The sequence below is a fragment of the Aulonocara stuartgranti genome (assembly GCF_965226115.1).
Source record: "Aulonocara stuartgranti genome assembly, chromosome: 14".
NCBI classification, from domain to species: domain Eukaryota; kingdom Metazoa; phylum Chordata; class Actinopteri; order Cichliformes; family Cichlidae; genus Aulonocara; species Aulonocara stuartgranti.
The window spans coordinates 10152512-10224600 of NC_138950.1; the positions used below are offsets into that span (position 1 = coordinate 10152512).

General features: G+C 42.1%; 4 protein-coding genes and 1 long non-coding RNA gene across 5 annotated transcripts; 2 read left to right on the forward strand and 3 right to left on the reverse strand.

Annotated features, from left to right (window-relative positions):
- Positions 1-8742: 8742 nt before the first annotated feature.
- LOC309721112 (olfactory receptor 7D11-like) lies at positions 8743-9681 on the forward strand (the record flags this gene model as incomplete). Its single annotated transcript, XM_082558463.1, has 1 exon — positions 8743-9681. One exon carries the CDS (start codon positions 8743-8745, stop codon positions 9679-9681), a length of 939 nt encoding a protein of 312 aa, XP_082414589.1.
- Positions 9682-20510: 10829 nt separating this feature from the next.
- LOC309687746 lies at positions 20511-23626 on the forward strand. The gene is made up of 2 exons (XR_014270840.1): positions 20511-20963; positions 21108-23626. It is a non-coding gene; the product is annotated as an uncharacterized lncRNA (long non-coding RNA).
- Positions 23627-45486: 21860 nt separating this feature from the next.
- On the reverse strand, positions 45487-55283 carry LOC309688425 (uncharacterized protein). Its single transcript, XM_082504141.1, has 9 exons — positions 55219-55283; positions 54657-54724; positions 52952-53023; positions 52324-52388; positions 51198-52188; positions 50954-51115; positions 47331-47373; positions 46838-46890; positions 45487-46551 (listed from the first exon to the last, which is right to left on the reverse strand). The coding sequence occupies exons 5-9, from the start codon at positions 51498-51500 to the stop codon at positions 46243-46245; spliced, it is 870 nt and encodes a 289-aa protein (XP_082360267.1). The 5' UTR covers positions 51501-52188; positions 52324-52388; positions 52952-53023; positions 54657-54724; positions 55219-55283; the 3' UTR covers positions 45487-46242.
- Positions 55284-56704: 1421 nt separating this feature from the next.
- On the reverse strand, positions 56705-58177 carry LOC309721113 (uncharacterized protein; the record flags this gene model as incomplete). The annotated part of the gene is made up of 2 exons (XM_082558464.1): positions 56705-56874; positions 58111-58177. 2 exons carry the CDS (start codon positions 58175-58177, stop codon positions 56705-56707), a joined length of 237 nt encoding a protein of 78 aa, XP_082414590.1.
- Positions 58178-71047: 12870 nt separating this feature from the next.
- On the reverse strand, positions 71048-71986 carry LOC309686968 (olfactory receptor 6C1-like; the record flags this gene model as incomplete). The annotated part of the gene is made up of 1 exon (XM_082501638.1): positions 71048-71986. One exon carries the CDS (start codon positions 71984-71986, stop codon positions 71048-71050), a length of 939 nt encoding a protein of 312 aa, XP_082357764.1.
- Positions 71987-72089: the final 103 nt, after the last annotated feature.

A 72089-nucleotide genomic window follows, 5' to 3' on the forward strand; every position in this document is an offset into this window, starting at 1 on the left:
GCCACAGGTTGATTATTTTTGAAGCGGAGTTCGTGATGAGGTCCCGAAGCTCCATGGGTGGGGTGAATGCCGCTGGATCCATATCTGGCTGGTCCGTACTGTCACGGCGAGTGAGGTGAGCCGTGTGGAGGAAATGAAGGAGGATCCAAATGCAGGCAGTCGTGAAGGTGTAAAGGTGGTTTATTGAACATGAAAGTAAATACAAACGGCAAATGGAGCTAGAACTGTCATGGTCCTGGGCCATGTGGGCCCAGTATTCTTAGTTTTCATGTATTTTTGTATTTTGTTCTTTATTTAGGCCATGCTTCCTGGGTTGATCTGTTACGTTGTTCCTTATGTGTTTTCCCTTCGTGACTCCTACCCCCTGTGTGCCCCTCTGTGTATTTATGAGCCCTCGTCTCTCTTTGTGTTTTATTCTATGTTTTCCCCAGCCCGTTATGTCTGCGTTCTCCCCGTGCTCTCTCTCCTCTCCTGTTTGAACCTCTGTGTACTTCCTGTTTTACTTTGCCCATCTCCCATCAGTGTTACGTTCACTCCTGCCGTGTCTTGTTATGATTATCAGTGTCACCTGTGTTCCCCGTGTGCATCCACTTCCCCTGATCATCCCTCATGTGTATTTAGTCTCTGTGTTTCATACAGTCTGTGTCGCGTCGTCTGTGTTCCCACCCCCTGTGTTCCGTATTTCCAGCCATAGCCTTTCCTTAGTTTGTCCAGTTTAGGTTTCTGTTGAGCTACTACTCATATGCTGCCTTCACTCTGTTTTGTTCCTTTCATCAGCCATAATAAAAGGCTCGCTTTTGTTTAAATCCACTCCTGCATCCTCGCTTGTGTTCGCACCTGGGTCCACCATACACATTCCCGCACGGTCTGCCTCCGCAGACCGTGACAAGAACTAAACTATGGATATAGGAAAAAGTACTATAGCTTTCTAGGGTATATTAGACTTAACAGTTACTATATACAGTAATGGACTTCTATACATTTTACATCAGATTAAAACTTTGAGTGTAAGATTCAGATAATTATTTATTAAAAGCTCGACATTTTAAATGAGAATAAGAAAGAAAAGTATGTCTTTGTGCCCCCCTTTTCCCTGTTCATGCCCTCTCGGCCCCCCTGGCTAAACTTTGCTAGATCCGCCCCTGCACAGTTACCAGCTGTCAGCTATGTAGAAAAAGATCCTGGTGTCGAAAGTAATATTAAATAAATTCTAACAACAGCTTATCAAGCTTAAACGTGCTGCTGTTGTTCAGCCGCTGGTTTACTCTTTCTGGTGCAAAGCGGGCCAAAAACAAGAAGAAAAACTCGCGACAGAAAAGCCGATCAGCTGATCATTAAGCAGTTTCACAATTGAAGTAGCAGCAGGAGAGAGAGGCAGTCATGCCATATATCAGTTGTTAAGCTTAACATGGGAATTCTTTACAAACATTCAGAGATGAACTTACACACTTGCTTTACTTCTCTCTGGGATAACTTCCTCGGGGATGAAATGCTGGTTTGGTAGAAGGCTAAAAATACACACAGCCGCTCTATCACGTGAGCACACTGCTCCGACGTGCTACGGTTTTGAGCCGAGTTACCCCGTGTCGCAAGTTTTGTGAGGTGCTTTGTTGATATTTAATGGCTCGGATTACATTTTTTATTTCTCGCCGATATCCGATCCGGTAATTTAGGTCAGTATCGAACCGATACCGATAGGTAATATCGGATCGGTCCATCTCTAGTTCTAGGTAAAAAAAAAATTATAAAAATACAAACTTTTTAAAAATGTCTTGTTGTTTCTCTTTTTTTCCTCAGAATAAATTGCAACTAGTCTCAATGGCTGACACGGAGGAGCAACACAGTGACACGTTAACCCCGACTGCTCCAGTTCCTGTATGAACTGAGGAACTCTGAAAATCCAAGGAAAAGTTGAGTGTATTTTATTTAAAGCTCAGATGGACCTTGATGGACATGTAGGCTGCATTCAGGACTTTGTCACACTGGTATATGAAGAGTGGTAACAAGACTTTGTAGTAATTTGTCTTACTATTGTCTTATTTGTTGTGATTTAGGGTCTGTGCGCACAAGCAGAGGTTTTTGTTTGTAAACGTAACCTTGTTTTCAGAGCCTTGTCTAACATTTAATGGTCATGAAATATGTCAGACTTTTTCCTGACATATTTCATGACAGCTAAGAGCATTTGAACACAGTGGAGAGAAAGGTGTGCATTAAGGATTTTGAACTATGATGATTAAGTGTTGTCACTGCTGAGGATTTGTGGACACAGATCCTTATTCACTACGCTGCTGTTTACAGTTTAACATTTCATCAGAACAAGCACTTCTAATTGTACTTTGCTCCTCACTGACAAAACAAGTCCAGTAAATACACTTTTATCTTTAAGGTTGGGACAGTAATCTGTCTTAATTTATTTTGTGTTTTAGTTATCATATGGGGAAAAGTCCTGTGGTTATCCATCCGTCCTGTTCGAATAAACCCAAAGTTCAGGAACATCTTCTTTAGATCTGTTCAGTTTTATTCATGTGGCACCACTTAAACAGTCAACAAATTTTGACTCAAGTATGTTATATTGTAAGGTAAAGACCCCAAAGACTTAATCTCAGACAAATGTTCACACAAATGTGAATTACATTCACTTCATTAATGAAGTGAATGCAATTCAGTAATCAAAGGTGAGTGGCTATAACTGACTACATGTGTATACTGTATCATAAGTGGACAGACAGGGATGTAAACCACACCTTAACCATTTGGCTGAGGCAAAACTACCACAAGGCAGTGATTCTAACTAAAAGGTACTCTGGATATTATTATGTGAACATATTGTTAAATATGACATTTTTTGTTTGTCAGGTGTCCTGTTTGAAGAAAACACTTGGTAGCCACTTGAATGAATGTAAATAAACACATTTACATGAGGGCAACCTGATTTCAAGGAAATAAAAATGCTCAAATTTGAAAGCTTGTGAGTTATTTTGTTCATGTATCAGTTGTTTAGTCGTTTTATGACACGACGGATGCTGTTGTTATATTTTAGTATAGTGTTTGAGTTAAGGAGAATAAAAGAATGTTTAACATTAATTGTACCAATGTTGTTGTGTTTGAAGCACAAATTAATTTAAGTTTTAATTTATGAATTTTTGAGTACATGGTGTACTAGGTTGTAATTGCATAGAAATGTACGTTTAAGGATATAAGGAGCTATATTTAATGAGTTACAGTGAAAAGAAGTGCTTGGAAATAGTAATATAAACAGAAATTTCAACTTTTCTATCAACGGAAAATATCAGTTAATGATACAGAAAATATACTGTAGGAGTGTTTAGCTTATTTTAGAGTTTAGAAATGTGTTAACATAGAATGTAGAACTATTGTAGAGATACTGACACTGCTCTTAATATAATAAAGGCCTCACTGTGTCGTGAACTTAGGAGTAGATTGTAGGAGACCTCTCCCCCACTTGAACTGTGAAAGTAAAACAGAGAGGAGTTAATGCTGAGTGGAAATTCCCCAGAGAATGTTTGGGTGGGGGTCTCAACATTTGTAACTGGATAACTGTGGTCTGGAAGGGAGATGGGTTTTATAACCTAGGGAGTCACCTACACCCACAGTGTTTTAACTGTCATGCACACACATCCACACGCACACTCACTCATGTGCACACACATACACACAGGTATGCGTACACAGTCACTCACGAGCACTCACATAGACACGTGGGAACGCGCACATGTAGGCATTCATGTGCTCGTGCACATAGACACAGACAGAGTTTGCAGCACACCGTGGGGGTTTTATGATAGGGTCGCCCCTACAAAACTGTGTTTCACAGACAAAGGAGTGAAGATTTGCAGAGGGACACACCGGCCTCGTCTTCCCTTCTAGAAGTGCATGCTTAAATGAAGATGAATAAAGATGAATAAAGGTTTTGTGAAATGACTACTGAGTTCCGTTGCCGTCTCTGGATGCTTCGACGAATAAAAGACCAGGGCTCAGGAGCCACGGTCGCCCCTGGGAATCGCATCTGTAACCGGAAGGTCACCGGTTCAATCCCTGGGCTCTCTGTCCTGGTCGTTGTGTCCTTGGGCAAGACACTTTACCCTACTTGCCTACTGGTGTTGGCCAGAGGGGCCGATGGCGCGATATGGCAGCCTCGCTTCTGTCAGTCTGCCCCAGGGCAGCTGTGGCTACAACTGTAGCTTGCCTCCACCAGTGTGTGAATGTGAGAGTGAATGAATAGTGGAATTGTACAGCGCTTTGAGGTTCTCGAAAAGCGCTATATAAATGCAATCCATTATTATTATTATTAAAACTGATTACGCAACAATACTTTCCATTTTATAGCAGAAGGAAATGTCCATAAATAGTACAGAGAGTATACTGTAAATCTACAGAATTTTCCGTTTTATCATTTACAGAAAAGTCCGTCAAACTTCCGTAAAAAAACAGAAAATGTACTGGCAGAGAATTACCAGGACATTTTCCGTTTTTCTACGGAATATTTTTTACAGTGCATGACACTTTCACATAGGACACAGCGTGCACTGCAAGCGCTGCACTGACCACTAGCTGGACCAAATAAATGACCCAAAATTTGTGTTGTGGTGGCTGCTGCGCTCTTCCCGTGTGCCATTTTTTGTGGCTGCTCTACATTTTCTAGATGTTTCCTGTCATTTTGAATCATATATATTTCATGCATACTTGAGTTTCATATGATGTCTTAATACAAACCTCCTGTATGGAACTCAGTCTGCATTTTACATTATTTTGCAGCTGACAAGTGAATTTAATATAATATTAATATCATGTTAGATAACAAACAATGTATTAATTTTTAGTACATAAAGCAAAACTTCACACATGCCCATAACTTTTATGTCTAACAACAATTTATTTCAGTGTTTAAAAAACCTGACATGCCCAATTCAGTGGAAATACATTTCCACAACACTGCTTTCCTCAAGAGGTCCCTATATGCACATAAACTGGTGTCATAAAGTTGCTTGCACTCAGACGCTCAGATAGACTCAAGTTTTTGGTTTGGAGGAAGTGTGACTCTTCAGCCTGGCTACAGCGCTGAAGAGAAACCTAGGGTTGTTCTTATTTTCTTCAATATGATGAATAGTAGGATGCCCTTTCTTTACAGAGGGCTTTCTTATAGAGCGGCAAACTCTTTACATGCTAAATAAAATTCTAAATTAGTGAGATTATATTTACTCTCAAATTTTGGAGTGATCTACTTTAAGGTACGCATTTGAGAGTTATACCAGGGAGTACTTCTGATTTGAGACTGTTTTTCAGAATATCCATACGAAGTGAGGATGTAACACTATTATAGATTATTGACTTGTGTACGAGTAGTGTTTAGAGAGCTGCTCTTTAATAAATTGTGCAATCATTAGATTAAGCTTCTTTAACAAATAGCACAAAGGACAACAAGATGATTCACATACAGAATATTTTCTGGGGTGTAATTCTCCTGGTGGCAATCTTGGTCTCCTCATCTCGTTCTTCACAGCACAAACAAATGAGTGGTTTTCAATTCAGATGTGTAATAATGTGAGTCCAACTTTATCAAGCCCAAATCTTGATATATCTATGTATCAAATACAGAAATAAAAGACACAAGTACTGTGTTACCAAACCCTTTGAGGTTCATTACTGGAGCTAGGTACTAATGATAATTCACTCAAGAGGGGTGAGTATGACACATCTTTCCTGTCAGCCCTTTGTAAACAAAGAAGTCATTAGCCTAATGAGCAAACTTAAGAGGGAACACAGTGAAAGTTGTGTCTTGTTTTGTAAGAAAGTTTAGTTGGACAAAAGATTAAATCTATCTATTTGTATTTTGTTATAATTTTATATATTTCAAATGAAAAGAAATGATTTGTTAAATTTACTTAGATTACAAATACTAACATTATTTCTAAAAATAAAAATATTTTGTGATGCATACATTTATCCACAACACATTTATTCGTTTCTACACAAATACCGGTTCAAATGTTAAATTGTGACTCAGAACCGCTTCAAGAGACAGACCCGTTTATTTAGAATGGTTGATAAGTCTTTAAGTGCTGTATGAAAGTGTGTTGGTAAATATGAACATGCTCAGAGCAGAAGAGTGCTATTCCAATGCATTTATCTGCTTAATTTATGCATAATAGGCTGCATCTCCTCAGTACAAGGCCTGCATATGTTTTATTTAATCTATGAATTTTGTGCTTAAAAACTGCTCCAAAAATGTTTCTTGTCTTTATCAAGTCTGTCTAAATTATAATATATTATTGGAATACACTAAATGGTTGTTTGTTTTTATTTGCCTTTTTCATTTGTTTGTTGTTGGGGTTTGCAACGTTGAGTTGTGTTCAGTGGTTGAGAGGAGGCGGTAGAAACCTTAGCAGGATAGTAGGAAGAATACACGATCACACTGGTAAATTCAAATCAAATTTTCAAATTCAAATTTTATTTGTCACATATACAGTCATACACAGTACGATATGTAGTGAAATGCTTGGACAACTGCTCGTGACCTAAAGAAAACAAAAAAAGGAAAAGGCTATGAATAAGATAGGAAATAAATATGAAAAATTAAAAAGGGTAAATTTAACTAGGAAGGAATAAAATATAAATTAAGGTTAAAAATGAAATAACTGTACAACACAAATTAGAATGAAGGGTAAATTTAACTGGGAAGAATAAGATAAAATATATAAATTAAAGTTGAAAATAAAATAACTGTACAACAAAATACACAATATAGAACTATATAAGAATGTATGAAGAAATATAAATAAATATATACACAATAACAGCAGCTGTACAAGTATTAACTGGAAATGAAGAATATAATGTCCAGTGTCGTGCAATCCAATGGTACTGGGGATTCCACAGCGTATCCTTTAATGCACATTCTCTTCATCAACCATACAAGGCCCGGCTGAAATGCTGCTGCTTATCAAATATGACAATGTTCATACAACCCGTAACGTTGTAAAGGTTTTCTGGAGAGGTAAAACATATAAAGTCCATCTCTCTCCATGTATTCGCGTGCAAGCACATTGCTCGCATAAATCACAGAGAGGGCAGTGGCGCACACTAATGACCTCATAACCCCTTGACTTATGTTATATTAAAGAGACACCACACCATTGTAACTGTTACATATTCCCCACGGGTTAAACAAACGCTGTCCCCAGCCGAACACAGCAAAGGTACAATCCAGACTTAACCAGCCTCCATACATGGTTCAGCAGGATAAGATGTTAAAAGTAAAACAGGGAAATGTACAGTGCAATATGGACAAACTGGCATACATGACAGTGTCCCACATGGTAAATGGCCATATTATAGAAACTTAGGATAGTGAGGACAATTACAGAATGAAAGTCCCTCTTTTTCGTTGTTTTTTTTTTTCTTCAAAAACTGTAAGAGTCGGCATAATATGTGAAAACAGTACCAGGAAGAATTGTACAAAACTTAAACACTCATGCTACAACTGTAACCAGCACGAAACACATAAAAAATGCAACTTCAGGTACTATGGCAAAGCTGCATCAATCCCACGCTCAGGAAAAGCAGGTCCACGCACATCTAATGGAGCCACGACGAAGGGCCAAACAGAGAATGGCACCAGAGTCCACAAACAGCGCTGGAGCGGGTCCAGTCATTGCCATGGAAACCCACCACCGCAATCCTTCGATCTTCTCGATGTCCGCGTCCAGGCCAGCCTGGTCTGTTTCCGCGAAGTATGGCAGACATCAAATTTGATGCAGAACACCTGATTGTTCTGTAAATAGTTTGAAATGTTTATTTAAAAAAACACCTTGGCTACATTTTTAGGTAAACAGCTGAAAAAAACTTTGTTGTTTCCATAACTCAGTGACTTTTTTGAAGAAGTAACTATATAATTATTTTCCCAACATTGGTCATTATATACTGTATTTTGCAGACGGAGAGTTACAGGACTCTCTCCCAGACCACAGACTCATACTCATAATACAAGTCAGAGCTTTATATGAAAAAAAAAGAAAGAAAGTTTTGTTTTCTAAAATTGGAGTTCAAGTTATTTTTACTTCCAATAGTGTTACAACAACTACAAAGGTCACGAACAAGATTTTTTTTCTAACTTTTCATTGTAAGTGGGCTAAATCAGTTAATTAAAAGTAGTCTAACATAAATGTAAATGCTGTAATTTTTATTATTTTAATAAACCATGTAGCTTGGATGGATTCGATGCTGGCTGGACCACAGTGCACATGTCTGCTGTTGCTCACAGTGGTCCAAGGGGCCGCTCAGGGAGTTTGTGTGCTGGCTTAAAAACATTAAAAATTAGAGGGAACATTGCCCTGTAGCATTTTGTGCTGAGTTATGTAAATAGAATTAGTGTAATTTAAAATTATCCTAAAACTATCCTCATCTACCATTGGTTTTGGAGGGTGGGGGTGACATCATACATGATGTAATCTGCAGTCTTTGGTGATATGTAAACACAGACAATTGATATCCAGCGTGATTTGATGAGGGAGCTGCCAAGTTAAGACTTCCTGTTGTTGTGAGACTTAAAATATGAAAGCACTGTTGTGTGCTTTCAAACAGGTTTGGGTTAACCCAAACCTGTTTGGATTTAATAGGGTTAAAATTCTTTTTCTTTTGTTACAACTGTTTATCACTGTTAACAGCATATCTTTACTTCTTCAACCGCATCTGATCATTTTTGTAACATAATATTTGTTAAATATGTCTTTACAGAATGCTTCAATCAAACTAACACATTTTATTATAGGTGGTTTTGACACAGTCAAAATGCCTGTAGCAGTTGGTGTGGTTATGCTGATAACCTATTTACTAGCTGTTTTGGCAAGTTTGGTCAATATCATCTTCATTGTTTCTGACAAGCAGTTACATAAACCAATGTATCTTCTGATTTGCAATCTTGCTGTTGTTGACATCTTCTATACCTCTAGTGCCACTCCAACAATGATCGGGGTTCTACTTGCTGGTGTTAATACCATATCATATGTGGAGTGTTTAATTCAAATGTATGTTTATCAGGTGGGAGTAACAATGGAGAGGTTTTCTTTAACAATTATGGCATTTGATCGATTAATTGCTATAATCTATCCTCTTCAGTATCATAGTTATTTAACAATTACACGTACACTAGTATTTACATACATTCTGTGGTTTGTTGCCTGTAGTTTTGTGCTTTTTACACTTGTAACAGCTACACCGCTCCCTCACTGCTATTCGAGGCTTAGGTACACTTTCTGTGACTATGCTGCAGTTATGCGAACCACTTGTGTTGACCCAGAGAAATATTTCAACCAAGTTGCCATTATATCATTTTTTCTGTCATTTTTCACATTCACTTTCATTTGTCTTTCATATTGTGGGATCTTATTTTTTGTGAAAATATTATCAAATAATGACAAAAAGAAAATGGGAAGCACTCTTGTGAGTCACCTGATTTGTGTAATATGTTTATACTGTCCCCAGTTTATCATTGTTATCTTGACCAGGTTTGGTGTGGTATTAACTCTCGAAGAACGCCAGGGTTTATTGATTGGCACCATCCTCGCTCCATCTCTTGTAAATCCTTTTGTTTATTGTCTCAGGACAAAGGAAATTAAAAGTAAGATCTTTAAGATATTCAGGAAGGTTAACACAGCTGGTTAGAGTCTTGTGAACTGTGAATACACTTACTTACTGGGCACAAATACCTTACAGTATGAAGTGCCTTGAGGCAACTGTTGTTGTAATTTGGCGCTATATAAATAAAACTGAACTATTAAAATGTTCATATATGGACTTTTTAAATCTTGTTTGGTGATTTGTGAACTTTTGAACCCTATTTAAGTGAGAAGTCACATTTAATGCAAAATTGTTGAAGATAATTTTCTTACACAGTTAAATTCTGAAACACAAAATGTTCCAATTTACTCTTGGACTTTTCTGAGTTTTGATTAAAATCCAGCGACCACAAGGTTACAATTCAAATACCGAACTAACACTTTCTCTAACTGATTCTTTGACAGTTTTTTAGTCATTATTTATTGTTTTTTGTGAGCAACACTGTGTGACAATAACAATTAAGTAATTCTATTATTTTGAAACAAAATACCAAAATTAATGCTTTAATGTTGTCTGAGCAGACTTTTATAACCCTAAGAATATTTATTTCCTTTGTGAAAACAGTTAAGCTTGTTATTAAAAATATAAGTAACTGCTGTTAGATTATAATATTATTTTATGCCATGTTATACCCCTAATTAAAGATTGTGAATTATTATGTAGTTTTAGTTTGCATTATTCTCCTGAATTAGAAGAAGCTGATAACTATTGCATTAGTTAAACTGATTTGCATTACATTAAACTGCTGACTTGGTGCGAAGGAATGATATTGTTTTATGATGCATTATACTGCTGAGTTATAAGAAATCTAATTTGTCTGAGTAGAAGAGAACAGAGTGTGCTGGAGTTTTCTGCCCTATTTCAGCAGGAGCAGATAAACAGGGAGCCAAGGTCGTAGCTTAGGCGCTGTGTGAGAGAAAGCATGTGAATGTTTAGGCTTTGTATGATAAGGTGGAGGCACCAGAGGCTATAAAAGTTTGAGCAATGCTCCACCATTTTGAGATTTTGAGGCTGTCTGCATCAGTGTCCATCTCCCACGCGTGTGTTCATTAAAATCATCGTTTGACTCAACCTGGCCGGACCAGTGTTGTTATTGTGGTTTTTTCTCTTGTCTCCATCCCCAATATTTTGAACCTTAACAGCTTGGGGGCTCGTCCTGTGGTATTGGGGTGGAATTTAAAAGTTTGGACGGTCCGAGGTTGTCGAACGGACAGGCACGAGCCAGTGGTCTGATTTGAGTGGACAAAAGCCGGCTTATCTAAAGGTAAGGCACTACCTGTTGAATTATTTCCAAAATGTGCCAAATTGGATATGACTAAATTAAAGTCTACTCACTGAAATTACTGGTAGAGTGTCTGTTTTGATTTTGATGAGAATCACCGTGTGTTATGCAGTTAAAGTTGCTTAAGAGTATTTAATGAAGTTGAAGTAAATATGAACGTAATAATGTTGGGTTTGAGTCCCTGGATATTGAGCTGAAGGCTCAGGTAGTTTGGTAGGGAAATTAGGACAGAAACTGTTCCCAGAAGTAACAGAGACTGGTTAATAGTTTTACAAATTAGGTCAGAAACTGTTCCCAGAAGTAACAGAGACTGTTTAATTGGTCGTAAAAAAGTTATCTTTCTTCGGTGAGACCCGTTATGGTAAAATTTCTCAAAATCGGTTAGGTGAAAATTATTATAGGACGGCAGCCCAGAAGTCTGCTAAGAAGCACATAGCCCGGGGGTTACGCCCCCTCCTGGCCGTGGACGCGCGGTCTTGACCTGTCGGCGAACAGGGTTAGTTCAGTTTGGCTTATCTGTGGGGTACAGGGCATCCTGAAATAAGCTAGGAGTTACCGAGTCTCCTCATCGTTTAAAACGGTGTCATGTGCTTGTTTGGACAAAGTTAAATTGAGTTAGGGATTTAGAAGTTAGGTCAGAAACTGTTCCCAGAAGTAACAGATACTGTTTGATTGACTACAAAAAAGTTGGACTTTCTTCGGTGAGACCCGTTATTTTAAATTTGTCGAAATTTGTTAGGTGCTGAATCTGTCAGGCCTGTCAGTGATTGTAAATATAAGACGTCTTTGTAATATAAAATAATAGAGTTTTGCCTGAGCTTTGTGTGAGACTCTGTGTGACGTGCAGCTGCAGCGCTGCGAGCTATTTTTAGACGGTGTGTGAACATGCAAATGAGCGGTGACACGCACAGAGGACTTTTGTTGCTGTTTAGCGTGTTTTTGAGTTTTATAATTTTGATTTGCAAACAATGATACATGCCTGTAATTAAAACGCTGATTTTGCTGATTATGATACTACAAATAAGGTTTTGAATGACTAGGGTGTGAATGATGTTGGGTTTTAAAGCTGAAACTGAGAGAGGAGTGTGTTGGGAGACTGGCATGTAGTCTGCAGTGCAAAGGTGGGCGTCTTGCCTGCTAGTCTATTTAACAATGATGAAAATGATATTAAATAAATCTCTCAGTGTGTTGATACAGGTGGCTATGGGGCTGGACCAACTGCCCCCACAAGCACGGCGGCCGAAGCAAAATTATAGTAATGGAAACCAAACTCAGCAAGAATCAGCAGCTGTGGAAAAGACAGCAGCTAGAAGAGAATTAAAGGAGAAATTAAGAGAAGTTTTAACACATAAAATTGCGGCCAACAGACTTGTGGAGGTTGGGAAGGCGCCTGGAGCATCACAACAAAAAGGTGAAATAAAAACACACACAAGCAGAGAAATGTGAGAGAGAGGCACGTGCTAGAGAAATGCCTCGTTTGAGAAAAAACGTTAAATTAGCCCATGTACAAACGCACATACACGCAATGAAGAAACAGCTTACACCCATGAACATGTGAAGATTTTCCAGCAAGTTTAAAGCAGTGAAGCTTAACATACACCCGCCGTTACACAATAAAGTTTATCCACTACTAACAAATAAACCCTCTGGGTTGCAGGACAACAACTTAACTTCAAAAAAAAAAAATCACAATCAGTGATAACACGACAAATTTAGTGGTTAATAAAAGTCAAATTGTGACATGTTTTCTTCTGATTGATTAATACAAGTGATTACTGAATGAAAAAAAATTCCATTTTTGTGCTTTAAACATGATCTTAAGAATTTTAACATGTACCTGTGTTGTCCTGTCAGCTTGGTGGGTTATGAGAGGATTATATGGTGAGAAAAAACAAAAAAAGGGGGAGAGAAGGCTGACACAGGGCCTGGTCCCGTTGTTTTTCCCCTCTCTGAGTAACACAGCCAATACAACATGATTTTCCTGTTCGTTTGTTTTTGTTTTTGTTTTGTTTTGTTTTTTCTCTTTATGCTTGATTACAGGCTGCTTTGTCGGCCCGGAAAAGCCGAGGCTGACCCTGGACTCCTGCTCTCCCCTCTACCATCGTTGCTCTCTCCTTTACCATCTTCGATGTGACTCTGACCAAATGCTAAAGCAGCTGGACCCACAACAACTTGAAACTGTCAACAGTGCTGCAGGAAAACGATCTCAGGCAGCAGAGACGGAGAGAGTTAAATCCAAGGCCCGTTTCACTACACGGGGAGATTTCCGTCAGCGTCTTTTCTTTCTGAGAAGACTGAGAAAGGCCCGGCTCCCACCACCGATTCTGACCACCTTATATAAAGGAATTATTGAGAGCATCCTGAGCAGCTATATCACTGTCTGGTTCGGGAACAGCACCATGCCGGACAGACAAGCTCTACAGAGGGTTGTGCAATCAGCTGAGCGCACCATCCGCTCCGAGCACCCTGACCTGCACTCAATCTACAGCAGGCGGTGCTGGACCAAGACCAGGAAGATCGTGAAAGACCTCAGCCATCCCAACAACAGACTGTTCTCTCTGTTGCTGTGTACGTGACAAATAAACATCTGGATTTGGAAAACGAGGCACTCGCAAAGCCACCAGCATTGTGCCTGATCGGACACACCCCTCTCACACACTCTTCACACTCTTGCCATATGGAAAAAGACAGCTTCAGCTGACAGAGCTGTGACGAGACGCCCATTAAGCCCAGATGAAAAGTGAGGCCGAGCAAAACCATGCTGACCTTAACCACTCTGCATTAAAACTGTGCAGGACAGTGACGGACCAACAATGACCATCGGGCAGCAAAAAGGGCGTGCCAGAGACAGGAGGAGTAACTGAGGTCAGGAGGCACCTCAGAATGGACAAAACACCAGGAGAAAATAAGCTGAAGGCACAGGTGTCGGGGCTCGGCCAGGAGCTGACCTCTGAGAAGAGCCGAACAGCAGAGCCGCAAAAGGCCGTGGAGCAAAGCAAGGAAAACATCAATGGACTTTAATCTGATTTCTACGGAAAAGACTCTGAGGTTTCTGCCCTCAATAAGACCTCGAGGCATCAGAGCAGAAACTGAGCATGGCCCAGGAGGAGCTAGCTGAAAATCGAACCCATCAGGCTTGGAGTCCAAGACACCGGACTTGAAATCAGGCCGGAGCATCCTGGAGCTAGATGAGCAGTGTGATTTGTCCGGTCTGCTATGGAGCAAACGTTAGGGGGATGGCTTCCTGTCGCCTCTGCCGTCCTCCGATCGCTCAGCGTCCTGGGCTGCCCAGCTCCGGACTGAACGCTCGGGCCGAGACACCCAAACAACCATGGACTCCATTCCCCTGGAATGGGACCACGACTACGACCTGAGCCGTGGGCTTGAAAGTGCAAGCAGGGATCCCAGAGAGCCTTGAGGCCTGTGTTAAACTAACAGAACAAAGATTGAGGTCTTCCACTGGGGAGGTGGAAGCTGCAGACTCTCCTATACACCTTCTGGATGTCAGCCGTTCCACCTGCAAACAAACGGACAGCAGTCGCACTTCTGCAAGCAACAAACGGACATCCAGACAATTGAGCTGCGTATCAAAACCCTGAAGGAAGACCGAAGCAAAAGGGTCAAGTTGAGGAGGAGCGAAATAAGGAGAAGATGCTGGACACTGGAGAAAAGGACTGCCTCAATTGGGGCCAGAACCAGTATGGACAGAACTCTGAGCAGCAGCACCAATGGATGCAAACAGACTGAAAAGGAGGAGGGCAGGACCCAGGGCACGCTTCAGGCCGTGGTTTACCCAGAACACTACAACAGGAAAGTGATGAACACAAACACCCACACAAACACACACATCTACATGCACCGACTCAGAGTGAAAAGAAACATACATATGAACATATGCACTCGTTGATTGAGGGAGAAATGACACACACACACACACAAATTAAAATGTTGATTCAATGAACTGAGAAGTGATCCACACACACACACGCTGATGCAATGAAGAATGCTTTACTAACAAATGCTGCACACAAACATCCAAATACGGAGTTGGTTACAACAGCAAGAACTGATTGATTATTTATTGCTTAAATGTATTTCATGCCACGCAGAGGGCATTTGTGTAGATTTAGAGGACATGGTCTGAAGCACTTTGATAATGAAAACAATGTCTGTGCGTGATGTCTGTTTATGGCTCAAAGCCTCCACTGAATTGTTTACTGTGCTTCACACAGTCTAACAAGGAGCAGTGGTACAGAGCGAAAATGATGAATGAATGGTGTGAGTTTTATTTTGAAGAGATTATGAAAAGGTTGTGTTGATTCAACTTAGTTGTTTACGTTTTTGCCAAAGTAAAGAGTTGGTGTGTAACTAGTGTCCACTATTGAGTCAAGTAAATCCAACATGTTTTGTTGGTGCAAAAAGGAGTTTTGGTTGATCTTTGGGTTTTGTTTGATACTAGGTTGATTCTATCAGTGAGGTTTGGATTGTTTTCTTTCTCTGAGAGAGAAAAGGATGGTTTTATGCTTGGGCATGTTTGTAATGGGCCCCAGTATCTGTTATTATATGAGTGTTTAATTGGTTACGTCTGTGTTTGCTTTCGTTACAGTGCACTGAGATAAGAACATCTGAGAGGTGTGATCCACCGGTGGTGATATTTTGGTATTTTGTGAGCTCCTGATTTAACAAATCGGCTCCTTAATCCAGGCCTGAGAGAGTGAATTTTAAAGTGTTATAAAATATTCTTACTGAAAACAGTCGCGAAGTATTTTTCTCCATGATTATAATGAGCTTGGGAGAAAATTCACTTATATGGGACACTGATCCTGAAGCCTAAAAGGATTGCAGCGAGTCAATCCAGTCCAAAGAAGGAAAAACAAACAAGGAGCTGTTTCCTTTAAAATGATGACGTCATCTTGCTGGTGATGGAGCCTCGAATAGGTTGCGCGTGAGACTCCATTATCAGCAATATCTGGTATGAATGTGTGTGAATGTATGCATGTGACTGGACTGTGACGGACTGACGACTAAAAGTTTTAACTGACTTGGTACTGAGACAAAAACGGTGCCGACTTTAGGATTATTAAATGTCCACAGACAATTCACCCAGCCTGTAAAAGAAGGGTGGATGTTTTGTTTTGCTTTGTTTTGTCTGCAAGAACAGAAGAATGACAGAGACTAAAGAGCTGTAGCTTCACAGCAGTGTGAACTGCAGACTGAACCCTTTGGTTGCTAATTTTGAGCTACTGATGTTTGCATTAAGGAAATTGTGTTTTAGTAGCTGTGTTTTAATTAAGGTATCACATTATATTGTTGGGAATATTAAATGCTAAAGTGAAGAAAAGGTTTGATCCCACTCATGACTGAGCATGTTATTATTAACCATAGTGGGTCATTGTAGAGAGTGAATTAATTTTAGAGAAATAAAGAAAAAACAAACAAAAAACCCTCCACCGAGGTCTATGAATAAGAGGGGAATGATAGACAGCCACACTCAAAATGGAGATATGTAATGATAAACACTGGTCCCCGTCTTTTGGGCGCTTTCTTGAAGTAGTCAACATTTTAAAAGTAAGATAAAATAACAGGGGCATGTGCTGAGGGGTGGTGCTGCACAAGAACAAGAGTAAAATAAAGAAAATATTGTTTTTAGTTTTGAGAAGTGCAAATTAAAATGTACCATTACACTCAGAGGATCAATATGAAGCTTGATATTTGTTAATTTTGAATGAAGTACATGACTGGTGACTGTTCTGTCCTGAGCTTTTGTTTTTACAGCACCCGCTTGATCACACCAACAGTTTCTCGCCACCGAAGAGGGGTACTTGCAAAAAAATAAAGAACGGGGAGGAATATCATCAAAACTGGAAAAGGTAATCCCCAAAGGGGGTGATAACGCCATAACTTTCACTATGGTCAAATTCTCAAAATTTGACCCTCAAAAATTCTTCAAACATTTAGACACAAAGTGGAGATTTAGATAAATATAATGTCGTAAACCACATAAGCATGAAGTATTTGATTCAATAAGATGGTGAAAAAACAAGCAGCAAAAGGTTGATCATGTTAATGGTGTTTATTCAAGGGTGCAGAGGAGATTATTATTAAAGACAACAAATGAAATAACGAAAAGTAGAAGTGGAAAAAATTTGCGTTAACGGTAATAAAATCAAAACAAAAAGGAATACTAACTAAAACTGTACTGAATGTTCACAAAACTAACTAAAATTAACTGGATTTATAGCAAAATGTGTTTGGTTGCATTGATGTGTGCGTGCCCTGCTGTAGTGAAATTAAGGTAGTACGTTAGTCGAGTCGTCTGTGTTGCTGCTCCGTCCACGCGCAGAATCAGGTCAGGAAAAGTCGGGAGACAGCGCCAGAATAGAATTGAGGATGATTTTAATATGACTGTTTTGTAGACATAACAAGAGTCTTGTAGTGGAGAGGGACGTAATGTCCTCCTGAGACCCAGAGAATAAGAAAAAACAGGGAGAAAATATTTTCGTTTTTTCTTTTTCTTTTTCTTTTAAATGAATCAAGTGTTATTAAAATAACAATCTCATAAGATGAAGATCAGGGACCAACCCAGAAGTCACTGACACTTCACTAGCTGTAAACTATTGGTTTAGGAATAAGTGATGGCACTGAACTTTCTATTTCACAAAAGTCAATTTATTTAGGATATCGGAGGAAGTACTGATTTTATTTGGAGACACAAAGGAACATTTGGCACTTCCCTCATCTCACATCTGTTTCATTGTTGTACCCAATCATTCTACAACTGAAATGCCTTGGACTGCTAACCATTTCAGGCAAGTGGAGTGAACCATATTTTGCTAGACTCTCATCAGATTGGGGCTTCCTTTTATTGATCTTTGGAGAGAAGTCTTCATTACTGGTATTATTCAGGTCTTGTTCACATGTTTGTCCCAGGTTTCTCAGCTAAGAGGAGCTTAAACCCCAGATACTGTGAGTTCTTTTCACACATTGAGATCACTGATAACTCTCAGCAACGACGTGATCTCGTAGAAACAATTAGGTGTTATGGATTCAACTATAATTGCGACTCTTATTTTTTACTTTACTGGAAAAGATTTCTGCATTTTACCCATATTTTATTTTTAACTCAAAATCAAAATTCCAGATTCTACTACATGTTGGTTTTGCACCAGATAGGATGACAGATTTCAGGTGGCCCTGTGTCTTTCTCTATTACATCTGCCACTGCATCTCGATAATCTTTGTGTGGCTTCTAGTGGGTCCTGACCCTCTCATATTTTGAAAAATCTATGTTTGAATCTCCCTTAATAATTGTGTTAAGAATTCTCTCCGCCTTGGTCAAAAGTTGGGTATTAGGAAAAAGTGAAATAAATATAAATATAAAGTCCCAATGTGTAGAGCACACATTAATAAATTAGTCATGTTCCCTGTGAAAGTAAATGAGCCTAATTCTTAAAGACCCCTGAAATTATTTACTAGATGTTTATTTTTTGAATAAAATAAGAATCTGAGTTTAACAAAACATTTTAAATGTAAATATCAAGCTTACCTTTCTCTCTTCCATAAAATGTGCTTGTGGGCACGCCAGCCATTTTGAAAAGGTGGGAAAAACAATTGGCAAGGCCACACCCCCACACATGTGACATAATTTTAAAGGTACTGTTGTCCTCTCTAAGAAACATCAGGACTTAGAGGAGTGGCAAGTAGAGTATGAGAGCTACAAGCAAAAAACTAAATGTGTACTACAGTGCGCAAAAATGAATTACTGGGCCATCAGGGGGTCTTGAGGGACATTTATCAAAGTCAAAGTCAAAGTCAACTTTATTTGTCGATTCTGCCACATGTACAGGACATACAGAGAATAGAAATTGCGTTACTCTCAATCCCTAGATAAATAGCAAATGAACATTTAAATATATTTAAATATAAAAGTGATTAAAAATGCAAGTAAAATAATTAAAAAGTAAAAATTTAAATAAATACAATTTTACATATAACAAGAAAGCTATATAATATACAATATAATGGGTAAGTGACATTGAGTGTAAACCAGGCAGAGTTGTGCAAATAGGCAGATAGTGCAAATGGAGATTTAGTAGTGTACGGTAAGAGAAAGTGTAACAACAAAGTCTTATGAGGTAATGGCAGTCCAATGCTCCACAAAGTGACTGGTAACTGGTGCAGGCCAGTGAGTGAGTCAGAGAGTGTGTGTGTTTGTGTGTGTGTGACAGAGTTCAGTGAGACCGTGGAGGAGAGAGGGGAGAGGGGGCAGAATCGGGAGGGAGTTAAGCTTCCTGACAGCCTGATGGATGAAGCTGTCCTTCAGTCTGCTGGTCCTGGCCTGGAGACTCCGCAGTCTCCTCCCCGACGGCAGCAGCTTGAAGAAGCTTTGCATTGGGTGCGTGGGATCAGCCGCTATGCAAAGGGCTTTTTTAGTGAGACGGGTGCTGTAAATGTCCTGGAGGGAGGGGAGAGAGACACCAATGATCCTCTCTGCAGCTCTCACTATGCGTTGGAGGGTTCTATGACAGGACGCATTGCAGGCTCCAAACCACACAGTGATGCAGCTCGACAGGATGCTCTCGATGGTGCCTCTGTAGAAAGTGTACATGATGGGGGCTGGTGCTCCTGCTCTTCTTAGTTTGCGGAGAAAGAAGAGACGCTGCTGTGATTTCTTGGCCAGTGCTGTGGTGTTGTACGTCCAGGAGAGATCCTCTGTGATGTGCACACCCAAGAACTTGGTGCTGCTCACTCTCTCCACAGACGCTCCGTCAATGGTCAGAGGAGCATGTTGGGTGTGCATTCTCCTGAAGTCCACAACAATCTCCTTCGTCTTCTCCACATTCAGAGAGAGATTGTTGTCAGCACACCACGTGGCCAGGCGTCTCACCTCACTTCTGTAGTCGGTCTCATCCCTGTTGCTAATGAGACCCACCACCGTTGTGTCGTCCGCAAACTTGATGAAGAGGTTGGAGCTGTATGATGGAGTGCAGTCATGGGTCAGCAGAGTGAAGAGGAGGGGGCTCAGCACACATCCCTGCGGGGCCCCCGTGTTTAAAATGATGGTGCTGGATGTATTACTGCCAACCCGTACTGCTTGAGGTCTTCCGGTGAGGAAATCCAACAGCCAGTTGCACAGTGAGGTGTTGAGCCCCAGCTGGACCAGTTTTTGAATGAGCTGTTGGGGGATTATGGTGTTGAATGCTGAACTGAAATCTATGAACAGCATTTATATAAAAAAAAAAAAATCCCACAAACCTTAAAAGTGCACTTGAAAAGCTCACACAAGAAGGTTAACCTAGCTTACCTAGAAGACCTCATCAGGGGGAGCACACTCCCCCTCTTTGAAGAGCTCACCCACTTAACTCGCATCCCAAGAAAATAGCTAACCCCAGATAAGGCAGCGTGATGTATCCCGAGATAACAGGACTGGGACATCTAAATAAAGGTGTGAAACAATCGCATGGAAAAGGTTATCAATTGACTTCAACCAAAATTAGGAACACTCGGTGCAGCAAGAATTAATAGCTATTAGTCTCAACACCCAAGGATAAGCAGAAGAGCATGATTGATATGATGGAACTTAGAGTTTGTTACACTTAACTTTTGCAAAACACAAATAAAACTAAATTGAAACTAAGGATTTTCAGAAAATAAAAACTAGACTAAACTAGCAAAGAATTGGTAAAAACTAATTACAACTGGCAAAAAATTGAAAATCTGGAGTCGAAACTAAATAAAAAATAAAACCTAATGAAAATGGCGAAACGTTTAAAACCCTGGTGCAGAGATTGGCAAATCTGACCAGGAACGTTATAAAATGGATTGTCAGAACAGTCAGCGTTAAAGCCACATTTGACAGTCCATACTAGGATGGCATTGGACATCTTGGGGGTGGAAAGGGGTTGGTGTGACCAAGGTGTGGTTTGGCTTGTCGTATGTATATTTGAGATCATATGGCTCTGGATGGACCAGTTACCAGGGCATGGAAGGAGGACAGACTCATTAAAGGAGGAGAAGGCATTTCCTGGGATTGGAGATCCTCTGGGTGAGTGGTTGATTAAAAGCATGCATAAAATAGAAGTTATCTGTTGTTATTGATTGGTAATAGATTGATAATTGGCCACATTTACAGCTGTATTGACTTGTTGTGGACGTAGTCGACTTCAGGTTTAAACACTCTCATTAACAGGTTGAAAATAGTGACATTAAAGGAAGAGTATGCAGCGCCACCCTGTCAGACGCCAGTGATGGTGGAGCTCACTGATGAATCAGGTGAGCTGGATTCATGGCTGATTCAAAACTAAGATCCCCCTGCTGTGGTCAGTAAGGGGAGAAAAGGGGGAAATAAAATCAAGAATAAAAGAGGCATTTATAAACGTTTAGGTGTCAAGTGAAACGGGACAAAAGGGGGTGTTTTACTGTTATTTTAATGTCAGCATTATTATTGTATGAGAATCATGCAACAAGCATTGCATCGATGATCATTTATTGAAGCTTTTGACCTTATACTAACATCTGTGTTCCTGTGATTGTTATAACCTCTGATGAATCTTCTATTTACAGGTGTTAGGATAATGATATAATTTTTCATTGCAGGTGTAACCATGATCATTTTCATACATATTGCAACTTGTTGCTCATTGTAGAGTTGTGCTCAAGTTAATAAGGGTTAAAAGCTACAGTCAGCGCGAATGTCTGACTGATCTATTGAGGGGAAAGGCTTCGAGCATAGAAGGCCACACGCGCTTACATAACATTGATATCATGTTGTTCTTTGTGATCTTTTCTTCAATTATGTCTTTAAGGTTAGTTTAAATAGTGGCAGTTAATTAAACGACATTTATTAAAATATTAAATACCTGAGTCAGAACGTTACACGCGGATCACCTTAAGAGTCTGGGAAACTTTGTAGCTGCCTAACTTTTTTTTTTTTGAATGTTCTAGCTCCGTTGATTTGACACATTGGAATGTGTCAAAAAAAGGGGGGGGAGGTTGAGCTTTAACATCAAACAAGGATTATTTGAACAATTTATAACTTCATTTGTGTCTTTAATAATTTAGGAATGGTAAAGCTTAAGCTAATAGCGGTCCGAGAAGACGGACCTTTTAGAGAATCAGTGAAAAAGCATAAACTATCACTTTCATGTTTAATCATTACTCATTGAAATGAACTGAATAGCGCTTAGAAGATTTGTTAATTTCTTTGTCTTTTGTTAAAAAGAGGGGTTTCAATAATTTTCAGACACACCTTGCAAATGTGCTTATAACGAGTTGGCACTCGGCCTTTTGAAGGTCAGAAGCTTCGTTCGGCGTGACTGTCCGGACTGATAAAGTGTAGGAAACGCCTTGAGTGCAGAGGGCTAAATGCAAACACGCTTACACACACATAAGATATGATTAGAATAAGTCCCTGGGACATTCTGAATGTTTTAGACCAATTTTGAATCACTAGAAGGTCAGTAGATAACAACATTAGATTATTAGGGTTAGGAAGAGAGGTGTTTTGGTTTTCTGTCTCTTACAGAGAAAGGAACAGACACCAGACGAGGCCACAGAGATACGAGGGTCCTTCGCAGCAGAGACAGATACAGTGACTGCCGAGACACCAACTGGGTCCAAGGGTCATGGCGTTTGGGCTCCAGCTAGTCACTTCAAAAGGATGAATCCCATAAATACAGCAATAACCATGAAGGGGTTGACGGAAATCCGGAAACACCAGACCAACGAGGTTCGAGAGGCTCTTGGGCAAAAGGGGGACGCCTTCCTGTTCTTTTCTGGAGGATACACGGGAGACACAGGACCCGAGGATACACAGATCGTTGTTTGAAATAGGGGCAGAATAATCCCCTGATCTGTGTCACGACTGAAGGGTTGTCTAACCCCTGAGGTTGAAGTAAGAAGAACAGAGGATCACGCAACTGGACGACACTGGTAGCTGCAGCAATAAAATAAAGGTTAAGAGCTCTTCGGACAGAGGTTCTAGTCTACGTCTGAATGGTATAAGGGAACACCAAATAAAGCTGTGGGAGAACAGGGGAGTGTCATCTGGACCTGCTATCCTTGTAGTAATAGTTTGTCTTACACCTGACTTGCGCAAACACAGAGGTCATCTTACATATGGTTTGCCCGTCAGGGGGACAAAGGACCTCAGGAGTGAGAAGAGATGAACCCGGCCACACTGGGCTACAGGGTGTTTGTGAGGTCATTATTCTAATGACCTCATCAGGGGGAATTGTTAGATTATAATATTATTTTATGCCATGTTATACCCCTAATTAAAGATTGTGAATTATTATGTAGTTTTAGTTTGCATTATTCTCCTGAATTAGAAGAAGCTGATAACTATTGCATTAGTTAAACTGATTTGCATTACATTAAACTGCTGACTTGGTGTGAATGAATGATATTGTTTTATGATGCATTATACTGCTGAGTTATAAGAAATCTAATTTGTCTGAGTAGAAGAGAACAGAGTGTGCTGGAGTTTTCTGCCCTATTTCAGCAGGAGTAGATAAACAGGGAGCCAAGGTCGTAGCTTAGGCGCTGTGTGAGAGAAAGCATGTGAATGTTTAGGCTTTGTATGATAAGGTGGAGGCACCAGAGGCTATAAAAGTTTGAGCAATGCTCCACCATTTTGAGATTTTGAGGCTGTCTGCATCAGTGTCCATCTCCCACGCGTGTGTTCATTAAAATCATCGTTTGACTCAACCCGGCCGGACCAGTGTTGTTATTGTGGTTTTTTCTCTTGTCTCCATCCCCAATATTTTGAACCTTAACACTGCTAAGAAGTCAAGGGTCACATCAAGACAGTAAGAGGATCTTTTTGTTGTTCAACTACTAAAATAGCAAACTTCAGATGGGATAGGAACGGACCGTGAAAAGAAAGATGTCTAAATTTAAAAATTAGATTTTTTTCTATAAACTAAAAATATTTTCATCTTATATATGAGAAGTTTTTTGGGCTACAACCCACATACTGAAGTGTGCTGCTAACTCACAAATGGATATATTATATGAAATATTAGTGCTCACTATATTTGTCAGTTAATACTTTGAAACATTCTCATTAAGCTGCAATCTGAATGTATCCTATGCTGTGAGAAGAAATGTTTTGCAGGGCAAATACTTTCCATGACATTATCATTATAATTATTACTAACACAAGAAGAGTGATAAATGCATCTCCCCTGATCTGATATTTCTTTTTCAAAGATATTTTACTATTTGAAGCATATTTTTTGTTTATTTTATGCATGTCATACTATAGTACTCCAAATGACAAAATAGGACTAAAATCACTCAAACTAATTTCATATACTGGTTTTAAAACCTTCTTAAAGATATTCGGTCCGGTTGTATGAAAACTGTATCCTCTGGACTGATGCCCAAAAACATCACACTAGAGGACATTGTCTGTCCTACATACCTAGGACTTTGACTTGCTCTTGTGTGCACTAATAATCATAAGTTAATAATCAAGCATGCATGTGTGCATGTCTAGTAAAAAGGAACTCTCAGTTTCATTTTTAGTTTTTTCAACTGCACTTCAGGAAACGATCATCGTTTTAGTCTGACTGACCGACCTTCTGTTCTTAAAGTAATGATGGACTGTCGTTTCTCTTTACGTAGAATTAATTTTATGGCAAGAGTACTGTGTACCAACCTGACTTCTACACAACACAACTGATGTTCCTAACACCACTGAGAAGGCAAGAAATTCCACAAATGAACCCTGACAAGGCCCACCTATGAAGTGAAACCACTTCAGGTAACTACATCATTTTGAGTGTCAGTGTAGATATTTTTCAATATCTTAGCTGCCTTAAACAACATACATTCTACATAGGGCTGGGTCATATGACCCAAAATTCATATCTCAATATTTTTTAGCTGGATGGCGATATACGATATATATATCTCGATTTTCTTTTTAAAAGCCATATGGTAAGAACAAAAAGAGAGTTCTTACTCAAAGCTGTGGCCCAGATGTCACACAGGCACTTTTATTAACATACAGTGTATATATACATGAAGAAATTACTCAAAAATAAATTTTCAGCATTTATTAAATAATAATGCTCCATAAATAAAAGAAAACAATGTTGTGTTTGTGAATAACAAAAAGCTCACAATTGTGCAGTCAAAATGTAAACTAACAGATGCTGAGCATAATAACAAAGACAGACAGATTTCACAGCTGCTCTATTCCCAATTTCTACTGCTTGACTGACAGCTTTGAGTTTGAAATCCTCTTTGTAACCACGTCTCTTAACAGATGCCATTTATGGTCCTTATACACACACAATATGGTAATATTACGTTGAAGCACAGTACGTATCACTCCGTGAGGCTCCAGACTACGGTAGCCGTAATGCTCCGACAATCCATTAAGCGGTGCGGCTTCATAGCTCACCAAAGTCGAACTAAAACGTTTTTTGACAGATTGCTGAGCGCCGTGTAGCACATAAAATCAGTTCACGGTCAGTAAGCACAACCAGAATTCATACATAAGGCACACAGGATTAAAAGGAGCAGTGCCGATTTTCATTTAAGTCAATCTCACTGCTCACATACTTTCATTAACCTTTATCTAGACGCTTTACATGAAACAAAAAGGAAAGCATGACATTTATAACTACACCACTACATCTTGGTATGGAGTTCCCTTAAGTTCAACAGAGAAAAAAAAAAAGCAAGAGCCAAAAATCTATACAAATATGGACTTTGCGTGTGGATCTTAAATTCTTATCTTGTCTTGAAGCAGATCCTGAAGCCATCAAGACACAGACTCTCTCTGCTTTTTGATTGTGCCTATAAATTGTGTCCATAAAAATTGTGAACAGAATCGATGACAAAGGACACCCACCAAGAATGGGTCTCACATTCTACTGCAAGAGATCTGAGAGTCACTGCAGGTCCCTCTTCTAATGATTAAACCATTTTGGGCTGGTTTCAATGTGTCAGTCCTTGTTGTCTTGTGGTGGACCACTAGAGGGCTCCACTCACACCCAGTGTATAGGAAGTGTGTTCCTGTGTTTTGTGGCGCGATATGCGCAGTAAATGTTGGAGACGAATAAAGAAGGAGTGAGAACTGAGAGCTCTGTGTCGTTGATGCTTACCTTCACATTGGTGATAATGCAGACTCTGCTATGGATGCATCAGCGGCTGCCGGACCTCCACCTCCTGTTGCAGCTATGTTCGCTGTGGCGCTGAAACTGCCGGACTTTTGGCTCCATGACCCCCTGTCATGGTTTGTACACGTGGGGGCTCAGTTCGCCCTTCACAGCATCTTGGCTGACGACACGAAGTATCACCGTGTGGTGGCCTCGCTCGACCCGCTGGCCACCCGTCACGCGATGGCGCTCCTCCGGGACTCATCCGCCCAAGGGAAATACGCCGCCCTCAAAGAGCTGCTTCTTCAGCGCTATGCCCTCTCCGACGCTGAACGAGCCGAAAAGCTCCTCAACCTGTCAGGCTTGGGTGGCGGTACCGCGCTCGAGCTCATGGAGAACATGCTATCGTTGCTCGGGCCAGATGACGGTGGTTTCCTCTTCGCCCACCTCTTCCTCCGCCAACTACCGGCCGCCGTGAGAGCTGTCCTCCGCTTCTGCCTGCGAAGGATTATCGCTCCCTGGCTGAAGAAGCGGATCGCATTCTCCTGGCTAGCCGCACTTTCGATGTTCACGCCCTGGCTACGGACTCGCCAGCGGCACCTTCCACGCCTCCACCTGCCTCCCCCGGAGCATCTGCCCCCTTGCTGACGGCAGGGATTGCTACACGCCGGCACCGTGGAAAGAGCATCTGTTTCTACCATCAGCGTTTTGGCAACAGAGCGCATCGCTGCCTGCCGCCTTGCGCTTTCACGGCCCAGGGAAACGGACCCGCCAGAGCACCGTAGCAGCCGCGACCGCTGGCAATAGAGAAAGGCTGCTCTTCATAGAGGACTTGCACTCCGGGAGACGTTTTCTCGTGGACTCCGGCTCCCAGAAGAGCCTCCTTCCCCCTACCGCTGCCGACGGACTAGCAGCGAACTGTGGGCCGCAGCTCATTACAGCTAATGGCTCTCCCATCAAAACGTTTAGGGAAAGGTTGGTGACTGTTTGTTTTCATGGCCGGGATTTCCAGTGGAACTTTGTTGTTGCCGCTAGCTCTGTACCTATTTTAGGTGCTGATTTCCTGTGTGCTCATGGACTGCTTGTCGATGTTGCTAACAGACATTTAATCGATGCTCTCTCATTTTCTTCGCTACCCTGTTTTACTCGGGCCGCCGAGCCCCTGATTCGGACTAATGTAGTGACCTCCGGGGATGGTTTTCAGCGTTTGCTTTTAGAGTTTCCATCGCTGTCTGTCCCTAATTTCTCTAGCATGGTAATGAAGCATGGGGTTGAGCATTATATTCCCATGGTTGGGCCCCCGGTGTTCGCGCGCAAGCGCCGCCTCGACTCCGCGAATCTGTCCGTCGCTCGGGAAGAGTTTGCAGCCATGGAGCGCCTTGGCATTGTACAGCGTTCGAACAGTGCATGGGCCTCTCCGCTTCACATGGTGCCCAAATCGGACGGTCGGTGGCGGCCATGCGGAGATTTCCACCGTTTAAATAATGCCATGGAGAATGACCGTTACCCCATCCCCCACATTCAGGATTTTTCTGCCAATCTCGCCGGAACGTCGATTTTTTCTAAAATTGACTTGGTGCGGGGGTATCACCAGGTTCCTGTGCGCGCCGAAGACGTTCCTAAAACCGCTGTCATTACCCCCTTCGGCTTGTTCGAGTTTTTGCGCATGCCGTTTGACCTGAAAGGTGTTGCCCAGACCTTTCAGCGGCTGATGGACACCGTTTTGCGTGGGCTCCTGTTCATTTTTGTTTATCTGGATGATATATTGGTGGCCAGCTGCTAAGCGAGCCAGCACGAGTCCTGTTGTGATATTTTGATACTACGGTTAGCATTTACAGGATATTGTTTTGTAGTAATATTATACAGGAGAACTGTTACTCAATAAGGCCCATTTACTAGTTGTTTTTCTCTTTCTCTCTGACCCATGTATTGATGTGTAAGACTCACAGGCTGGTACCCCAAGGTCGAAAATACCACAGAGACGAGACCACTTCCTTACTCCCATCCTCCCTTCCTTATGATTTAGAAAAGAGCTTGTTAAAGGCCAGGTGGTTCGTTTCAGAATTCACTAATGAAAGAACTCTGTATTCTATGTCTAGGAGTGTATTTTGCTGGGATGATCATAAATTGTAGCTGAACTGATAAACTACACAAAGGATACTTCTTTGCTCACAAGGCAGGAAGACGTTTCCTTATTTGGTCTGTACCGGTTTGAACTGAGAACCTGCTGACACACGAACCTTTTTTTCCTCTATATAAGCTGTTATGTACTAAATAAACCTTTGAGTCGATTTGGGAAGGCAACCTGAAGCAGTCTGTGTTTCCTTGTTCTCCCAAGCTGCTCCCGACGTCGTAACTAACCCAGCTGAGCGGCATACCTGAGTGTTACTTTGAATAATTAGGAATCTTATAAGGAAAGGACAAAACTCTGCTTATCGGTGCTCACGCCTTGGAGGGAAACCGGGACGGAGATTTTCTCTTCAATTTGGTGTCCAGAAGTGGGATCGCTGACGAAGGTAAATATGCGTCTTTCATATTTATATAAAGACCGTATTATACCTCTCTCAGTTATCGACCCATAAAAACGGGATATGCTGACGAAGTTTCACTTAGTGATCCAGAGAGATACACTGACGACTTCCTTAGTCCCCGAATAAAGTAAATTAAAAGCAGAAAGACACAGGGAGTTGCCTGTTGTATTGCGAGAAGTTGCTCGTTAAGTGAGAAGTTGCTCACCCAAACAAAAATTGCTAGCAATAAATTTAAAGTAACCTCAGCTGTGCCACAGCAAAATACTAACATAAATCCTTCAAAGCGTGTAAACCCCTCTGGAAATCACTGAACATGGGTCAGAATAATTCAAAGACCACAGACAGGTCCGAGAAAAAATCGAAATTAACTGTTAAACCAAAAAAAATAAAATATAAAAATAACGGCTCAGTACGCCTCCCACTTCCGGTCACGTGCAACTCACGTCCGCGAATCGGTGAAGACTTCCATGATTACGTAACCAGAACATGCGGAAGTACTTACGTGACTGACTTTGTTTACAACTTAAGAACTGTAAGTTCAATACATTCTAATTTATTTCCGGAGCCCTCTCCCGAACGATTATCGCCAGAAAACAGGTCAGTAAAACTGAAGGCTAGTGCAGACCTTTTTCCTACTACCACAAAAGCTAAAAGTGTTAAGATAATGTTGAATTTTGATGTTGAAGGCTCAGAGGAAAGTGAAAAAATGATGTATGCAGGATCTGCTCCAGCACAGCAAGGAAGTTTCAGAGGACGGAAAGATAAGAGTAGAGATGTATGTTTTATTGTGGAAAAATAGGACACTGGAGGAGGGAATGCAAATCAGCAGCACATAGGTCTCAACCACAAAACACAGGACCAGTTCCTGCCACTAGGCGTCAGCAGAGCGCTTCCAGTCAAGGTAACTGGCAACAACGGGAAGCACGCAATACTGGCTCCACATCTAAGCAGCCTTACAACCCACATTATAACCCACAAGGCAGACAAGCTAGAGGTGCAAATTTAGCTCAGTTTTCCAGTAGCCGCAGAAACCCAGAGCATGACTCAGAATGGGAAAGGGTGCGTTACAATTCTCACCATGATCTTTTCCCATCATCTGATAATACCCGGCTGGACCGCCGATAGGGAGGCCCAGGTGAAGATGAGGGACAGCAGTGTGAAGCACTACACACGATGTTGCATTTGCAACTGTCCCCTAACACAGAACATTTGCCCATGCTACAAGTAGAAATAGATGGTAAGAAATACCCATTTTTAGTGGATAGTGGAGCCACTAAAAGTTCACTGTCTGGAAAATTCTATAATGGGCCTGTCTCCTCTGTGTGCATCAACACTATGGGAATTAATGGAACTGTAGTGCAATGCCCTAAAACTCATTCTCTAAAGACACGTTGGGGCCCAAAACCAGATGAAATCACATATCATCCATTTGTAATTATTCCAAATTCGCCTGTGAATTTATTAGGCAGGGATTTATTGGCAAAAATGAATCTGTGTATTTCATTTAACACAAAGGGTGAAATGTTTGCTGATACTGATAACAGCTATGTTTTCTCTGCCTTATGCACCATGGAGAAGGAACAGCCTCTGTGTCAGCTGGACGCCTCAGCAGAGGATGAACTCAACACCTTTTTGTCTGGTATTCCACGTCACACAATGTGCCAAAAACGTGTTCAAAAACCACTGCCAGGTAATCCCATATCTGGGAGCCACACCTTTGTCTCTCTCACACTGTTCAACAACATGATAACTGCTCACACCAGTGAAGGTCAAACAGTGGTTTTGTCACATAACTCAGACATAGGTTATGACATAACTACACCATGTCGACACATAGATCTAACCTACCCTATCCACTGTACTATTTCTGCAGTTACGTTGCCAGCTGAATACCAGAATATGACATTATGGTCTAAAGGTGAGAATGATGTAGGATTTATTGACTGCACACCTTATCACGCACAGCTGAAAAACAACAAGCCAGTATATGTCAAGCAATATCCCATTTCTGCCGAAAAAGCCGCAGCCCTAGATGTCATCATAGGAGATTTATTGACTACAGGAGTAATAAAGCCCACAGTATCTCCATATAATACCCCTGTCAATCCTGTGCCAAAGCCTAACAAACCTGGCGTATGGCGTTTTACACAAAATTTAAGGCAAATTAATGCAGTCATTATGCCTCTGCCACCTCTCAGACGTTCCCAGCATATTGACATGCATTCCATCCACAGCTACACATTTTACCGTGGTGGATTTATGCTCTGCCTTTTTCTCAGTACCTGTGCATGAAGACACACAGCCGTTATTTGCATTCACACATAGAAATAAGCAGTACACTTGGACCCGTTTGCCCCAAGGCATGGTAGACAGCCCTGCTGCTTTCTCAATGGTGGTCCGTGCTACCCTGGACAGCTTTACTCCTCCTGAGGGCTGCACCCTGATCCAGTATGTGGATGACCTCCTCCTCTGTGCTCCGAGTGAGGAACTATGTCAAACTGCTACACACATGCTTCTCCAGCACCTCCAACAGACTGGCCACAAAGCATCTGCAAAGAAAATGCAGTACTGTCAGACTTCTGTTCAATATTTGGGATTTACACTGTCTCACGGAAAACGTTCCATGACTGCAGACAGGGTCAAAGCTGTGACCTCCGTCCCTCGGCCTACTACACAGAAGGAAATGCTGTCCTTCTTAGGCATGGTGAACTATTGCAGACAGTGGATACCAGACTGTTCTTTTCATGACCACATTCTGCGTGAATGCTGCAAAAAAGACAAGCCTCCTCGAATACTGTGGTCCACAGAAATGACTGCCTCTTTCAATGCATTAAAGGGAGCGCTGACCTCCGCCCCTTGTTTGGGTCTGCCTGACTACCACTTACCATTCCATCTGTACGTCACGGAGAACGGCACAACCTGCACAGGTGTACTGGCCCAAGAGCATGGCAGTGGCTACCGTCCAGTAGCCTTCTATTCGAAGGTACTGCCTGTGGTTGTTCAGGGAATGCCGGCCTGCCTGAGGGCAGTAGCAGCTTGCTCTATCATGATAAGGGACTGCGAGAAGCTCACACTCTCACATGACACTATTCTACACACCAATCACCAGGTCACGACCATTCTAGCAAACATAACTACACAACATATGACTGCACAACGTCGCTCAGGTTATGAAGCTACACTGACCTCCACAGCAAACCTCATCATAAAAGCGAGCAGCACACCTGATTCGCCAGCACATTTGTTGATCCGTATGCTGTGTTCTTCTGACCGACAGGATGGCTCAGACAGGCTTGACGTTCATGACTGCATGACACGTATACAGGAATCCACAGCACCACGTCCAGATCTAGAGCAAACACCTATTCCAGACTCAGCCACGGTTTATGTGGACGGGTCCTGTTCAAGGCCGAATGACAACTCATTTCTTTGTGGCTATTCAGTAGTGACATTGCCTGACATCATACTAGAGGCTCACTCATTACCATTTCACTCAGCACAAAAAGCAGAGCTCATGGCTTTAATACGCGCCTGTGAGCTCCATGTGGATAGGCGTGTGACAATTTACACAGACAGCCGCTATGCGTTTGGCGTCGTACATGACTTTGGCACATTGTGGAGACAAAGAGGATTTAGATCTGCTGATGGAAAACCGATTGCTAATTCTGATCTTGTGCAAAGACTTTTGCAGGCTATACAGCTACCATCGGCCGTTGCAGTTGTAAAAACGAAAGGACACAGTACAGCTGACACAGACGAAGCAACAGGTAATGCCCTAGCAGACGTGACTGCCAAGGCTGCAGCTGCGTCGCAGCTCCCACCTCCACAGGAAGTATTATCTGTGCCCCTACAGCTGCCACTTGTTACACTCCCAGACTATTTAGACACAAATGTTGATTTAAAATTCATACAAGAGCAAGCCTCTGCATGTGATTACACCTATTGGGAGAATAATGACTGTACCTTAGATGACAGAGATGGCTTATACAAAAATCTTGAGGGTTTGATTGCCCTCCCGTCTTCCCTGCTGCCAGTCCTTGTCTGACATTTTCACGGCGTGAGTCATGTCGGACAAAGAGGGGTTATTGCAGCAATAAAATCAAGATTTGTAATTGAAAAAACATTGCATGCAGTAAAAAGCATATTAGCAACCTGTCTAACATGTGCACGAACTAATGTAGGAAAACCAAAAGCAAAACATCAGCATTTACCACAACCAGATTTTCCATTTCATACATTACAAATTGATTTTACACACATGCCAGCACAAGGAAGCATCAAGTACTTACTGGTAATAGTGGATCAATTTAGTAAATGGGTAGAAGCTTATCCAACCTCAAAAGAAACTGCACAAGTAGTCTGTCAAAAGTTGTGCAATGAAATAATACCCAGATTTGGAATACCTCACCAGATTAACAGTGATAGAGGACCCTCATTTACATCAGAAGTAATTCAAAAGTGTGCTAAAACTTTAGGAATAGACTGGAAATATCATGTGCCATACCACCCTCAGAGTTCAGGAGTTGTAGAAAGAATGAATAGGACCATAAAAAATCGCCTGACTAAAGCAATGATAGAAACAGGAATGACCTGGATCAAATTACTTCCTCAAGTCCTCTGCGAGATTAGAATGACTCCATCTGCAGCAACCAAATTATCTCCATTTGAAATAATCATGGGAAGACCATTTCCAACACCATGGTCAGCTTCCAGAGGGGCACCGCTATTAGAAGGTGATGTAGATACTGCATTGTCCGACTATGTTCACAATCTGGTAGAAACACTGAATAATAACTATCAGAAAGTTTGTCTCTCCCAGCCTCTCCCCCCACAGCTCCAACGCACCAGTGGAGACCAGGAGATGCGGTGTTGGTGAAGTCGCTAAAACCAAGGACACTCGGGGAGGCCGCGTTTTCCAGCCCCCAGACTGTACTGGCAGTGACGAGAACCAGCATCCTTACGGACGGACAACCTCAGTGGATACACGCCAGCAGGGTTAAGACCAGCCCAATCAGACCACCTCAGGCGTCGGATCAAGCAGACGACATCTCAGGCGGGCCAGCGCCGGGAACCAGAACAAATAAACACACACGGGTAGATGACATCTCAGGCGAGCCAGCGCCCGGATCCAATCCACCTACACACACGCAATCACTGATTAACACACAAAGCCTGAGAGAGCCAAGACTCAGAGAGCTCTTTGATGCTTCACCTGAACAAAAACAAGGTACTCGAACATCCAGCAGGAATAGAAAGCCAAGAGTACCACATGATTTCTAATCTGATAAAGCTAGACTAATTTCATCCTGATAATGGAGAAAATGAAATGCCCATTGTCATCACACGGCGCTTATTCAATGTCTCTCGAACCTGGGACCAGGCCAGGAGACGACTGAAGAACTGTGTTTTTTCTTATATATTTTTTTATATATTTATCATATCTATCGCATTAACCTTAGGATTTTTCTTTGCTATTTTGTATTGTAAACTGCAACCATGTTCACATTTCTGCAGGTCATATTTTGCTGACGATACCTCATGCTCTATTTTGCAAGACACCTACTTAATGTACTCCTCACGCTCCCTAAAATCAGTAAATGACAACATAGACGCCACTAATAAACCCTTTTATGCGCCTTCTAGAGCAGGAGTTAACTCTTGGTATGAAAATGCTAGAACAGCTGCTCGTGATTTAGGAAACAGTAATTGTTATGTTTGTTCAAAGGGTAATCCAGAACAGATTATAGTGGGATACCCAATCTCAGGGTTTCCCCTGACAAAGATACTATTCAATAATGATAAAAAGGGGCCCTTAACAGCAATTATGATGGAAGTGCAAGTAGAACTAAGTCCTTTAGATTGTTTACTTGTATACATAGGACGAGTCTCTGGTACAGATGTCCGCATGATTGACAACACTACCTGCCCCTGCATAAAGCGCCCCGAAGACCGGACTGAACCTCTTTCGCCCCCAACACAGGTGCGCCATCACCCAAATATCTCGATGATATGCATATACCAACCAAAGCTTAAAAACATAAATTATGACGCGCAAAACTATACATTTTTTTTCTAACTTTCCAGGAGCACGCTGTACCGAGACATGGTTAGCAGCGAGTATTGACAGGATACGAGATAGAGATATGTTTTCTTATTTACAGGCATATGCTAGTAAGTATTCAGTAAAAACCTTGCGTGCCCCCAACGCACTGAACGACTCATATTGGGGAGGCATATTAAAAGGCTATACGGCTTTGCGCCTGACCAGACCAATCCCACATGCTTATTGGATGTGCAATAATACCCTTAGATTAGCTTTACCTGTTAATTGGACCGGTACCTGCGGTCTAGTAACTTTAGCTCAAGAACTACTAATACAACAAACCTCGGATTCGCCTGTATCCAGCAGACGTACAAAACGTTCCGCTTACTCACATAACGTTTACATAGATGCTATAGGAGTCCCACGCGGGATACCAAGGGAATTAAAGGCACAAGGAGAAATATCCGCAGGGTTTGCCTCACTACTACCGCATATACAGATAAACAAAAATGTCGCCTGGATTAATTATGTTTATTACCATCAGCAAAGACATACTAATTTGACCAATACGGCCCTTAAGGCCCTAGGAGAACAGATGTCTGCTACCTCTTTAATGACCATGCAAAATAGGATGGCCTTAGACATGTTGTTAGCTGAGAAGGGAGGTGTTTGTGCGATGTTTGGAGATGTTTGTTGTACTTTCATTCCCAATAACACTGCCCCTAACGGTTCATTCACACAAGCTATGAATAAACTTGAAGCATTGCAGATAGAACTAAGAGCCAATGCAGGTCACGGTCAGTGGCTAGACAAGTGGCTGCAGGACACGTTTGGAAAATGGAAGGAACTAATTGTAGCTTTTGTAACCATTGTGGCATGTATTATTTTGTTTTTGATGATTATTGTCTGTTGTGTGGTACCCTGTGTACGTTCAATGATAACCCGTATAGCTACTAGTACAGCTACTTCAATGTATTTGCAATTGGCACAAATTGACCCAGATTATGTGTCAGATGTCATCAATGATGATCCTGATGTATGTATTGAGCATTAGATTGAGAATTACTCGATTATCCAAGACGAGACCAGTCACATTTATGATTTGTTTCACATTTATGATTTACTTCACATTTATGATTTGTCTTTAGATTATGTTATTACATTCTGTCTTTATACTATGTTATCATTTCATGATAAAAGGAGAGAACTGTTGTGATATTTTGATACTACGGTTAGCATTTACAGGATATTGTTTTGTAGTAATATTATACAGGAGAACTGTTACTCAATAAGGCCCATTTACTAGTTGTTTTTCTCTTTCTCTCTGACCCATGTATTGATGTGTAAGACTCACAGGCTGGTACCCCAAGGTCGAAAATACCACAGAGACGAGACCACTTCCTTACTCCCATCCTCCCTTCCTTATGATTTAGAAAAGAGCTTGTTAAAGGCCAGGTGGTTCGTTTCAGAATTCACTAATGAAAGAACTCTGTATTCTATGTCTAGGAGTGTATTTTGCTGGGATGATCATAAATTGTAGCTGAACTGATAAACTACACAAAGGATACTTCTTTGCTCACAAGGCAGGAAGACGTTTCCTTATTTGGTCTGTACCGGTTTGAACTGAGAACCTGCTGACACACGAACCTTTTTTTCCTCTATATAAGCTGTTATGTACTAAATAAACCTTTGAGTCGATTTGGGAAGGCAACCTGAAGCAGTCTGTGTTTCCTTGTTCTCATAAGCTGCTCCCGACGTCGTAACTAACCCAGCTGAGCGGCATACCTGAGTGTTACTTTGAATAATTAGGAATCTTATAAGGAAAGGACAAAACTCTGCTTATCGGTGCTCACGCCTTGGAGGGAAACCGGGACGGAGATTTTCTCTTCAAGTCCCATCAGGTTTTCCAGCATTTGGCAGCGCACGGCCTGATCATCAACCCTTCCAAGTGCCAGTTTGGGTTGCCTGTTCTGGATTTCCAGATTTCCTCGGGCATTTCCGCTGGAGGTGTGGTTCCGTTGCCCGACAGAGTCCAGGCCGTTTCGGCTTTTCCACGTCCCACGTCGGTTAAAGCGTTGCAGGAGTTCTTGGGGATGATAAATGTTTACAACCGCTTTCTCCCCAGAGCTGCCCACCTGCTACAGCCACTCTATGCTGCCTTACAAGGTAAAACAGCCAAAGATCCGGTTGACTGGCTGCCGGAACACGTTGACCAACCGACGCGTCTGACGTGGCAGTGGGTGGGGTGTTGGAACAGCGGGTTTCAGGTCTCTGGCATCCGCTCGCCTTTTTCAGTCGTACGCTGAACTAGAGCAGGGTGATATGGCCAAAAATATTTATCACGATATATATTTGAAAATTTGCGATAATGATATAACTGACGATATAATTGATGCGAGACAAAATACAACTCCACAACATTACTAGCGCAAAAAGACAACCTTCCATTTATTTTCACTTAAACAAGAAGCTGGTTTTTATGTACATTAAAGCTTTATAAAAATGTAACAGTGCAAATGCAAATTCCTTGCTGAAAGTTTAACCAAAAGGCATTTCCAGTAGAAATGGGCTGACATATCCTGAGCATAACCATGTATAATATCCACTGAAGTTAAAAAGAGGTGCTTTGCAACATTAAACTGCAGTGTGCAGTACGTATTTTTCGGACCATAAGGTGCACGGGACTATAAGGCACATTAAGCGAAACAAAGCAGTCAGATAAATCAAACTTTATTAAACTCATTCTTCTTGCTTCCTCCACTTCTGTACCATTGATTCATTTATGCTGTATTCTATCACAGCTGCTCTATTCCCATGTTGTTGCAGTATATTAATGACTAACCTCGTATTGTGGATGGATTATCTCAGTTGTTCTCCTGACTGAAGTTTGGTCCGTTTACAGCATCCTGCCATGCGATTGCATTTGTCTCTAACTATCAGGAACCTTAACGTTAACTTTTATAAGTGGAAAAGTGTTAGCGTTCATCCTCCAGCTTCACTGTTTATGTTATGCTAATGTAGCTGTGTCGCTAGCGATCACGTAGCACATCATTATATACCAGCTAGCCCAACTTCAGTAACCCTACAAACGTCACTGCTGTTTAGTTTCCTGTCTTCATTTATGTTGGAAGTGATAGCAGAGCTGTACGTTTGAATTTTTTCAGAAATCTCTCAGTCAGAACATGCAATATCATGCTTAGGTAACTAGCGAGACTAGCGAGCTAACTTCTGCTAGCTTCCTGCTAACTTCTAACTCCGTTAAATGTAATAAATTTTGTTTTCATGGATGCCTGGAAGTTAAACTTCATAGTTACACCTGGTTAAGCAGCAATGCTGATCGTTTTATTAAAGATGAAAGAATTTAGACAGTTTTTAACTCTCAGTGATGCTGCAGTGTTCGTTTGACCTGAAGTATACGGAGTTTAGGACCCAGATTACTCCCAGATTTAAGAGCATCTTAGTCTGACAAATACGACAATAACGACGGCTGCTTGCATGTTCTGCAAAAAAATGTGCTTTGTCGTGTATCTGACGGACAAACACCAAACCAGTTCCACATCACTGAAGTTGCACCATTTTTACAAACCAATTCTGGTTCATCTGTTTCACTCAACAATCGGCCATGTGCGTATGAAAACAAAGGCACTGCGCATGCGCGTTTTACTCATATTCTATCACGATATTTCATTTTCCTATCGTTGCCTAACATTATACCGGTATTACCGTGAACAGTATAATATGGCCCAGCCCTACGCTGAACGCAAGTACAGTGTTTTTGACAGGGAGTTTGCTGGCCCTGCACCTCGCGACACGACATTTTCGTTTTTTCCTCGAGGGTCGCAACTCACTTGTATTTTTATTTTTTATTCCTATTTATTCTATTTATCCCCTTCGTATATTTTATTTATATTGTCTCTGTATTTATATATATATGTGTGTGTGTGTGTGTGTGTATATATATATATATATATAATATTCTGCAACTCTGTAACTTCTGTCGGTGCTGTGCTTTTTTGGAAATCGAATTTCCCAGAGGAACCCACCCGAGGGATTAATAAAGTTCTATCTAATCGAATCGAATCGAATCGAATCTAATCTAAAACTTTACTGCGTACGTTGACCACAAACCTTTGACGTTTGCGATGTCCAAGATCTCTGACCCATGGAGCGCACGCCAGCAGCGCCAGTTGGCGGCCATTTCAAAGTTTACCACAGACATTCAGCATGTGGCTGGTAAGTCCAATCACGTCGCTGACTGTCTCTCACGTGTGTTGGTTTCTCCCGTGTATGTTGGCATCGACTACGCTGCCATGGCCGCCGAGCAACGTGCTGACCCGGACGTCCTTGCCCTTCAGTCAACAAAAACGGGCCTCGTGCTGGAGGACACACCGGTGTGGGACGGCAGTCCGCACCTTCTTTGCGACGTTTCCACCGGCCGCCCCCGCCCGGTGGTTCCCCTTTCGTGGCGTCGTCGTGTTTTTGACTCGGTGCATGCCCTCTCTCATCCCGGCGTCCGGGCCTCGGTCAAGCTGGTCAGCGCCAGGTTTGTTTGGCTGGGCCTTCACAAGATGGTGAAAGAATGGGCGGCGGTTTGTATTCCATGCCAATGCTCGAAAATCCACCGGCACACACAGGCACCCCTCGAACCTTTCCGTGTCCCAGGGTAGGCGGTTCGATCACGTTCATGTGGACCTGGTTGGTCCCTTGCCGCAGTCACAGGGTTTCATGCACCTTTTGACTGTGGCGGACCGCACAACCAGGTGGCCGGAGGCGGTACCCCTGGCATCCATGACAGTGGCGACGGTGGCCAGGGCATTTTTGTCAATGTGGGTTTCACGTTTCGGCCCCCCTGCTGACATTACCTCGGACAGGGGCCCCCAGTTTGTTTGTTTTTCTTTTTTTTCTTTTTTTTTTTTGGCCTGTCCCATTTGGTTCTTTAGCCATCAGAATTGTTGTCTGAAGACCAACAAGGATACCCAATGGATTTACTTTGCCAAATGGATCATCGTGGCATTGCCGTATTGGTCCATTTGATCGATCTTTGTTTTTATTATTTATTATATTTTATTTTCAGATGTTACAGAAAGGACAGACATGAGTGAGGGATAGGAAAGGGAGAAAGAAAGAGGAAGGAAAGGAAAAACAGAAGGGGAGAGGGACAGTGAGAAAGGGGGGAGAAAAAAAATAAAAATCTCCTGGATCACCTGTTGAGAGAAGAATAGAAAACAAGCAAAAAAAACAAAAAACAAAGCAACATACTAAACACAACACCATCGCATTAATCTAGATAAGTGTAAACAGCAGTAAATACTAAATATTCAATGTTGCTGTGCAGCACGCAGGACAGACAGCGCACAATGTGCTTCGAAGTAGCAGCCAAGAAAGGTGCGATTTAAGTCTACGAGCAGTGAACACCCGTGTGCATACCTGTGTGGATCAGCACGCTTGTATTCAAATGGTTTCCAAATGTAATGGTCCGCAAGAGGATGTAGCGAGCCATAGCCCCGTCCCCCAGGGCATGAAGCAGACATGGAGGAGATCCAGACCCCAGACAACCAGAGGCCCCAGAGTGCGAGAGCCCAAGGAGGACCACCGGAGGGGCATCCGTGCCACCTTCATGGGAAGGGCTGAGGATCCCCAGACGAGGCGTCATCCAGTAGCCACCGAGCAGAAGCTAGAGGGGGCTGCACCGGCGTGCCCGCCGGCTCTGCCGGCAGCCAGCTGTTCCAGAGTGAACCGAGCCGCAGGCCCAGGGGCCGGAGGCCTGAGGGCCCCCCGCACCCCGGAGGAGGCCTGACCGAGCAACAGGTGCCAGGCCCCGCCAGGTAGCCACCGGGAGCAAGCTGGTACATACCTGAGTGCCCAGCCCCGGACACCAAGAACCACCAATGCACCAACCCCTGAGGGCATCAGTCACCGGCAGGGAGTGTGGTGAGGGGAGATAGGCCTTGGAGGGCCTGGGAGTTCCCAGAGAGGTGGAGTCTAAGACCCGACCTGACATATACACACAGACAAACAGGCACACACAGACACAAACATGCATTCCCACCCTCATGCACACATACAGTATACAAACACTCAGCACTCACCCAACGTAAGGATTGACATAAATGGACATGTAAACACAATCACACTCCCCAAACATACTCTATACCCCAGGTCCAGGTACCCTCGCCCCCAGAGGGGGAAACAGAACCCAGACCCAAGAGATGTTACCCTTCCCCCCGGGGTGGAGGCAAGCAGACCGTCCCAGGCTCCGCAGCAGCAGGGAGGCTAATCGGACAGCCAACATCTCCTCCCAGCCCCCCCGCCCCGATGGCTAGCAGAGAACGGGGGTGTGTGAAGACCCCATACCTCCCTCCTCCCGCTCATGTGTAGTGTTGCTGCGTGTTGTTCTAAAGTGCATTTAAAACAAGGGAGAGCATGGTGCTGCTGCCAGAGAGCAGTAGGTGTTAGCACGGCAAACCCCAGTTTGTTTCTGAGCTTTGGTCTGCTATGGCTGACGGCCAGGGAGTCAAGGTCCACCGCACCACAGCATACCACCCACAAGCTAATGGGATGTGCGAACGGTTTCACCGGTCACTTAAGGCCGCGCTCCGGGCTTCCTTAACAAGTGGCGACTGGGTCGACCGTCTCCCGTGGGTTTTGCTGGGATTGCGTAGCGCGGTTAAAGAAGATCTCAGGGTTTCCCCGGCTGAACTGGTCCTCGGCCTGCCTCTCCGGGTCCCCGGGGAATTCTTACCTGAGAGTCCTCCCCCATGTTTCGATGCCTCTTTGTTGCCTTTTCGCCCCCCAAGAGACTCATTTCCTGTTCCTGGTCCTGTGCACCACTGCCTGCCTGACACTTTTGTTCCGAGTTCGTTGGACTCTGCTCGTTTCGTTTTTGTCAGGCACGATGCCCATAGGACTCAGCTGCGTCCACCATATGACGGGCCATACAGGGTTCTTAAACCAGGCAACAAACATTTCATTTTGGACTTTGGCGGTCGGCAGGAAGTTGTCTCTGTTGACAGACTTAAGCCTGCACATGTTATGCAACAGGATCAGGTGGTCCCGGCCCAGGCCCCTCGCCACAGCCACCCACCTGCCACCGGGCTGATGGATTCTGTTCTTTCCCCCAGGAGTGACCCAAAATCAATGGAGTCTGAGTCGTCTTCAGCTTTTTCTGACCGCTAGAGCCAGCCTCGCTCCCGGGCTGGGTTGCCCTCTGTCAGTTCCCCCCCCCAGGTCAGCCGTTCCGGCCCCTTGCTTAAGCCCCGGGTCCTGGACTAGTTCTGCTGGGTGTTCGGGGGGGGGGCATGTGTGTCGTTGATGCTTGCCTCCACAATCTGGACATTTCAAAAATGTTTCTCCAGCAGGTGTTTTCACCTGACAACAGCAAGTCCTGTGCTTGGCCTCCAAACTTTCAATCTCTGCATGTTTTCTCGAGAGAAACCTGGATTTTGTAAATATTCTTTTGTAAATAGCTCAGTCACTGTGTAAGTATCACTTAAGCAGAAGGGTGAACTGCCCTGGCTGGCTCTTTGTCGACTAGATACTAGGAATAGGGATGGGATGGAGGCAGATTATCTGCTGTGGCAACTCCTAATGGAACAAGCTGAGAAAAAGCAGACAAATGAAAAAAGTTAACAATGGAATTGGAAACCCCATCTTAACAGAGACCTTATTTCCACTGTTTGTCATCACCAGGTATACAGCCACATCTGTCGTAGTCTTTGTGCCTTAAAACCATACACCTGACTCAGCGTTAAACAGTAGAGCTCTAACAAGAGAATATAACTCTGCAGTGCCACCCATACATGTGCAGTGCACATTCTACACATTTTTCTGATTTTCTCTGTCAGTCAGCTTGTGGACGCTGAAAAATCCATGGGAAACATCTCACATCCATGATTTTAAACAGGCTGGAAGAGCTGAAAATTCCCTTTGAGGACTGCTGAGGTCAGTCTGATGACAACGGGGCAAATATGAGGGGAAAAACAAGGGCATTTAAGCCAGGCTCCTGGATCAGAGTCCTAGAGCTCCTTTTGTTCCATGTGGAGCTCACTGCTCCCCTGACTGCTCACACCACAAGCATTAAATTGTATTAAATTGCTCCTTATTACACAGAAACTGCCACAGGTGTTTCCTGGTAGACATTACTATTCTTAAAGTTTGTTTTAAAGGTTATTACATGGTTTGTTACGTTCCCCCCGAAGGGGTCTAGGCATGCGAGTGAGGGGACCAGTAACAAATGAGTCCAGAACAGAATGAAAGGAAAACAGGCAGGTGTTTTTAGTAAATAAAATAGCCTTTATTATAGATAATCTTAACATAAAGAGCCGGCAATGCCGTTCTACCAATAACACTTGAAAAAAACAAAGGTTGCAACAACAAAGAACACAACAACCAAACAAAAACTCCACACCACGAGGAGGCACTTCCAGGGGCCCACAAGCTCACCCTGTCACTAGCAGCAGCTAGCTTTACTGCTGCCGAGGCCCACAAGCCCACACTACTCATGTAAAGCAGCTATACTATTTCCACAACTCCACACTTCAGGCAGGCTAACTACACACCAAGACCACAAAGCAGAAGACACCAGAGAAACACCCCACCCTGCTCACAGCTCATCCCCAGGTGGTAAATGAGTCCAATGAGCAGCAGCTGTGTCCTGGGGAGAGAGAAGAGCAAGAGAGAGACAGAGGGGTGGAGCAAGAGAGGAGGAGGCGGAGAAAAACACCACCACGCCCACACAAGGTGTCCATATGTTTTAAATAGAAACAGCCAGTTTTGAATTTCGCACCTCTTTTTCTGCTTATTATGCAGAATCTACCATGGGCAGTTGAATGGTAATAACTTTGAAATTACCATATGATTACATTCTTGTTTCTTCCTTGTTACGAGCTGTAATAAAAAGTGCTACCTAACACATTACTTCATTTTTATTATAAGAATATGAACAGCTGGCTGTGCATTGTGAGCAGAGATGGGCAGTAACGCGTTACTGTAATCCGATTACTTTTTTAAAGTAACGAGTAAAGTAAGGGATTACTATAGCAAAAACGGTAATTAGATTACCGCTACTTTCCCGTAGGAACGCTGCGTTACTGCGTTACTAAAACCGTGATTTTTTTGCGAGAATGTGTCATGACAGTGATGTAAGCAAGTGCTACGTTCATGACAACAGCTGTGTGCAGATCAACAATGGCGTATGAGCGTGCAGCGTTTAAAGCATGGAAGTACTGACCTTAGTTTGAGTTTGATTCCATAAAAAAAGACGAAAACATTAGTGTCAGTTGTGCGTGGGAAGAAAACTTCTTTTTACAGCGAAAAGACCCCCCCGTAACTTCCAAGCAACCACCGAGTGCGCAACTCACAGAGAAACTCGCGGATTCTTCCACTGACCGCCGCGGCACACCTGCACCAGGGTAAACCTCCGCCTACCCAACTCCTGCTTTACAGGTGAAAATAGAGCAAAAGGACTGCTAATCTTTGATTTTATTTATTTTCTGCTGTGTTTTACTTGCATCTATTTGAAAGAGTGAGTGTAAACACAAAAAAAAAAAAAAAATGATGTGCTGGAATGTGCAGAAAATAGGTTTAAATATTAAACAAATTTCTTCCAGTCAGAGAATGTTGCATATAATTAAATTTTTGCTTGATGCATGAAGTTAAAAGACTCAAACTAATAAAACAAGTTTTAAAAAGGGACTTTTCCATTTGATTACATTTTGTATGATGGATTATGCAGAAAAAGTAGAATTGGGCTGAAAGAGCTATCGCTTTATCACCTATTCAGGTTGTAAATGGTGTTTTTAAAAAGTAACTAAGTAACTAAGTAATTAATTACTTTTGAAAATAAGTAATCAGTAAAGTAGCGGGATTACTTTTTTGGGGAAGTAATCAGTAATTAGTTACTGATTACTTTTTTCAAGTAACTTGACCAACACTGCCCTTGAGTAATATTAAAATTATAGGTGATTATTTTCAAATTCATATGTTTCCTGGGTCATTATTTTAATTTGCTGTGGGATGAGACTACCAAAATAACTTTTAGGTTTGGCTCTAAAATATAAAAGTAAAGTTCATATCTATGCTGTAGATTGTGGCACTATTTTCCTCCTCTGGCACACAAACTGAAATCAGCTAATTATAGCACAAATGCAAGTGGAACCAATAAGTGGAATCAACAGGTGAGCAGACTAACAGTTCCTAGGTAGTGAGCAACTGCGAACCGGTTTTCCACAAGACCCTCATCCTTACTTTCTTCTTAAATAATTTCTATTCCTCATCTACTATAAAATTGTTGAGATTGGTTGTAGAGGAGGATTTCAAAGATACATGTCGATGATTACTCTGGTCTCACTACCATAAATTATATCAGCGTCATGGATTTTTTCATGATGCAGAATATGCATCAGGCCCCACATTTATGATAGGACACACAATGGACCTTGTTTTTATTTTGGTGTAAATATTGACTGTATTTGTTCCGAGGACATTTATTTCTGATCAATACTGTATTATTTTTAACTTATCTTTTCTTTCCTGTTCAGTATCTGCACTGTAAAACCTGACCAGTTAAGTTAACTCAAATGATTTGGGGAAACCGATTGCACCAATTGATTCAAGTTTTATAACTTAAACAGTTTTGGGTTATTTAAGTACTTTATTAGAGTCCCGAGAACCCAAAGCAAATATGATAATGTAACTCAAATGCATTATGTTTATTTACTCATTGTTTTTAGTATGTTTTAACTTAAACCATTAAATTTGTTGTACTAAGATGCTGTATTTATTCAAACTTATTTAAAATGGTACGTGCTCATATTCAAATTAAGTTAAATTAACTTAAATAGTTGTATTTAAACAACTTAATCCATTTGGGGAAACCGATTGCACCAAATGGTTCAAGTACTATTAACACAAAACCAAGCTATTGTTCTTTCCATTCAGTTTTTATTAACTTTAACTGCAGAGAAAATACAGAATGAATACAACCATACTTTGAGTCATAACCTATGACTGCTAAAGCCATTATCAAACAAACAAATAATTAGGCATTTTAAAACTTGCGCTTTTAGGGAATTTTGAATGTTTTTTGTAGCATTTTGAAAATCAATTAAATATACAAAACACACATTTAGGTGTACATCATATAAAAAACAATAGTCTAGAGGCAATTAGAGCCATAACAATCACAATTTTAAGTAACATTTAGTATAATAATGAAATCAGATGCACTACAGCAATGCAACTATAGAAAACAGCTGAACTAACAAAAAATATTCTCAAAGGTATTTGTGGCTTCTCAACAGTTTTGCCCAGACCTCGAATCAAGTAAACTGGCACTCATCACACAATTAAAAAATAAAGCTTGAAAGTATACTGTACATATTGACTAATTATCAGTTATCTTCCAAAAGATTTCCATGTAACTAAAAGGTGTTTTTAGAAATAAGCTTAAGATTACACACTATGTAAAGATTTTTTTCAATCACAAACAAAACGTCAAATATGGATTGTCTCCTTATTCTTAGCTTTCTCCACATTGCTTTTTAGAAAGCTAATTACCCTGAACAAATAAAACTATTGAAGCCATTCACAGATAACTGAAAAAGCACGACTATACTGACAGTGAAAAACAAACATCATCTACACAAGCTCATTTTTTAGTGTCTGCAATTTTGGTTTTAGTTGCTTTCTCTCATCGTCTAGCTTCATCAACACTACTTGAATGAACTCAAAAAAGCCAGTACACTTCTCAGGATAGCTCAGATGCAGAGCATAGATTAGCCCAAACAAACACACCAGGGCATCAGTCCATGAGTGATGAGTCATAACAACCTGATCTTCAAGTACTATGAACACTTGACGTGGTGAGAAAGGAACTCCTCCAGGCACCTCCTCTTCATCGACATCAGCAACCAGAGCAATTGTGGCTTCATAGAACTCAATTTCCTCCTATAATACACAGTGCACAATTATTCATCTGTAATACCTCTGTTAAAAGTATAAATACAAATGGTCAGGCACCTTTCTTCAGTTTTTAAAATTCTATATATCATAACATGTTTTAAATTGACAGTGAAGGGTCATTTTTCATTCATCCAGTCAAATCAAGGATGAAAGAAGTTTATAAGTCATTCAACTTCACGTCTTCAACTTTCAACCCAAGTCCAGATGACTTATAAACTCCTTTCAACCTTTTTTAAATTCAAATGTGCAAATTATTGTAATACCCAAGTACCTTGCATGTTTTGAAAATCTCTGAAGAATCCTCCTTGAGGTACATTGGTAGGCCGGCCAGCAGAGCGTTCTCACTCCCGAGGTGTAACATGTCGACGTTTTGTCACGTCCCGCGGCGTTCCTGAGGAACGCGAAAGGAGACCTTCGGCGTTCTTATGGTACGCGGCGGGTTATTGCTGGAATCCAGTGCAATGACGCTCCCGCGGTAGTAGACGTTCCAGCCCTGTATTCCAGCCCTAAACCTAACCTTATCCCTAGCCCTGACCATAACCTTATTCCTGACCTTAACCAGGACTTTAATGATGTTAAATAGCGTGTTTCTAAGCGATTTGAAGAAAAAGAGCGAACATGTGTAGGTTCAGTCCAGACGGTTCTCATATTTCCTCTTTTTCCGAGGTCGTCATTTAGGAACGTGGTGGGTAGCCGAAAACGTAATATGGTGACGATTTGTCACCTAGCGTAAAATGTTACGCTTTGGGAGTGAGAACGGGTTGCGGCCAGAGCTGCTGTTCTAGTTGCATAGATGTCGTTTTTGTCCTAAAAAAATAAATAAAATAAAGATATATATATATATATATATATATAAAAACACCCAGCACGCCCCTGCGGGCGGTTTATCCTTCAAGCTCGGGTCCTCTACCAGAGGCCTGGGAGCTTGAGGGTCCTGCGCAGTATCTTAGCTGTTCCCAGGACTGCGCTCTTCTGGACAGAGATCTCCGATGTTGTTCCCGGGATCTGCTGGAGCCACTCGCCTAGCTTGGGAGTCACCGCACCTAGTGCTCCGATTACCACGGGGACCACCGTTACCTTCACCCTCCACATCCTCTCGAGCTCTTCTCTGAGCCCTTGGTATTTCTCCAGCTTCTCGTGTTCCTTCTTCCTGATATTGCTGTCATTCGGAACCGCTACATCGATCACTACGGCCGTCTTCTTCTGTTTGTCTACCACCACTATGTCCGGTTGGTTAGCCACCACCATTTTGTCCGTCTGTATCTGGAAGTCCCACAGGATCTTAGCTCGGTCATTCTCCACCACCCTTGGGGGCATCTCCCATTTTGACCTCGGGACTTCCAGGTTATACTCCGCACAGATGTTCCTGTACACTATGCCGGCCACTTGGTTATGGCGTTCCATGTATGCCTTGCCTGCTAGCATCTTGCACCCTGCTGTTATGTGCTGGATTGTCTCTGGGGCATCTTTACACAGCCTGCACCTGGGGTCTTGCCTGGTGTGATAGACCCCAGCCTCTATGGATCTTGTGCTCAGAGCTTGTTCTTGTGCTGCCATGATTAGTGCCTCTGTGCTGTCTTTCAGTCCAGCTTTGTCCAGCCACTGGTAGGATTTCTGGATATCAGCCACCTCCTCTATCTGCCGGTGGTACATACCGTGCAGGGGCCTGTCCTTCCATGATGGTTCCTCGTCTCCCTCCTCTTTCTTGGGTTTCTGCTGCCTGAGGTATTCACTGAGCACTCGGTCAGTTGGGGCCATCTTCCCAATGTATTCTTGGATGTTCGTTGTCTCATCCTGGACTGTGGTGCTGACACTCACCAGTCCCCGGCCCCCTTCCTTCCGCTTAGCGTACAGCCTCAGGGTGCTGGACTTGGGGTGAAACCCTCCATGCATGGTAAGGAGCTTTCTTGTCTTTATGTCAGTGGCTTCTATCTCCTCCTTTGGCCAGCCTATTACCCCAGCAGGGTACCTGATCACGGGCAGGGCGTACGTGTTGATGGCCCGGATCTTGTTCTTACCATTCAGCTGACTCCTCAGGACTTGCCTGACCCTCTGCAGGTACTTGGTGGTTGCAGCTTTTCTAGCGGCCTCTTCATGGTTCCCATTCGCCTGCGGGATCCCCAAGTACTTGTAACTGTCCTCTATGTCTGCAATGTTGCCTTCTGGTAGTTCAATCCCCTCAGTTCTGACTACCTTCCCTCTCTTTGTTACCATCCGACTACACTTCTCCAGTCCGAACGACATTCCAATGTCATTGCTGTATAGCCTGGTAGTGTGGATCAGTGAATCGATGTCTCGTTCACTCTTGGCATACAGCTTGATGTCATCCATGTACAGGAGGTGGCTGACAACTGCTCCGTTCCGTAGTCGGTATCCGTAGCCAGTCTTGTTAATGATCTCACTGAGGGGGTTCAGGCCTATGCAGAACAGCAGTGGGGACAGAGCATCTCCTTGGTAGATCCCGCACTTGATGGTGACTTGTGCTATGGGCTTGGAGTTGGCCTCTAGTGTTGTACGCCACATCCCCATTGAGTTCCTGATGAAGGCTCTTAGGGTCCCATTGATCTTGTACAATTCTAGGCATTCCAGTATCCAGCTGTGGGGCATTGAGTCATAGGCCTTCTTGTAATCAATCCAGGCAGTGCACAGGTTGGTCAGTCTGGTCTTGCAGTCTCGGCTGATTGTTCTGTCTACCAGTAGCTGGTGTTTTGCGCCTCTGGTATTCTTGCCAATTCCTTTCTGTGTCCCGCTCATGTATTGACCCATGTGCCTGTTCATCTTAGCCGATATGATGCCTGACAGGAGCTTCCATGTAGTACTGAGGCAGGTTATTGGTCGGTAGTTGGAGGGGACCAGTCCCTTCTTGGGGTCCTTGGGGATCAGGACCGTCCGGCCTTCAGTTAGCCATTCCGGGTGTCTCTCGTTAACTAGCAGCTGGTTCATTTGTGCTGCCAGACGCTCGTGGAGTGCAGTTAGCTTCTTCAGCCAGTAGGCGTGAACCATGTCGGGCCCTGGTGCTGTCCAACTCTTCATACTGGAGACCCTTTCTTGGATGTCTGCCACTGTGATGGTTACTGGACCCTGTTCAGGGAGGTCGCTGTGGTCTGCCCTCAGATCCTCTAGCCACTGAGCATTGCCGTTATGGGTTGCATCCTTCTCCCATATGCTCTTCCAGTATTGCTCCATCTCCAGCCTTGGTGGTGCTGTTCTCTTATTGTTCCCTTGCCACTGAGAGTACACCTTTGCTGGTTCTGTGGAGAACAGCTGGTTTATTCTCCTGCCTTCTATCTCTCTGGTGTACCTCCTCAAGCGGCTGGCCAAGGCTGTGAGTCTTTGCTTGGCAGTTTCCAAGGCCTCAGGTATGGACAGCTTGCTGTATTTCTTAGGCACCTTATTCGTCGCACCTTTCTGCAACTCCGTTAGTTGGCTAACCTCTCTCCGTGCTACTTTGATCTTGCCCTCTAGCCTCCTTCTCCATGGAGGATACTGCCCCTTGTGGCTGTTCAACTTGTAGCCAAGCATCTCACTGATCACTGCTGCCGTATTGTAGATCAGCTTGTTAGTGTCGGTAATCGTGGTTGTAGGTATTGCCCGTAGTGCTGCATTAACATCATCTAGCAGACCTTCTGAGGGTACTTCACGTAATCTTGGTAACCGGCTACGGGGGATCCAGGTTTCAAGCTTGGCCATGATCCTATTTTTCAGGTCAGTTCCTCTCGCACTCAACGATCCTTCTCCTATCACACTTGGGGCTATGTACCCAATCTCGGGTGGGGGTGATGATATCTCCCCCCTGACCTGGCGTCCTGACTCCTCCTTGCCGTAGCATTTGTGTTGTACCTCGTCAATCTCTAGCTGTGAGAGCAGTCCCTTCTTTCGAATGTTGGAACACTGAGCTACTAGTTGTTTCGCCGTCATTGTGGATGTTGGGTATCGAAGAATCCATAGGTCCCTCATCCTATTCATGTAGCCCCTTCCGCCGGGGTTACTTGCGTAGTAGCATTCCAACAACGCCCTGTTTTCGTCCCTTGCCCACCGATGCCTTCTTGTTCCAGTAGCCCACTTTTCGTCAGGGTGCCCTGGTTCCTCAACACCTGACGCGGACCTTGTTGATCCGGGCGACGTCCGAGCCGGCATGCCTTCATATTTATCTGTCTCGCTCATGTCTGCGGTAGGCTTGCTTAGCATAGGGGGTCTAGCCTTAGGACCCTTACTGGATACAGACGCCCCAGGCAGGAATCGAACTTGCGACCCTCTGCTCCAAAGGCGTGTAGTCTAACCACTACGCTATCCAGCTGCTATATATATATATATATATATATATATATATAAACATAACAATGGCAACTGCCAAGCAAGCAGAATAATAATTAGTATTTTTAAATACCTGTTTTCCATATGCCAACAAAAGCTGCTCCATCCTTTCACCGACCCATCCAGTTTTCCTCTTTTTGTAAAGTCCAATCAGCTGAGGAGCATAATCATCCAGTGCAGCATAAAACACATGTGGCAGAGTCTGATTGGTGATCCGATGAAATTCAAAGTAGAGCTGAAGAGAATTCCAAAAATATTATAAGCAAAACACAGCATACTATATGAACAGCAAATGTTATATATGTAGTTGTACTTACCTGTGTCTCATGAATGAGTGCTGGCCATCTGTCCTTGAGCTCTGATACAGGAGGAGAAGTGGTGACAATCTCTTCACGCCGGAGGGCAAAAGTGCGCATCATATGCTGATGAATGAGAGGGATGTCTCTTTCTGCTGAGGTCTTCTTGAACTCCTCTACCATCAAGTCTTCTGGTTTCCAGAGACTCCCTTGTTTCTCCAGAAGGATAAGAAGGAAGGAAGTTGACCTCACCTCTCCTAGGTCTTTTAATATTGGCCCTTGGTGAAGCTCCATCTCGGTTTGTTCTGCTGCGCTTTCCAGCATTCACAGCAACATCCATGATGCCAGCTTTAGCCAACTTCTTTCTTTGGTTTCCCATTTTATATCTCAGGCTATTCTTCCACCCTTCCCACCCAGTGTCAGAATTCCTCTCTTTCAGACAGGGATGTTTTCTAACTAAAGCTTCTGCAGCCTTGCCAATTTGTGTTGTACTAGGGTATGCTTTTAGTTTGTAGATTTCTTCCCCCATTGTCTCAAGTATGTTGTGTTTTTGATCTCGTGTCAGCGTAATTACTTTCCCATTTTTATCAAATGCTGCATTACCCTCTCTTAATACATGTTCCACTTCATAAGAAAATGGCGGAACAATAAAAACTTCTGGCCATCTACTAATACGCTCTGGTGAATCTATGGTATCAGTGCTATCAGTCTGAAGGATTGTGTCATCAGTGCTCGTTGAAATCCGGTCAAGCTCAACTAACCTGACAACTTTAACAGATGCTATAGCTGGCAGGTCTTCTATTTTAACCAAATTACACAAGGCATTATCAAAATCTGGGTCATGAAACTGAAGCCGAAAGTCAAAAGTAAAATTTAGCCTAGATTTGATCGCATCTATGAGGGCTTGCACACTGTTTGGACGAGATGGCAAAATAAGTTTTTCAGCGTTATCCTTATCAAGGATGACCCTTAGCTTCAATATTCCTGTTGCCTCCATCTGAATTTGTTATTTCTGTAACAGACAGGTTTCACATATTATAGTGGCATTTTAATACATGTTTGTGTTTACAGTTATTTGCAAAATATTAATTGTGCAAAAATATAAAAACATTTATGTGAATACAAAAAAACTGAATAGATGAATTACCTTTGCATTGGTTCAGAAATTGGTGGAATCAGCTGATGTCTCAGTTCTGTTTCTTTAGTCAGACACTGGCATGAAATGGTTTGCTGTTAGAATGAGTTCATTTGCTATCTTGTAAGCAACATGCGGCATGTGGTCAGACAGTTGGCACAGAGATTTTACACTGTGACGGAGACCCCTCTGTTGATTCTCTGCTACTTCATATGAACGCAAGTGCTCAACGTAATAAGTGTCATAGTCTTTCAAGAGAAAATAAATGTTGTTTCTGATGAGCAGAATCGAACATTAGGAAACACTTCCTGAAAGAGTTGTCTGTGATCTAATATTTTACAGGCCATGTACTGAATGGTCTCGTCACTAAAAGTATGAGACATGGCAAGCTGAACTACGTCCTTTAAATCCATTAGCACTTCCCAAAAAGTGTCTCTTTCTGGAACTTTGGAGCCAATGAGAAGAGGCAACAGTCTAAGAAGGGCATGATTTTCATGCCCGTTCTCACCAATGGTCCCTCGCCTGGCAAAATTTGAGGGTATTGGATGAGGGCGATCAACTTTGTCAGAATGTTGGTAGGGAAAGCGCAGAATTGCTCTGTTTAAGTCTTCTAAGGTAAAATATCTCTTAGAAATCAAACCTTTTAAACAATGTGCCAACTCCACTGGAACGACACCTTCAAACAGGTCGTGTAGGAGGTCAGGTGGGAAGCCTGTGACAGGATGGAAGAAAGAGAGATGGTCAGAAAGAACACAGGGGTTTTTAACACCATAGTTTTCCTCAATGTCATCATTCTGAAGCTCTTGCACAAGATTATCATGAGCATCTTTTGTTCTCATTACATAATTCCCTGTAACAGCATTTTCTGTTTGCATTTCTGTTTGGGTGGCATGACAAAACCTACAGAAATATGTAGACCTGAAACTCTCATTGAAACCAGCAAGTCCATGGGCAGCAAGGTTGTCTGCCACAACAGAGTAGACAGTGCCTTTAAGACATTCACCAAGAGTCTCAATGTAGACACCTACTTCTTCAAGAGTTTTCAGATCATTTAAGAGTGGTGACAACATTTCCTTATACCCAAACTGGCATACATCATTGGAATTGCACAGCAGAGCAAGCTGAGTGCAGTGTAGAGCAGAACGAGATTTAACTGGAAAGTTTGCCAGTGTCCAATAAACTGCAAAGACTTTATGTATTTTCTTTGAGGTACCAAGTGGGTTTGCGATTTCAAAATCATCCACCTAAAGTATTATTGACAATTTCTGTCCCTCTTGTGACAGTAGAACATTTTCCTGGTAGTAGGATCCATCACAAAATGACATGAAATGTCCAGGAATCTGTGTGGGTGCTTGTTTAATTTCTTCAAGCACATCATTTTTTTTCAACAACAATTGCAAAGATGTGAGAATAGGCACATACATATAAGTGTGCTTTGATGATTCAATTAAATACTCCACAGGTTTGACATATGGAAAATTTGCTTCGTAATATGATTTCCTCCTCTTTGCTGTAGATAGTGGTCCTTCAGATGTGACACATTTATGTAAAACATTACTATCAGAAACTGCCTGACAAATCTCATCCACCAGTTTGTCCGTATATGTACAGTTGTGCTTTTTCAGTATATCTACAACTGATTTTCTAACCAGAGGTACTGATAACAAAAACAACTGATCAATATGCTCAATAATCTCCTGTGTTGCTCTCTGGGACACATGGAGAATGGTCTGCATTTTCAAGAAAAATCCAGCCAGATTGTATTGCAACTGCTCTTCTAAACCCTCATTTCCACTGATTTCACTGGTGGATGCCACTTGATTGTCATCTGATGACTCTATTGAATCAAGTTGCATGTCATCTTTTTGTTCTACATTTATAACACTTTGCACAATGCCTTCATTGTAACTTGTTGAATTTTGGTGGTCTCTGCATTTGTGGGCATTGAAGGTTGAGTATACATTGGTTTTAAAATTACAGTTCTTGAAAGGACATGGAACAGTTTCTTTTCGTTTTAAATGCCCCCTCAGATGGATAAACATTTGGCTTTCAATAAATGGCTGCTTAAAATTACACACAGGGCAACAAAATCCATATTTATTCAAATCTAGATAAGAACCGTCTTTTCTTTGTGTGGGAGTGTGCATTCTTGACATGTGTATCTTTAATGAATTAAATGTACTAAATGTACACATGCATGTGTTGTAGAGACAGGGTAAGGGTGAAATTGTGGAGTACTGACCATGGTTGAGCCGATAATGCTTCAACAACATGACTTTTATGGCAGTAGAAAAACTACACAACTTGCAATTCCACATTTTGATGCCAAATCGTTTTAAAATCACCTTTACTGGCTGTCTTTAGTGCAGTGCTGGATGATCTCTCGCATGCTACTGCTCCTTCAATCGTCAGACTGTAATAACACAAAAGCCATGAGGACAGAATGCTAGCAGAACAGTTTTTACTTTTAGACTTTTACTTCACTTAAAAACAGTCAACCTGGATAACACAAGCTTTGAAAACAGTAACTACAGTTCATTTTCAATTCAGGTTGGTCAACTACTCTAAATGTTATAAAATAATAAAGCAATTTTACATAAGTGAAGTACACAATAGGCTAACCCTTGGAAAGTACAGAGTCAGAAACGTTTAGGTTTGGTGCAGTGCAGCTTTGAAAAGGTAAATTATTTCACGACTAAAATGCCACTAAGCATCATATTTTAAATTTGTGAAGGTGAACTTGTCCAGTAAACTCTTAAAATGAACACTAAATAAATCTTCTACTATTTTCACTGTGTCAAAAGTAGGCTACATTTGAACTTGATAAAGTTCAGAGTCAGAAAAGCCTAAACACTGATTTTACCAAAGGTTTTGTGGCATGCAGTTTGCAAAAATTAGACTACTTACCAACTATTTGATTGAAACAAGCCACCAACCGTTAATTTTTTAAATTGTGAAGGCAGACTCCAGACTCTTTTCTGTAAAAAAAAAAGAAAAGAAAAAGTTGACATCATGTATTTCGGCACATTCACCTCCTTTTAAAACTTGTTTCAAATTCTTTCAGCAACTAAATCAAAGATGCAATGTTTCAAAGAGCAGATGTGGTGGGGTGTTATTTGACACCATTGATGATATTACTGCTCGAACTACACATGCTGTCACACTTTTTGTGAACATTTCTTGCGTATTTTGTAGGGGCAAAAATGAGTCAGGTGAGAATTTATATTTCTCCTTTGGCATTTTTCCTTTTTTTATGTGTTCCTGAACTTCTTGTTTTAGAAACGTTTTTACCTGAGAGGAAAATTAGCTGATTCAACGAAAACGTTCTCTTGCTCTCTTGCAATTTTACCTATTTCTTTGTTAAAAAATCTTACAATCCCTGCCCCTACATGCTCACTATAATCATTGTTTCTTTGTTATCTGGTCAATTCACTGCTTATTATAAGAATACTGTCATCCATCCACCTAAAAAGAAAGAAATAGCAAACACACATACTAAAACGTTAGTAAGATAACAAATGTCATTTTCTTACTTTGTTTCAAAATAACAAAGTAATTATTTTATTAACAGATTAACTGTTGTCACATAATGCTGCTCACAAACAAACAGTGCATTTTAATGAAAACTTTAAAATATATCAGAATTAATAGGAACAGTTTGTGTTTCAACAATTCAGTTGTGTAAGTAAATAGTCCCGAGGCTATTTGGTTAAAATGTGACTGTCATATCAATCAATCAATCAATCTTTATTTATAAAGTACTTTTCATACAGAGAAAATGTAGCACAAAGTGCTTTACATAATATAAATGATCATAACATATATAAAGTTATAATAGCAGTTCACAGGTGGATGCTCCTCTCCTAAATAGGATTCAGAAGTTCGCAAATCCGACCAGAACAAAGTTTAGAAAATTCGTACATGAACTTTCCAATTGTTAGGAGAAAACTCTGCAAAAAACCCAGGAGAAATAAAGACACAATGAGACAAAGTTTCTTTCTTTGCTAAACGTGTACACGGGTGAGCTGCCAGAAAACAACTCACACCATGCACAGTGGCTTGGCATTTTTTATAGGCACAGAGCACAGAGACAGTGAGAACAGGATAAGAAAATAATAAACAGATAAAATAAACAACTCCATATGTGGTACTAGTCTCGTCAGCAGAGAGCTGGGAGAGAGCTGTGAGAGATAAAACAATCTAAAACAATATGTCCCAAAACAATATGTCTTTGCTGGGAAAGTCTAAAAGGATAATTCTAAACTAATCTAACCATAGACAAAGGGCATCTTTGTACATTTAAAAGAAGGTAAAGAAACATAGAATCATTTTTCCTGTAACACCAATGATTCTGTCTATTTTACATATAAGTGCATTCACAGTTCACAAGCCTCTAACCAGCTATGTTAACCTTTCTAAGTATCTTAAAAATCTTATTTTTAATTTCCTTCGTCCTAAGACAATACACAAAAGGATTTACAAGAGATGGACCGAGGATGGTGCCAATTAATAAACCCTGCCGTTCTTCAAGAGTCAATACCACACCAAACTTGGTCAAAATAACTGTGAAAAACAGAGGACAGTATAAATGTCACGGCTGGGGCAGCAGTCGTGTTGAGGTGAGAAAGGAGGATCCACAAGCAGACACTGGCGGAGGTGCAAGTGGGTTTTATTTACAGTGCACAATAACCAAAGTGTGAGCAGAACTGAACAAAACCCTAAACTGGGAAAACTAATGCAAAAGGAGGACACGGAGCGAGGAGCAGAGAGACACGGAGAAACACGGAATAACGTTAAGTACACGAACAATTCACAGAGAAACACAGACGATGCCACGAGGAGCACAGGCAGACACGCAGTATAAATACACACACCAGGTAATTAGGAAATGGCAGACAGGCGGGGACACAGCCGGAACTTATCCAGTGGTCCCAAACCCCCGGGCCTCGGACCGGTACTGGTCCGTGAGTCGTTTGGTGCAAGTCCGCGAGAGTTGAGGCTCAGGTGTGAAATGTATGGTTTTCAGAGTTTTTATCGGTTTTCAGCGTTATTTTGTTATCGTTTTGATTGTTAACTCGGTTTTCCTGGGTCTTTTCACATGTGTTAGGAATAAATCTTCTTTTTTTCGGTACCGGTACTAGTTTTATTTTGTTGGATTTATCCGCGACACATTAAAGGCCGGTCCGTGAAAATATTGTCGGGCATAAACCGGTCCGTGGCGCAAAAAAGGTTGGAGACCGCTGAACTAATGGACATAACAAGACACAAACCTACAAAGTAAAACAGGAAACTCACAGACTGTTTTACACTACCAACTGAGGACACGAACAGAACACAGAGGAGAGGCACAGGTAGGGATGATAGAAACACACAACTCAAACCCTAAGAACAAATACAAAATCAGAATAAACTAGAAAAATGATAATGATAAACTTAAAGCGCTGGATCAGCAACCCAGGACCATGACAATAAACATACTACACAAATCAGGTGACTCACAAGAGTGCTTCCCAATTTCATTCTGTCATTATTTGATGATAATTTCACAAAAAACAAGATCACACAGTATGAAAGACAAATGAAAGTGAATGTGAAAAATAACAGAAAAAATAACCTACTGGCACCTTCATTGAAATATTTCTCTGGGTCAACACAAAGTGGTTCGTAATCCAGCAGCATAGTCACAGAAAGTGTACCTAAGCCTCAAGGTGGAGTGAGGGAGAGGGACAACTGTTGCAGGTGAAACAGCCACTAAATTAGAGGCAACAATCCACAGAATGTATGTAAGTACCAATATACGTGTATTTGTTAAATAACTATGGTACCGAAGAGGATAAATTATAGCTATTAATCGATCAAATGCCATAATTGTTAAAGAAAACATCTCCATTGTTGATCCCAGCTGGAAAACACACATTTGAATTAAACACTCCACATATGATATGGTATTAACACCAGTAAGAAGAACCCCGATCATTGTTGGAGCGGCACTAGAGGTATACAATATGTCAACAACAGCAAGATAGCAAAACGGAAGATACATTGGTTTATGTAACTGCTTGTCAGAAACAATGAAGAGGATATTGACCAAACTGCCAGTAACAGCTAGTAAATACAGTGGGGCAAAAAAGTATTTAGTCAGCCACCGATTGTGCAAGTTCCCCCACTTAAAATGATGACAGAGGTCAGTAATTTGCACCAGAGGTACACTTCAACTGTGAGAGACAGAACGTGAAAAAAAAATCCATGAATTCACATGGTAGGATTTGTAAAGAATTTATTCATAAATCAGGGTGGAAAATAAGTATTTGGTCAATAACAAAAATACAACTCAATACTTTGTAACATAACCTTTGTTGGCAATAACAGAGGTCAAACGTTTACTATAGGTCTTTACCAGGTTTGCACACACAGTAGCTGGTATTTTGGCCCATTCCTCCATGCAGATCTTCTCGAGAGCAGTGATGTTTTGGGGCTGTCGCCGAGCAACACGGACTTTCAACTCCCGCCACAGATTTTCTATGGGGTTGAGGTCTGGAGACTGGCTAGGCCACTCCAGGACTTTCAAATGCTTCTTACGGAGCCACTCCTTTGTTGCCCGGGCGGTGTGTTTTGGATCATTGTCATGTTGGAAGACCCAGCCTCGTTTCATCTTCAAAGTTCTCACTGATGGAAGGAGGTTTTGGCTCAAAATCTCACGATACATGGCCCCATTCATTCTGTCCTTAACACGGATCAGTCGTCCTGTCCCCTTGGCAGAAAAACAGCCCCATAGCATGATGTTTCCACCCCCATGCTTCACAGTAGGTATGGTGTTCTTGGGATGCAACTCAGTATTCTTCGTCCTCCAAACACGACGAGTTGAGTTTATACCAAAAAGTTCTACTTTGGTTTCATCTGACCACATGACATTCTCCCAATCCTCTGCTGTATCATCCATGTGCTCTCTGGCAAACTTCAGACGGGCCTGGACATGCACTGGCTTCAGCAGCGGAACACGTCTGGCACTGCGGGATTTGATTCCCTGCCGTTGTAGTGTGTTACTGATGGTGACCTTTGTTACTTTGGTCCCAGCTCTCTGCAGGTCATTCACCAGGTCCCCCCGTGTGGTTCTGGGATCTTTGCTCACCGTTCTCATGATCATTTTGACCCCACGGGATGAGATCTTGCGTGGAGCCCCAGATCGAGGGAGATTATCAGTGGTCTTGTATGTCTTCCATTTTCTGATGATTGCTCCCACAGTTGAATTTTTCACACCAAGCTGCTTGCCTATTGTAGATTAACTCTTCCCAGTCTGGTGCAGGTCTACAAGACTTTTCCTGGTGTCCTTCGAAAGCTCTTTGGTCTTGGCCATGGCGGAGTTTGGAGTCTGACTGTTTGAGGCTGTGGACAGGTGTCTTTTATACAGATGATGAGTTCAAACAGGTGCCATTCATACAGGTAACGAGTGGGGGACAGAAAAGCTTCTTACAGAAGACGTTACAGGTCTGTGAGAGCCAGAGATTTTCCTTGTTTGAGGTGACCAAATACTTATTTTCCACCCTAATTTACGAATAAATTCTTTACAAATCCTACCATGTGAATTCATGGATTTTTTTTTCACATTCTGTCTCTCACAGTTGAAGTGTACCTCTGGTGCAAATTACTGACCTCTGTCATCATTTTAAGTGGGGGAACTTGCACAATCGGTGGCTGACTAAATACTTTTTTGCCCCACTGTAAGTTATCAGCATAACCACACCAACTGCTACAGACCTTTTGACTGTGTCAAAGCCACCTATAATAAAATAAGTTAGTTTGACTGAAGCATTCTGTAAAGACATATTTAACAAATATTAAATTACAATAAGTTCCACATTTCAGTTGATAACGTAATAAGACAAAAAGGAAAAACAAAAAAAAAACTCCTCAAACAAAAGGTGGTTAGAGATATTTCAAATCTTTAGCAGCAATAGACAGTGGTTAAGAACAAAAAATAATAACCCAGCTAAACACAGATAGTTTGGGGTTAACAACAAAACACCTGTGCTTTCACATTTTAAGCTTCACAAGAACAGTACATTTTCACTCGGCATCCAATGACATCCAGTGACACCTCATGTAGGGATGGACGATCTTCTATTTACATATCCCTAGAGATTGCAGAAACATACTGCCATCCCCTCAAAGGTGGGATGACGATGGCTGGATGCTTTTATGTACTTTTTACTTTGGCTCTTAAAGAGTTTCTATAGCACAGGAGGTACAGCAGGTTGTCTACTATTTGTAAAGTTGGTGGTTCTATATCTGCCATTTACCACATGTGAAACAATGAACTAATAATTTTCAGACCATACCTCAGCAGCTATATTGCTCTGATCTCCCATAATTATTATAAATCAGAAATTACAACCTAGCTTACAGCTTAATTTGTTTTTATAACATCTTTCATTTTGATTAGGGTAGTTCAAAGTAATTCTCAGACAAATCAAAGCTAATGCTAAAAACTAATAAAACAAAAACTAATAATAAAAAAATGACAAGTAACAACCTAATTCTTAGAGGAAGCCATGTCTCAGTCTAAGAGGATGATATATAGTGATTACTAATTCAGGAGGATATACAGAATTAATTACTAAACTTTAAAATGCAACAGTAAAATAGCTGTCAAAAAGCAAAGACTTGCAATTATATGTTTTTTATATCATAGCAATCCCACCACCACATTGTCATACAAGTCGGTCATTTTACCTAATGTTTTAGAATTTGGGGGCTTTTTAGTGGTTTTGTATATTCTGTGCTGATTCTTGATTTGTTGAATGTTTGTATTGCGCTTGTGTATTCTTAGTATGTTTACTCTACCATTCAGTTTTTAGTTATCTCAAAGTTTTGTATTTTCAGTGTTGCCCATCCTCTTGTGTTTTGTTATTTTTGTCTCCCATGTCAGTCTTCTCTTTGTATTTAGTTACTGTTTTCTCTTTCTGGGGACACCTCAGGCCCTCCAAGGTTTGGAGGCCTATCTCCACCCACCACCACTTCCCCTGCCGGTGGCGGACTCCCTCAGGTGTCGGTGCGTTGGTGGTTCTTTGTGTCTGGGGGTGGGCGTCCAGGTACACACCGGCTCACTCCTTGGCGGCCGCTTATCGGGGCCTGGAGCCTGGGGCTCGCTCGGGCCCCTTCGGAGGTGGGGTGCCCCCGGCCTCTCGGCCTGGGGCTCGGTCACTCAGCTACAGCTGGGGGCCGGCGGAGCTCATGGGCGCGTCACTGCAACTCCCCCTGGCTTCTGCTCCGCGGCTGCTGAGTGAACCCTCATCTGGGACTCTCCTCAGCTCTTACTGGAACAGTGGCGCGGCTGCCCCTCTGTTGGTCTTCCATGGTCTCTTGTGTTCTGGGGGCCTCTGGATGTCTGGAGTTTTGATCTCCTCCATACCTGCTTCACACCCTGGAGGACGGGGCTGTGGCCCCCCCACACTCCCTAGCAGATCGTTACATGGAGAAACCTTTGGAATACAAGTGCGCTGATCCACACAGGTATGCACACGGGTGTTCACTGCTCGTAGACCCAAATTACACCTTTCTTGGCCGCTACTTCGAAGCACATCTGTCCTGCGTGCTGCACAACAACATTGAATATTTAGTATTTACTGCTGTTTACACTTAGCTAGATTAATGCGATGGTGTTGTGTTTAGTATGTTGCTTTGTTTTTTTTGCTTGTTTTCTATTTTTCTCTCAACAGGTGATCCAGGAGATTTTTATTTTTTTTTCTCCCCCCCTTTCTCACTGTCCCTCTCCCCTTCTGTTTTTCCTTTCCTTCCTCTTTTTTTCTCCCTTTCCTATCCCTCACTCATGTCTGTCCCGTCTGTAACATCTGAAAATAAAATATAATAAATAATAAAAACAAAGATCGACCAAATGGACCAATACGGCAATGCCACGATGATCCATTTGGCAAAGTAAATCCATTGGGTATCCTTGTTGGTCTTCAGACAACAATTCTGATGGCTAAAGAACCAAATGGGACAGGCAAAAATAAATAAATAAATAAAAAATAAATAAATAAATAGTTACTGTTTTCTCTTCTCTAAGTTTCTGTGTTTTACTCCTTGTTTTAGTTTCCTGTGTTTTTCTTGTTCTATCTTGATAGTCTCTCGTGCTTTATGTTCAGTTTTGCTTCCCCTGTCTCATTACGTCTAATTTGTCCCTGCTGTGTTTCCCAGCTGCCTTCACTTCCTTAATCACCCCCCCTGTGTAATTATTGTGACAGTCTCACTTTGTCCTCTGTCAGATTGTCAGTGTATTCTCCCCAGTGTTTCCTAGCTCTCTGTGTCTCCAATGTTTTTGCTTAGTTTAGTTCTGGCAATTTGAAAGGTTTAGTTTCTTTTTCCATTCCATGTTGAGTTTTTGGTATTGGGATCAGCCAAATAAATGGCTTGCCTGTTGTTAAGATTATCCTGTCTCCAATAGTCTCTTTTTGGGTTCCCCACCTCTACACTTGGTCTGTTCATTCTATAGACGTTAACACTCTCCTGTTTGTATTGGTGCAAAGTTCAAAACCATAGTTAGTAGTAGTGATGTGCGATACCACTGATTTCCTTTCCGATCCGATACCAAGTAAAATCCAGGGTGGTATCGGCGATACTGATCCGATACCGATACTCTGTACAAAAACTTAATGTTTCATTGCATTTCATAATACAATATATAATTTTATTATATAATTGTAATAATAACATAACCATATTGCTTCATAATGATTAGAGGACATCAGACAACTTGTTTTTATTGCTTAATAATGCAGAATAATCATATAGAAATAAAAAGAAAACTGAAGTTGTGCACTATTTGAGCATGTTGCCTGCCTGCAGCACTAAAGGACTCTGCGAGAGACGTCTGTGTCCCTGTCCTCCTCTTCAGTTCGCCTCAACATAAGCTCATCATATTCTGTGATGTGATTTACTCCGAGGTGTTTGACGAGGTCAGTGGTATTGCCACAACACCTCAATGTCTTGCCACATATATCACAAACCGCGTCTAGGCTGTTTGTGGAGGTAAAACGCGTCCACACATGACTCTGTTTGCGCTCAGCCATTGTTGTGAGTGTGCAGGCCAGGGGCTGCGACACATTTATACAGCCGTATTTCGCATATGACTATGAAAGGCGTAAGAGGAAGTAGTTCCTTCCAAATTAGACGATCCGAATGGTATAGTTTCTTTCCACTGCGTTCATTTTAATGGAAAAACTACAAATTTACCCCAGAGTACTAAAATCTCGATATTATAATATGAGAATCGATTCTAGAACATAAATTGCTGGTATCGGAAGAATCGATATTTCAGTATCGATCCGCACACCACTAGTTAGTAGGTGATGTTGCAATCAGCTTTGTGTTGCCCGTGTCATCGAGCCATGTTTGAGTAAGAAGCACAAAGTCCTATTTATTGATAGCAATGATGTCATTGAAAATAAAAGCTTCTTTTTTGTGTTTGTTGTATAGACTTTAGAAAGCATGAAAAAATAAATGGCTTATGCAATGATGAAGAGCAGATTGAGATGTCCTGATTCTGCATGAGCTATCTATTGTAAGCTATTGAAATTACAGAATAGGTATCACCAGACAATGTTCAGTTGTTTATATGCAAACTGTGCAACCTTAAATGGTGACTGCCCATAAGTAAAACTTGCCACATTCGAAGATGAAAATATTTGTACTTTTTTTATTACTTTTTTTTTTTTTTAAAGAAAATTCATATTTCTCCTTTTGGCAACTGTCATTTTGCTATCTGTTCCTACCCCAGCTGAGCTTGTTATTTAAGAAACATTTTTATCTGAGCTGATCAAAGTAGTGGAATCAATAAAAAGATCCCATTTCTCTAAACATTTTATCTTTATCTTTGTTTAAAAATTCCCTTCAGTCCATGTGTGCTCACTATAATTCTCGCACTGTTACTACTGATACTGACGATACAAGATGGCGCCGGTGTACCTGGCTGCTCGTCTATCGCTGTCAGTTTTCTTTGTTTTTATATTGCTCCTGTCATGTGTCACTAAAGAAATCAGGTCGTTACTAGTGTACGATTGCCAATCGCTTCTGAACGTCCGAAGTTCTGGACAAAATACAGCTTTTTCTAACGGAGGACAGAATTCCTACTGTCCGCTGCTGTCACATATCCCGACTTGCCTATGCCGTGCTGTCATGCTACCTCCCCTGGCGAAGACGTCGGGGTAGGCGCAGTGGTGGGCTGGTTAAACTCAAGATCTCTTTGGCGCACCATCCCACTATGGTCAAAGGAATACATAGATTATTTCCTGGAGTTTTTGTGCACTGACGTTTCCTGGACCCTGTGGATTCCTGCCTCATCACCGTGGTCTGCCAGGATGACGCGCCGCTCCTCCGTGACCCCTGTCCTCCTCAGCTCAATGTACGCCGGGCGAACCTCCACAATCTGAGGCCACTGTGTCGGGCTCCCTGCTGAGGCTCATACCTCATCCCCGGATCCTGTCAGGATTGGGCTGGTGAACGCCAGATCGCTGGTGAACAAATCTTTTATTCTGAATGAGTTATTCACCTCCTGGAAACTAGACTTCATGTGTGTCACGGAGACTTGGCTTAACACTGGTGAGTCCAGTATTTTATCTGAACTTTTACCAGCGGGTTGTTCCTATTTTAACACACCAAGGACATCAGGCAGAGGAGGAAGTACGGCGGTTGTTTTTAAAAAGGATTTTAAATGTAAACAGTGTTTTTTACAGCCCTCGTTTTCCAGCTTTGAGCTCACGTGTTTTGAAGTTAATCGCTCTAACTCTGTGCTCTTTGCTGTTATTTATCGCCCCCCTAAATACAATAAGAATTTCATAAATGACTTTTCAGAATTTCTAGCTGGGATTATGCCCAACTACGATCATTTTCTTATTGTGGGAGATTTTAATATCCATGTCTGCTGCCCTGATAAACTTCTGGTGAAGGAGTTTGTAAGTCTCATTGACTCTTTTAATCTGGTCCAGTCCATACCTGGTCCCACACATGAACACAGACACACACTAGACCTGGTCTTGTCACACAGTCTACCTGTGTCTAACGTGGAAGTGACCGACACTGCTTTCTCTGACCATATGGCTGTATTTTTTGATGCTGTGTTTTCACGCACTACAGTTCAAACCAGCGCTCCTGTTTGCCGCTGTCGGATTATTAACCCTTCCACTGCTGCCCAGTTCTCTGCTTCTTTTAGCCAGCTGTCTATCCCCACCGATCGTACTCCCTTGGACACAGAGGACCTCAGCTCCTGGTTTCAATATTCTTGCCTTACTATTCTGGACTCTGTGGCACCATTAAAAACCAGGAAGCCCAAGGCTAAAACTGACCCTTGCTGAAGCAACGTGACGCCGCTTTTAGATCCGGTGATGGTATGCATTACAGTGCAGCCAGATCTGAGTTGAAAAGAGGCATCAGAGAAGCCATGGCAGCGTACAAGAGAAGGATCGAAGACCACTTCAGCAACAACAGCTCATGACAGGTATGGCAGGGAGTTCAGCACTTAACTAACTACAAACCTTGCAATACCACGTTGACTGAGGGTAACGCGGCGCTTGCGGAGGAGCTGAACCACGTCTTCGCACGCTTTGAGGTGAAGGGACCAGAGGCAGCAGCAGCAAAAACATCGGACAGCAGCAGCAGCCCAAGCCTCATAGTGCAGGAATATGAGGTGAGGCACACACTGAGGGCAGTGAACCCCAGGAAGGCCGCCGGACCAGATGGGGTAACCGCAAGGGTCCTTAAAGAGTGTGCAGACCAGCTGCCTGGGGTCTTCACTAAGATCTTCAACACTTAACTGTCCCAGTCCTGCATCCCACTGTGCCTAAAGTCAGCCACAATTGTCCCACTGCCAAAGTGTACTAACATTAGCAGCCTCAACAACTACCGACCAGTTGCTCTAACACCTGTTATAATGAAGTGCTTCGAGAAACTGGTCCGACGTCACATCATGTCCTGCTTGCCACCCAACCTCGACCCGCTCCAGTTCGCATACAGAGCTAACAGATCAACTGAAGAATACGATACTCCCGGACAGACTAATAGTTAAACTGCTGGAAATTGGACTTCCTTCTACCACCTGCCGCTGGATCAGAGACTTCCTCTCAGACAGTGTACAGAGAGTTAGAGTGGGGCCTCATCTTTCCTCAGCCGTCAGCCTTAACACCGGCTCTCCACAAGGCTGTGTACTGAGTCCCCTACTGTACACTCTGTACACACATGACTGTGTTAGTTCCCACCCAGACAACGCAGTCATCAAGTTTGCAGATGATACCACCGTGGTGGGGCTCATCTCTGGGGGAGATGAGACGGCGTACAGAGCTGAAGTTCAGAGGCTGTCAGATTGGTGTGTAGATAACAACCTGGACCTCAATACCAACAAGACAAAAGAACTGGTAGTTGATTTCAGAAGGAGGAAGTCTGAGCTGCAGCCTGTCAGCATCAACGGGGAGTGTGTGGAAAGGGTCTCTAGTTTCAAGTTTCTGGGTGTGCACATAGACACAGACCTCCAATGGAGCTCTAACACCTCTGCAGTTTTTTAAAGAAGGCCCAACAGCGTCTCCACTTTCTGAGAATCCTCAGAAAAATGGACCGTTGCTCCATTGAAAGTGTGCTGACATATTACATCGGTGTGTGGTTCTCCAGCTGCACCACAGCACAGAGAAAGGAACTCCAGAGGGTCATTAATATGGCCCAAAAAATCATTGGACATCCTCTTCCCTCCCTGAAGGACCTGTACAGCACTCGCTGTCTCAAGAGGGCACGCAGTATCCTACGGGACGGTACACACCCAAGACACGGGGTGTTCAAGCTGCTGCCGTCTGGCAGGAGGTTCAGGCTGCTGAGGTCCCGAACAAATAGACTCAAGGACAGCTTTTACAACAAGGCAATAGCCCTGATCAAGGCAAATAGCTGACCTAACTGGCTACCTACCTGGACTTTTTTTGGGGGGGGTTAACAATGGTAAAAACCATAGTAATAATAATAATAATAATAATAATAATAATAATAATAATATTTATATTTATAACAAGGTGCAATAATAATTAATGTGCAATAATAACAGTGTGCAATACAAATACACTTATTCTTCTTTTTATTACTAAGTTATTATACTGTGTTGTGTTGTTTGTGTTGCGTTGTGATGTGTCGTGTTGTGTTACATGTAGTGCCGACGTAGGACAGTTTTCCAATTTCATTGTACTATTGTACTACAGTATGTATGACTGTGCAATGACAATAAAGAGTTATCTTATCTTAATGACGCCACTCGGGCTGTGAGGAGGGAGTGTCGTAGAGCTGAACGCAGATGGAAGAGGGACAAACTGCAGGTGTCTCTTCAAATCCTAAAGGACTGCTGGCGCCTCTATCAGGATACAGTCAAAGAGGCTAAGAGAAAATATTTCTCTAAGATCATTTCCTCCAACAGTCACAATCCACGTGTGTTATTTAAATCTATTGACTCAGTCTTAAATGCTCCACAAAGTGGCTGTTTGGAAGCCTCTCATAAACTGTCTAATGATTTTATGTGTTTTTTCATTGAGAAGGTTGTAACCACGCGGGCTCTCATTTCTTCCCCTGAGTCTGACCCCTCTGTCTTGATCCCTTGCTCTGCTGTTTTAACCAGTTTGAGCCTGTGACTCTTTCTTATTTAGAGGATGTCGTCAGCCACTTGAGGCCCTCTGGTTTCCCAAATGATCCTGTCCCACCACAATTTTTTAAGAATATTTTTCCTAGCATAGGCCAGGCTGTTCTTACTGTTATAAACAGCAGTTTAATAACTGGTGTAGTCCCTGCTAATTTTAGGCATGCAGTAGTACAACCCTTGCATTAGAAACCTGCCAAGGACCACACTGTATTGGCTAACTACAGGCCTATCTCCAAGTTTTCTTTTACGTCTAAAATCTTAGAGAAAATTGTACACTGCCGATTGATGGATTTTTTAAAATGAGAATGGTATCTTAGAGGTCTTCCAATCAGGTTTTAAAAACTTTCATAGCACGGAGTCAGCACTCTTAAAGGTTTTTAATGATATCAATTGCTGTCTGTGGTGATCTTCCCACGCGTGTATTAAAATCATCGTTTGACTTCACCCGGCCGGATCAGTGTGGTTATTCTTCGATCACCTCTTGTACCCTTCCTCAATATTGAACCCTTAACAGCGCCCAGCCCCAGACGACAAGGACCACCAACACACCAATGTCTGAGGGCATCAGCCACCGGCAGGGAGTGTGGTGAGGGGAGATAGGCCTCCATACTAAGGAGGGCCTGAGATGTACCCAGAGAGGTTGAGTCTAAGACCCAACCTGACATATAGACACAGACGAACAGGCGCACGGGGACACAAACGTGCATTGCCACCCCATATGCACAACCAAATACTCGGCACTCACCCAACGTGTAGACAGACACAAATAGACACTGCACAGACAGTTGCACTCCCCAAACATACTCTATATCCCAGGTCCAGGTACTCCCGCCCTCAGAGGGGCAAGCCGCACCTAGACCCAGGAGATGTAACCCTTCTCTCTGGGGTGGAGGCAAGCGAACCACCTCCTTATCTGCAGTAGCAGGGAGGCCCCGCATCCCAGACCCCTATCTGACGGCCAGCACCTTCTCCCAGCCCCCCAGCCCTGACGGCTAACAGAACCGGGGTGAGTGAAGACCTCAAACCTCCCTACACCCTCTCATATGTAGTGTTGCTGTGTGCTGTTCTAAAGTGCATTTAAAACTCAGGAGAGCATGGTACTTGCTTCCTCTCAGAGAGCAGCACGGCTCCTCCCGAAAACCCTTAGTGTCTATATGCATTTAAAATTGAGGGTAGGGCACCAGCGCCAGAGGTGGGTTGGAATACACCGACCATCCTCTGGATGCTGTAAAAAGTGCTCACCCCCAAGGCCCTATATGTATGTGTTATGTGAGAGTGTGAGTAATGTGGATGTCTAGGTTGCAGAATAAAATTGAAGCACAGGCGGCCAGAAGGGGACAGAGGGGGAGTGCCTCCCCTGCACCCTGGTGACATACCTGCACCCCAAGCCCTGCGTGTGTGGGTGGGTGCGGTAGAGCGGGGATAGGGAGGCAGCTGAGGATGGGGAGGGAAGAAACTGTCAGATTTATCTGCCTCTGAAGCAGAAAAAGGCCTTCTCTATTAAGCCACTTCTAGCATGTCTAGAAGACATTAAATCTTGGATGTCCCTAAACTTTCTAAGATGTAATTCAAGCAAAACTGAGGTGATTCTGTTTGGTCCTAGTGGACCTTGTGAACCCTATTGATTTGGGACCCCTGGCAGAGTTTTTTAAATCTGTTACAAACCTGGGTTTTAAGATGGACAGTGATTTTAAATTAGACGGTCAAATTAGGGCTACCGTCAAGTCCAGTTTTTATCATTTAAGGCACTTGGCAAAGATAAGACCTATTTTATCCAGGCCGCATCTTGAAACGGTAATCCATGCTTTTATTTCGTCTCGTTTAGATTACTGTAATGCACTGTATTTTGGAGTTAGTCAGCATCTTCTCTCTCGTCTGCAGCTGGTCCAAAATGCTGCTGCACGACTTTTAACCAGAACTCGTAAAAGAGAGCACATAACTCCCATCCCGGCTTCACTCCATTGGCTGCCTGTATATCTTAGAGTTCGTTTTAAAATTCTCATGTTTGTTTTTAAATGTTTAAACGGTCTTGCCCCAACTTACCTCTCTGAGCTTCTACATCCTCACTCACCCCCCAGGTCTCGCAGGTCAGCTGACGAGCTGCTCCTGGAGGTACCCAGGTCCAAGAGAAAGCTCAGAGGGGACAGGGCCTTCTCTATTGCTGCTCCTAATCTGTGGAACAATCTTTCCTGTCACATTAGAGAGGTCCCTTCACTGTCCACTTTTAAAACACGTCTTAAAACCCATTTTTATTCCTTGGCTTATGACACAGTCTGACCCTGCTTTTATTGTTTTAAATGTTATTCTCTTCATCATTTTTATACTATTTTATTATTGTTTTTGCTATTTGTGCTAATTTTATTATTTTAAATGTCATTTTAATAATCATCTTATTTTTTTAAAAAGAAATTATTTTATATTATTTTTTTATTTCTTATTTTTTAACATGTTCAATGTATCATTTCTGGTATGTCAAGTGTACAACACTTTGTGTTCAGCTGGGGGCTGATCTGAAAGTGCTATATAAATAAATTGCTTGCTTGCTTGTTATCTGGTCAATTCCCTATATTTTAAGAATGTTGTCATTCACCCACTTACAAAAAACAAAACAAAACAAAACAAACAATTGAACCTTTTCTTCTCAGGTATTCCGGAATTTAATGACAAACATTATTTTGGTTCAAAATAACACAGTAATTACTTCATAAATTGTTATTGTCGAACAGTGTTGCTCACAAACAACAACAAATAATCATGATAAAGAATCAATGAGAGAAATTGCCTGTTCACTACTTGAATCGTAAGCTCTTTGAGCTGTCAGTGCATTTAATCCAAAACTCAAATGTGCCACAGTGAATTGGAATATTTTGTCTTTCAAAATTTTGTTGTGTAAGAAAATAATCTTCAATCTACTTTTTAAATACGACTGTAAGTGTAATGATTTACAGGTTGATTCTTCTCACATAAATAGGACTCAAATTTCACAAATCTGACCAGGACAAAGTTTAAAAAATGCATATGAATATTCCAACATTTCTGCCTATTTTAAAAGTAAGTGTACTCACAGTTCACAAGACTCTAACGAGCTGTGTTAGCCTTTCTAAGTATCTTAAAAATCTTACTTTTAATTTCCTTTGTCCTAAGAAAATACACAAAAGGATTTACAAGAGATGGACCGAGGATGGTGCCAATTGATAAACCTTGGCGTTCTTCAAGAGTTAATACCACACCAAACCTGGTCAAAATAGCATGTAAAAAAATGGGACAGTATAAACATATTACACAAATCAAGTGACTCACAAGAGTGCTTCCCATTTTCATTCTGTCGTTATTTGATGATAATTTCACAAAAAACAAGATCCCACAGTATGAAAGACAAATGAAAACGAATGTGAAAAATAACAGAAAAAATAACCTACTGGCACCTTGATTGAAATATTTCTCTGGGTCAACACAAAGGGTTCGTAATACAGCAGCAGCGTCACAGAAAGTGTACCTAAGCCTCAAGGTGCAGTGAGGGAGAGGGACAACTATTGCAAGTAAAGGAGCCACAAAACCAGAGGCAACAATCCACAGAATGTATGTAAGTACCATTATACGTGTATTTGTTAAATAACTATGGTACCGAAGAGGATAAATTATAGCTATTAATCGATCAAATGCCATAATTGTTAAAGAAAACATCTCCATTGTTGATCCCAGCTGGAAAACACACATTTGAATTAAACACTCCACATATGATATGGTATTAACACCAGCAAGAAGAACTCCGATCATTGTTGGAGTGGCACTAGAGGTATACAGTATGTCAACAACAGCAAGATTGCAAATCAGAAGATACATTGGTTTATGTAACTGCTTGTCAGAAACAATGAAGAGGATATTGACCAAACTGCCAGTAACAGCTAGTAAATAAATTATCAGCATAACCACACCAACTGCTACAGGCCTTTTGACTATGTCAAACCCACCTATAATAAAATGTGTTAGTTTGGTTGACGCATTCTGTAAAGACATATTTAAAAAATTAAATTACAATAAGTTTCAAATTGGAATTGATAAAGTAAAAAGACAAAAATAAAAAACACCTCTCAAAGCAAAAGGTGGTAAAAGATATTGC

Excerpts from the sequence above, each read along its gene's own strand:
- LOC309688425 (XM_082504141.1), bottom strand. The coding sequence starts at position 51,500 with ATGCTGGAAAGCGCAGCAGAACAAACCGAGATGGAGCTTCACCAAGGG. Across the intron at positions 51,116-51,197 it reads CACTCATTCATGAGACACAG|CTCTACTTTGAATTTCATCG; the intron begins GTAAGTACAACT and ends AATTCTCTTCAG. Across the intron at positions 47,374-50,953 it reads TGTTGGCATATGGAAAACAG|GACAAAAACGACATCTATGC; the intron begins GTATTTAAAAAT and ends TTATTTTTTTAG.